The sequence below is a fragment of the Papaver somniferum genome, chromosome 1 (assembly GCF_003573695.1).
Source record: "Papaver somniferum cultivar HN1 chromosome 1, ASM357369v1, whole genome shotgun sequence".
NCBI classification, from domain to species: domain Eukaryota; kingdom Viridiplantae; phylum Streptophyta; class Magnoliopsida; order Ranunculales; family Papaveraceae; genus Papaver; species Papaver somniferum.
In genome coordinates, this window is record NC_039358.1 from 10,446,163 (window position 1) to 10,518,251 (window position 72,089).

General features: G+C 36.7%; 2 protein-coding genes and 1 non-coding gene across 3 annotated transcripts; 2 read left to right on the forward strand and 1 right to left on the reverse strand.

The window, feature by feature from the left end:
- The first annotated feature begins 16,505 nt into the window (after nucleotides 1-16,505).
- On the forward strand, nucleotides 16,506-20,071 carry LOC113347651 (glutamate receptor 2.7-like). Its single transcript, XM_026591351.1, has 6 exons — nucleotides 16,506-16,713; nucleotides 17,157-17,761; nucleotides 17,828-18,379; nucleotides 18,484-18,802; nucleotides 18,917-19,323; nucleotides 19,441-20,071. Exons 1-6 carry the CDS (start codon nucleotides 16,506-16,508, stop codon nucleotides 20,041-20,043), a joined length of 2,694 nt encoding a protein of 897 aa, XP_026447136.1. The 3' UTR covers nucleotides 20,044-20,071.
- A 28,288-nt stretch (nucleotides 20,072-48,359) lies between these two features.
- LOC113347734 (F-box protein At5g49610-like) lies at nucleotides 48,360-49,655 on the forward strand. The gene has a single exon (XM_026591426.1). The coding sequence runs from the start codon at nucleotides 48,360-48,362 to the stop codon at nucleotides 49,653-49,655; it is 1,296 nt and encodes a 431-aa protein (XP_026447211.1).
- Nucleotides 49,656-50,108: 453 nt separating this feature from the next.
- LOC113345267 lies at nucleotides 50,109-50,269 on the reverse strand. The gene has a single exon (XR_003358050.1). It is a non-coding gene; the product is annotated as a U1 spliceosomal RNA (small nuclear RNA).
- Nucleotides 50,270-72,089: the final 21,820 nt, after the last annotated feature.

Genomic DNA, 72,089 nt, shown 5'->3' on the forward strand with positions numbered 1-72,089 from the left:
CGCCAAAAATTGATGTGATTTTTAATTGAGTTGTTGTAGTAATAAGTTCGTTGAGATTTTTGAAAGCAAAAGATTTTAGACTTATAAAACTTAAAAATAGAAAACTTGTTGCAAAATCAATTTCAAGATTTAAAAATAACCAAGACACTGATTCCACTATTACAATGAATGAATGATGGTAAATAACCACAAACTCTAATTATCTTTTAAGTCTCTTATTTCTTAACTCCACAAATAATCAGGCAAATTCTCAAATATTAATTGTATTCCCTAAGCATAGATTATCTAAACAAAGTATAACCTATCAAATTGAATCACAAGTAATTAAGAAAATCATGCAAACAATTTAAAACTCTGCAAAGCAGTGATTGAGTGAATTATAAATTATAAATTAGAGAGAATAAAATAGTTACCAATTATTCATGCGTGAATAGCTTCCTCATTTCCTTGGTTACGGAGAATTAGCTCATCATCATGTTGGAAACACACTCAAAATTCATTTTTATTGCTCAAAGGGTGTTTACAAAGATGAAATGGAGAAAATCTATTAAAAACCGGGTTTGTAACAGTTATGAGTTTTACAAACTGAACTGTTACAGAGAACGATATATGTAAACTGTCACTGATGCTGTAACATACGATCCTCACCCCTTTGTTGTTGTCACTGTTGATAAACGACGGTCTCTATGGGTCTTTTGTTCTTCGTGTTCTTCACAACAGCAGAAATGGTGATTTCTGCAACTTGATTATTTCGACTCTGTGATGCTCTATAATCTCCCAAACTCTCCGTAACCCCTCTATGAATCCTCAACAGTGTATAAATACTCGACAGGGCCTCAATAACTCCGTATAATCTCCATTAATTACTCTTATTCTTCGCTACCAAAAACAGAAATAATTCCCATTTTTATCTTCACTACGCGTTAAACTTCTTCCCGTGCGCTCCAAATCGTCATGTACACGCCTCAGATGTAATTATACAAACTCCATCTCATGGCATGCACAGAAAAACACGCACAATCCCGTGAATATCTTCTCCTGGTGTACGTGTTGATCTGTTTACTTCTACACGATAATCCAGCCAATTTTAATCGATCAACTCACTCATGATAGTTTTGTTTGGACATATCACAACTACCCAACAAATTTCAGCCCTTTAATCTACCCAAAACTCCTTCAAACATCGATCGAAAATCACACAGTTCTGTTTTTTCATTTTCCCGCCAAAATTCAGTTTCAAATGAGGAAGATGATGGTTGCCCCCTATCTAGAGTATGGGTGCCTTTAACAGCTGAGGGTGCCTGGGGGTGCCATTATCCAAAATGAGGGTGCATTTAGTACTTTTTCGGGGGGTGCCCCGAGCAACTTTTCGAGCCGAATTTTCCAAAAATGTTTATTTCCCAAAAATACCTACAAACACATAAAACCCCATAATAAGTACGAAATCGAGTACCAACAATACAGAACATTGAGGACAAATTAGACACGAATATGTGTCTATCAACAGACACCAGAATTTTGTTAACGAGGAAACCGCAAATGCAGAAAAACCTCAGGACCTAGTCCAGATTGAACACCACACTGTATTAAGCCACTACAGACACTAGCCTACTACAAACTAACTTCGTTCTGGACTGTATTTGAACCCTATTCAATCTCACACTGATCCAAGGTACAGTTGAGCTCCTTACGTCTCTGATCCCAGCAGGATACTACGCACTTGATTCCCTTAGCTGATCTCACCCACAACTAAGAGTTGCTACGACCCAAAGTCGAAGACTTAATAAACAAATCCGTATCATACAGAAAAGTCTATGAATTGAATAAATTTGTCTCCCACAGGAATATCCAACCGTATTTTGATAAGTCAAGGTGAACAGGAACCAATTGATAACCCGGACTTATATTCCCGAAGAACAACCTAGTATTATCAATCACCTCACAATAATCTTAATCGACGCGGCGAAAGAAGATATTGTGGAACCACAAATGATGAGACGAAGATATTTGTGACTACTTTTATATCTTGCCTATCGGAGATATTAATCTCAAGACAATCTTTGTGATTGTACTCGTACGATAGAAACAACAAGATCAGATCACACAACTACGAGAAAGTAGTATAGGTCTGGCTTCACAATCCCAATGAAGTCTTTAAGTCGTTACCTGGTTTGAGAAATGAAAACCAAAGGTTAAAGGAAAATCGACTCTAGATTACAACTAGTATCACACGTAAGTTATGGGGATTAGGTTTCCCAGTTGCTAGAGTTCTCCCTTATATAGTATTTCAAATCAGGGTTTGCAATCAATGTTAGCTTAGTAACAAAGCATTCAATATTCACCGTTAGATGAAACCCCATTAGATTCAAGATAATATCTTTCAACCGTTATATCGAAAACCTAGCTTGTGACATACAAATGAAATGCACGTTTCTAGATTTCTGTAACCGTACCCAAACATGTACATTTGTTGATTCAACAATAGTTAACCAAATGGTTAGCCATATGAGCACTTCCATATCAACCATCTTCTTCTTCACCATAACTAGTTTAAATGACTCAAATGAACTAGTTAGAGATTTTTTCAATTGCAAGGAAATCTTATGTACTACACAAGACACAATTGAAGCAAAAACGATTTGATTCACTCGAATCGGTTCATGAAATTTATACCCACAGTTTGCAAATAACATTCCTTAGTTTATATAAACATGAGTTCACATCGTTTTTAGATATAACCAACTCAAGTTCGCGAACTGGGTTCGCGGACTTAAGTTCCCAGAAGGAGTTCTCAAACTCCAGCAGATTTTCTCGGGTCAAGAACTTTCGCCAGTTCGCGGACTCAGTTCATGGATCTTTTTCCAGTTCTCTTGATCAACAAAGTTCGCAAACTTCGGTTCAAGGAATAAGGACTTATACATATATGTGTTTCCACAAAATGCTTATATCCATCAATAGTTATATAATCTGAACTCTCATTTTAATCATTGAAACATTCTTAGAGGACATTATATAGTTGTTATTCACAAACTATTTTTCGTCAAAGCAATTTTCAAAGTGATTGAAACATAACATGACTTTCATCACTATGTAAAGATGAATTTGGCCCAAGCGAAAGCTTACCAACACATATTTCGAGAAATAGATAGACGAGATAAACTCGGCTCGAAATACCAAATGTGTATAATCAAAGTCTATATAGCAAAATGACTTTTGTCTCAAGATAAGAGATAGAGTAGATAGACTTTTGAGTGATAGATAAGTTCAAGTCTCCACATACCTTTTTTTGTTGATGAAGTTCCACCGGTTCCTTGAGTAGTTTTTCATCTTATATGATGATCCTCCATGGAGTTCTTGAGCTCAACTACACTTTCTATACTAGTCCGAGACTTAGCTATAGTAGACTAGAAATCAAGAATTATAGTTTTGATCACTAACATTGACAAACATGCTTGAGATATCAACGCATGTGAGTTCGACCGAGAAATGCTCTAACATTAATATCTCAATCTCTTGATTTAATACTCAAGCAAATAAAAATCTGCGAGTCTAAATTAAATCAAGAAAAATAAACTTGGATGGTACCAAAGACCAATATCCAAAGATCAATCAATTTCCAATCAACAACCAAAGGTTGGATTTCACAATTGATCGATACAACTCACAACCTGTGATATTTCAATTATATAACAAAATATAATGCGGAATAGAAATAACACAGACACCAGAAATTTTGTTAACGAGGAAACCGCAAATGCAGAAAACCCCGGGACCTAGTACAGATTGAATACCACACTTTATTAAGCCTCTACAGACTCTAGCCTAATAAAAATTAACTTCGTTCTTGACTGTAGTTGAACCCTAATCAATCTCACACTGATTCAAGGTACAGTTGCGCTCCTTACGTCTCTGATCCCAGCAGGATGCTACGCACCTGATTCCCTAAGCTGATCTCATCCACAACCAAGGGTTGCTACGACCCAAATTCGAAGACTTTAATAAACAAATCTGTATCACACAGAAAAGTCTACGGTAATAGATAAATCTGTCTCCCAAAGATTAACCTACAAGTTTGTTCCGTCTTTTGATAGAAATCAAGGTGAACATGAACCAATCGATAACCCGGAATTATATTCCCGAAGAACAGCCTTGAATTATCAATCACCTCACAATAATCTTAATCGTATGGTAGAGAAACAAGATATTGCGGAATCACAAACGATGAGACGAAGATGTTTGTAAATTTTTTTTAATCTTGCCCTATAAGAGATATAATCTCAAGCCAATCTTACAATTGAACTCGTACGATAGAAAATGGAAAGATCAGATCGCTCAACTACAAGAGAAGTAGTTTCGTCTGGCTTCACAATCCCAATGAAGACTTTAAGTCGTTAACTTACAGGGTCTCGAGAAGAAACCTAAGGTTAAAGGAGAATGGACTCTAGCTAAACCAACTAGTATCATACAGGAGGTGTGGGGATTAGTTTTTCCAGTTGCTAGAGTTCTCCTTTATATAGTTTTCAAATTAGGGTTTGCAATCTTAGTTACCTTGGTAACAAAGCATTCAATATTCACCGTTAGATCAAAACCTAATTAGATACAAGCTAATATCTTTCAACCGTTAGATCGAAACTTAGCTTGTCATACACAAATGAAATGTATTTCATTTAGGTCTGAGTAACCGTACCTAAACGTATACACTTAGTTGGTTCAAAAATAGTTAACTAATGGTCAGCCATATGAGTGCTTTCATATAAACCGTATTCACCTTTTTCATATCTAGTTCCAATGACTCAAAAGAAATAGTTGAAGAGTTGTTCAATTTCTTAGGTATTTACTCATAGAAACAACTGAAACAAAATAGGTTTGATTCATTTGAATCAATTCATGAACAATATATCCACGGTTTGCAAGATTGCATTCCTTATAATTTATTATTTTAAGTTCATGAACTACCGATTTGAGAAATAACCATCTTGGGTACGTGTACGGGTATGCGTACCTTAGCTACCGGATTTCAGTTTTTTTTTTGGTTTCCAAACTCAGCATAACTTTTCGGGTAGAAAAGTTTCGCCAGTACGCGTACCTAAGGTGACTGGTTCATGAGTTCGTAAACTTCAAACTCAGCAGAATTTTCCAGGAGGAAAAGTTCCGCCAGTACGCGTACCGAACCTGTCTCCTTTACTAATTCCGTATGCACATACATGCACATACTTGGTTTTCGGTACATGGATTTATACACTAATGTGCAAACAGACTATATATGCTTATATCCATAGATGGTTACATAATCTCAACTCTACATTTCAATCATTGAAACATTCTTCTATAATGTTATAATAGTCATTATCCACAACTATCGTCATCAAAGCTATTTTCAAGATCGAAACGTCATCATGACTTTCATCACGGGTAAAGATGAAAATGGTTAAAGCAAAAGCTTACCAGCACATATTTCGAGAAATAGATAGGCGAGTAAACTCGGATCGAAATAGCAAATGTGTATGTATAAAATCTATCATACTTATACGAATTTTGTCTCAAGAGTAGGAGATAGAGTAGATAGACTTTGATTGATATATAAGTTCAAGTCTCCACATACCTTTTAGTCGGATGAATTTCCACTGGTTCTTCGAGTAGTTCTTCGTCTTCGTAAGATGATCGTCATGGAGTCTGGAGCTCAACTACACTTAACTACCCTAGTCCGAGACTTAGCTATAAGTAGACTAGAAATCAAGACATATAGTTTTGACAACTAATTTGACAAACAATCTTGAGATAGCAACGCTTGCGAGTTCTATTGAGCAATGCTCTAACAATCTCTCCCTTTGTCAATTTTAGTGACAAAACTATTAATACATATGGATTATAAAATAAATAAAACTTTGTAGCTTCTCGTCCACATGCTTGATCTTCTTAGTGCTTCAACGTTACTTGAAAAATTCGTCTTTTCCAAGTAATCCCATGATTCCATAGATGTTCAGTTCAACATCATAGTTGTTGAAGTTCCATAGCCATAACAATGAGAATACAAAAGCTCTCGATCATTGTTATACAATGTCATAGTATTATTACATCGTATCAAAGTTCAATTGTATCACACTTCGACAAAAATACTATGGTGATATGTATCACTCCCCCTTAGTCAATACTTTCATCTCAACATGAAAACCACTCCCCCTTACATAATGATCCGAAAACCATATGTATTTATAGTGTGAACTACACATAATTCTCCCCCTTTTTGTCAATAAAATTAGCAAAGGTACGAAAACGGGATCCTAATGAAATTTCCACGGAGATGCTTCAAGACCAAAGAAAAGTTCATATCAACTTTATTTTGATGCAATCGTAAAGCCGAAGCTAAATGCATTCATCAAGGAGTTTATAAAGATACAAGATAACTCCTAAAATGTTCCACAACCGCACTCCCCACAAAGATATGGAAATTAAGCGCAAGTTCAAAAGAACTCTCCCCCATTTTATGTCATTCCCAAGAGAACAACAAGAGCGACCTTACTTTCACAAGAAAAGAAGGAATTCTTTGGACACTGAAAATCACAAAGGAAATGATTTTGTATCCAAAAATTCTCAATTAAACTAATCGCAAGAGAACGCATAATTAATTTAATTGGGACACACAACCAAATTAACCTCAAATGAATTCATGATTAGTCTGGTTGGAAATGCTCGCACAAGAATACTTACGGAGCTGCACTGTATATACATAAAAATGGATCAGGGAAGATCAAAAGACAAAGATTCATTCTATTTTCATCACTATTTACATAACAACATATAATAGACATAATATTTGTAAACAAAAGATTTTAACCTATCTTCCATCAAAAATGACATAATAGGCTTAACTTTTGTTTGTCAAAAGTTCATCGATCTTTTATCAATACTTGCATATCGACATATGAAGGAGATAAATTTTGACAAGGTATGGGACAATAATAGTTCACAGATGCAAACACACATATCCCATAACAAATTGCAATATAGAGATTAATACTACAAACATCAACTTCCAAAATGACTTTAGAATTAAATAAATTAATCTAAAAACATGAAGATGAAAAACGTTTGGACATAGCAATGTGTACTCACAATAATGGCTATTCCAAACCCTAGTTATCCTTCTTAAACAAAAATAAAAATAAAAATTCTCATAAGAAGTTTTACTAGACATTGAGACCCCTGAAGAATTCTTTATCGTCTCCGAACTCCTTGTCTTCAACATCCAATATAGTATATGGTTCGTGAATATAGGAGTCAATTCCAATAAACCTTCTAGGTTGATGATGTCGAACCAGGGCCTTCTGAATTTCAAGAGTTCTCATAGAAATAGCCTTTTATTTACTCAATCTCCTTCCTTGTATGCTTCAGCTCTTCAAGAAAATCAGAAAACTTCTGAGAGTTTGAAGGAACAGCTCTTGGCTTCCTCACGTTCCTTCTTTTTATTTTCAAAGTTAGATACAACGGAGATTTCTGTTTTTCCTTAGTGATTGATGGCTTAACAATTGATGTGATTTGTAGATAGTGGTAAAAAGTGATTCGATTCTCGAACTTGTTAAGGATAACTTTAGATTTAAATTCAAAACTAAATAGAAAACTCACTAATAATTATAACAAACACTGACAAAGTTGGTATCAATATTAAAAGAACAATGAGGCTAAGATTCCACTATTTTCCAAGTTTAAGGTGATTTAATCCAATCTTTGTATTCATGCAATTTTCTCTTTCAATTTGATTCTTACTATTGCAACAAGTATATTTTCAAAAGCAATAATTGTAAATACCAAGTATGAAGCATCAAAAGACTAAGCATACTCCATCAAAATAGATCACAATTACTCAAATAAAAATCATATTAGATATTAGTTCAAGGCAAATAATCATACTAAAATTGCAAATAAAAAGATAAAATAGAATATACCACTTTTTGTTGGAAAAATAGCTTCCTCTATCGCCTCAGCAATGGGGTTTAGCTCCTCATATTAATCACTTTCTTAAAATATTGGTTTATGGTTCAAAAGTTGATTAAAAGGAAGGAAGACAATAAAACAGACAGTTTGCAACGCTGTATTGGCGCTACAAAGAAGCTGTTACAAACGACGAACTGTTACAGAGACCTGTTGGTTACCGTAGCAGTGTAACAAATTGAGACGCCTAAGTGTTGAGATATTAAGACTGAGAGAACGACTGTTTTGAATGGTGTTTGTTCTTCAGCTTCTTCTTCTTCTCCTGCTGGTGTAACTCGCTCTGCAACTCGACTGATTCTTCTCTGTTGGGTTCTAAACTTCTCTTAAGGTTGCGTAGGTCTTCTATGAGCCATCCCAACTCCTTTTATAGCCCACAGGTCGATTGAACTTCAATAAATCTTCGGCTATTCTTATCTTTCCTCCACCTGAAGTCTCGGATTTCTTTCCCTACCAAGCTTCTATACGAGGTTCTGTGAGTTGTAAACTTCTCAAATAAGGTAAAATAGAGTCCCAAATATAGTTAACCTCTCCAGAATCTCGCCAACTCCCATATATATAACCAGAAAGTCCGAATAATAACTTCACTTCCCTGTTTCGCTCAAACCGAAGATTTATCACTGTTTTATCAAATCTAAAGCTCATATCAATCCTGTTTTGACTCATCAACTAAATTCCAATCCATCTCCACGTCAAACTCCGACTAAATCTCCTCCTAGTCATCAACAGAACTTCGATAAATATCCAGCTCCTCTGTTTCTTCTTCCGTCTTATCTAGCCCAACTCATTCGATCCAATCACACCTACCTTCCATGTTTAGTCATAACAGGATATATCCAATCCAAAGGGCCCATTGAATCCGGCTAAAACTCCAGCAAAATCTCGCCTGAAAATTCCGCTGCAAAACTGAATTTGAATTCAGTTTTTTCCCGCCAAAATTCTGGTGAAGATAAAGGGCGCCCCTATCCAGAATAAGGGTGCATTTAGCAGATGCCTTAAGGGGTGTCCTTGGGGTGCCCCTTATCCAAACCGGGGGTCTGAATAGCAAGTGTCCTCCGGGTGCTTTCCAACAACTTTTCGAGCCAATTTTTTCCAAAAATGTTTATTGGTCAAAAATACCTACAAATAAATAAAACACCATAATAAGTACAAAAATAATCCCTAACAATATATAGAATTGAGACAAATCGGACACAAAAATGTGTCTATCAACAATCATATTGACATCTTTTCCATCAGAAGACATGATGCTTGGAGTATCCATATACGCACGGTTTTGTGAGAATAATTCACAATCAAAACTTAACAAGCAGTCTTAAGATATTAAGAGTCTCATAGAAGGAAAAAAGGAATGTAGGGTTTGTAAACCTTTAAAAAAGTTTGTGTACGCACATCTCACAACCTTATAAAGAGTGGAATTGTCAATAATAACCCTTTCTTTTGGCAAACATGTTCTTTCCACTATCAACAATGACATGGAGGAATTACAAAAACCAACCAACCCAAAGATAAAAAATAAAAAGAAAAACTGAAAAATGAAATTTTCTTTAAAGCCCGAGGTGTGCAAGATCTTGTCTCTTTTTAAACAGGCACATGAGACAAGATGCACAAGACAACACAATCAAGTTGTGTTGCGGTGAACAACAATATGTCCACCATGATCCTTTTAGATGGAATTCATGGAACCCTGTCTTTCTGAGTGTTTAGACCATGCTTTCTTCTCTAATGGTCTAGACCTATCTTTGGAAACTAATTTCTTTCAGGAAGATAAGATCTTACATACCTCAGTTGTTTTCTCCGCGAGTTTAATCTTGGTAGCTAGACGATCTGCTCTTCGTTGAAGCTTGTTGACATATCTCATCATGTGTTTGTATTTGAAACACTTTGAAAGTTCATGACCCTTGAGAGAACAATAAGAGCATGTCAACGCATAAGATGATTCATATGCCTGTGAACTGCAAGCTGCTAGACACATGGTAGATCCTGAAACATTAAACATAGAGTTTCCAAAAGGAGGGTCAATAGATTCTTCCATATTGATTGGGTTATCTTCTAAAAGATTATCAAGATTGATGTATGTATTGCTACAATTATCAAAATTAATATTTTCACATAGAAGAGCAACACTTGATTTCTTGTTTTCATCGGAATCATAGCTGTCAGACATCTCATCAAGAGTTGCAGCAAGACCTTTGTTCCCAATGTATTTTCTGCGATTTGGACACTCTTTTGCAAAATGACCAAAACCCTTACACTTAAAGCACTGAGGCATATCCTCGTCATCAGTTTCATTTGTGTCCCTGTTTTTAGGAGGAATACGATTATGAGGTTTGACTGATGCTTTTACCTTATCTCTGGAGAATTGTTTATTTCTCTTCAACAGAAGATCTCTAAACTGTCTTGTGATCATCGAGACTGATTTTTCAAGATCTTCATCTGATGAATCGGTCTCAGAGTGATCATCTTCATAGATATACACATTTTTACTTTTATCAATTAATTTTGTGTCTTTTAGTTCTTTGAACGCAACATCCCTGTTAGACTTGGATGTATGCTCATGATCAAAGATTTTTAGTTTCCCAATCAAAGTATTTCTGGAGAGGGTATCAAGGTTATTTCCCCCAACGATGGCATGCTTCTTAGACGTATTTAGATGAAAGCGATCTGAGAATTTTCATCACAATGTCCTTTTCAGGAATAGTCTTACCCAATGCAAAAGATGCATTAACAATTTCATACACTTTGTGATTAAACTCATCAAATGAATCTTCATCTGCCATATGAAGGTTTTCCCAATCTGAATTTAGGTTTTGAAGCCTGGATTACTTTTCACTGGTATTTCCTTCAAATACGGTTTCTAAGATATCTCACGTATCTTTAGACCTAGTGCAATTTGACACATGGTGATGAAGATTTGGGGTAATGGCATGTATGATGGCATTCAAACCGTCAGACTTTTTCTTTGCATCAAGTATCTCAGCAGCATCGTATTAGCCAATATTCTTTGGAACAGTAGCATTACCTATTGCCACAACGGGAGCATCATGGCCATTAACAACATATACCCATGATTGAAAATCACGCGATTAAAGAAAATCTCGCATAGCAATTTCCACCATAAGTAGTTTGAGCCATCGAAGACTGGTGGTACGTTAATAGAGATAGCACCTCTGTCCATAAAGTCAGATTGCTACAAACACAGACTTTTAAGGTCTTGAACGTGTTTGCCTGCTCTGATACCAATTGAAAATGCGGGGGTCTAAGAACCTCACCCAATATTTCGATTAGCAATATGTATGGACTAAATCTAATATACTTTTTAAGAGAATCAACTAGACAGTCAGACTCAATCTTAATAATAAGTATATTGAGGAGTTAATATCTCAATCTATTGATTTAATACTCAAGCAAATAGAAATCTGCAAGTCTAAATAAAATCAAGAGAGATAAACTTGGATGGTACCAAAGACCAATATCCAAGGATCAATCAATTTCCAATCAACAACCAAAAGTTGGATTTCACAATTGATCAATACAATGCATAACCTGCGATATTTCAATTATATAACAAAATATAATGCGGTATAGAAATAACACAGACACCAGAAATTTTGTTAACGTGGAAGCCACAAATGCAGAAAAATCCAGGGACCTAGTCCAGATCGAACACCACTGTATTAAGCCGCTACAGACTCTAGCCTACTACAAATCAACTTCAGTCTGGACTGTAGTTGAACCCTAATCAATCTCACACTGATTCAAGGTACAGTTGCGCTCCTTACGTCTCTGATCCCAGCAGGATTCTACGCACTTGATTCCCTTAGATGATCTCACCCACAACCAAGGGTTGATGCGACCCAAAGTCGAAGACTTTAATAAACAAATTTGTATCACACAGAAAAGTCTACGGTAATAGATTAATCTGTCTCCCAAAGATTAACCTACAATTTTGTTCCGTCTTTTGATAGAAATCAAGGTGAACATGAACCAATCGATAACTCGGACTTATATTCCCGAAGAACAGCCTTGAATTATCAATCACCTCACAATAATCTTAATCGTATGGTAGAGAAATAAGATATTGCGGAATCACAAACGATGAGACGAAGATGTTTGTAAAATTTTTTTATCTTTCCCTATCGGAGATATAATCTCAAGCCAATCTTACAATTGAACTCGTACGATAGAAAATGGCAAGATCAGATCGCTCAACTACAAGAAAAGTAGTTTCCTCTGGCTTCACAATCCCAATTAAGTCTTTAAGTCGTTAACCTACAGGGTCTCGAGAAGAAACCTAAGGTTAAAGTAGAATGGACTCTAGCTAAACCAACTAGTATCACACATGAGGTGTGGGGATTAGTTTTTCCAATTTCTAGAGTTATCCTTTATATAGTTTTCAAATCAGGGTTTGCAATCTTAGTTACCTTGGTAACAAAGCATTCAATATCCACCGTAATATGAAAACCTGATTAGGTACAAGCTAATATCTTTCAACCGCTAGATCGAAACTTAGTTTGTCATACACAAATGAAATGTATTTCATTTAGGAATGAGTAATCGTACCTAAACGTGTACACTTAGTTGGTTCACAAATAGTTAGCCATATGAGTGCTTTCATATTAACCGTATTCATCTTTCTCATAACTAGTTCCAATGACTCAAAAGAACTAGTTGAAGAATTGTTCAATTGCTTAGGTCTTTATTCATAGACACAATTGAAACAAAATCGGTTTGATTCATTTGAATCAATTCATGAACAATATAGCCACAGTATGCAAGATTGCATTCCTTATAATTTATTGTTTTAAGTTCATGAACTACCGATTTGAGAAATAACCAGCTTGGGTACGCGTATGGGTATGCTTAGCTTAGATACCAGATTTGAGTTTGTTTTTGGTTTCCAAACTCAGCAGAACTTTTCGGGTAGGAAAGTTTCGCCAGTACGCGTACCTAAGGTAACTGGTTCATGAGTTAGTAAACTCCAAACTCAGCAGAATTTTCCGGGAAGAAAGGTTCCGCCAGTACTGCGTACCCTACCTGTCTCCTTTACCAATTCTTTATGCACACACTTGGTTTCCGGTATATGGATTTATACACTAATGTGCGAATACACCATATATGCTTATATCCATAGATGGTTACATAATCTCAACTCTACATTTCAATCATTGAAACATTCTTCTATAATGTTATAATAGTCATTATTCACAACTATCGTCATCAAAGCTATTTTCAAGATAGAAGTGTCATCATGACTTTCGTCACGGGTAAAAATGAAAATGGTTAAAGCAAAAGCTTACCAGCACATATTTCGATAAATAGATAGGCGAGTAAACTCGGCTCAAAATAGCAAATGTGTATGTGTAAAAACTATCATACTTATACGACTTTTGTCTCAAGAGTAGGAGATAGAGTAGATAGACTTTTGAGTGATAGATAAGTTCAAGTTTCCACTTACCTTTTAGTCGGATGAAGTTCCACCGGTTTCTTGAGTAGATCTTCGTCTTCATAAGATGATCGTCATGGAGTCTGGAGCTCAATTACACTAAACTATCCTAGTCCGAGACTTAGCTATAAGTAGACTAGAAATCAAGACATATAGCTTTGACAACTAAATTTGACAAACAAGTTTGAGATAGCATTGCTTGCGAGTTCGACCGAGCAATTCTTTAACATATGCAATATTATTCCGCCTTGATAAAAATTTGGAAAATGCTTACGCGATGATAATGCTTAATTGCTTATACGATGCTTATGCCATGAAATGTTTATGCGATACTTATGCCATGAAATGGTTATGCGATGAAAAGCCTGTGTGAACATAATGCTTATATGATGATAATGCTTATATACGGTGGATTAAATGAAATGTATTGATAATGTGTGTGTTACTTTGCTCATTAAGTCGCACTAATCTTGATGTTACTTCAAATTACTTCCATTTTTCATTGGCTTTATTTTTGGCATATGCATTGCTCTTCTCACTTTCATTGTTTCTCGGACGTTCATTTGCTTGTGCTCCATCTTTCTCACTTTAGCTATTTATCAATCTTTAGTTTATTGCATCTCATTGTATTATTTCCTCCAAGTTTATTCCTGCACTATTAGCATGTATCTCATAGTAATAATATAATCACAACATATAGGTCTTATGTGTTTTCTTTTAAGGTCTTACGCGCCCCCTAAGTAGAGGTCTTATGCATCCTCCCCATGTTTCGATAAGTCTTATCCTTTCCCAGGGTATTATTTTTGGTTGGGCGACGAAATCTCAGGCGACCATTACTCTTTCAAGTAATAGTCCATTGATCTCGCTTCATCATCTTTCGGATTATCGTCTCGGCAGGATATTATTCACGCGACAATGCGATAGGCCTAGATACTCCCGTGAGAATAAGCCCCATAACATTGCCATCTTTGACACAATTCAGCTTCCTAGTGGAGGGTGTCGTTCTTTATATTCCCCCATATTGATCCTTCAAGTAAGCTTACCCCTAACAGGTTAGGTTGGACTCTTCCCCTCCGGTGATACCAACAATCAGTTGTTTTCATGACCTCTTATCCCTCCGCCGATATGGATTATGGTTACAGTATCACACCCTAGTTGGGGTATCTTTATGACCGTGTGTATCATAGCCAGGACTTGCCAAATATGGATGGAAACGCTCCAATGCCCCAGGCACGCTTGGCTCAACCGTGTACCGCGGTGCCCTGATCGAGTTTCTACACTCCTTAGGAGAGAATTTATTATCCCCGGCTTTTGACCTAGGAGTCTCTGCTGGATAGGCTTTCGTTTCTCCCCGAACTCTCCATGGATCAGGTTCCGAGATGGTATTGCTTTCCCCCGAGACATGTATTACTAGGTTTTCCCCAATCATGATGCGCGTTAGGTCTTATTTATGTTTTCTCTTGCATTTACGCGAATTAGGGTGCACGCCATATTTGGATGCCTAGCCTCCCTACTTAGAGATTTTGAACTTATTGCCTCCTATTGAGGTCTTATTGGTAAGGTCTTACGTTTGCCTTTTTCTTCTACTGGTATTAGGTCATTATTTCCCCTCTTATTGTTTCCTTCTTCTTCTTCTTTTCTTTTCTTTGTGTTTGTTATCTTTTTCTTCTTTGTTGAGCGTGTCAAAACAAATCAAAAAACAAAGCTGGGTGTAAGTGTTGTTTATAAGAAATTAGATGGTATAACATAATGGACTGGCACCCGGACTGAAACCTGGTCATTTTCAAACCTTAGTCATATGCATGTTGAAGTCGTGGAAATATCAACACGCTTGATGACTTTCAAGTTGCAGCAGGGAGTGGACGAGAGGCTACTCCAAAACATTAGGTGGAAAACACTTTCTGGAAGAACGAATTAAATGCCTTAGACTCCTTCAAAGAAAATAGGAAAAAACTCTTCAATTTTCTGAGGTGTTGATAACAGAAAACTACAGTATTTCAAACCTGTATGGAGCTGGTCCCCATCTTTCATCGGATTCAAATGACTTCAATACCAGTGGGTTACGTATGATTTGAAAACTTAAAAAATATCCTTTTTTCCCATTCGGGCCGTATCGTTTTGTATATCAAGATAGTTTCTACCAATCAATCGATAATGTGATTATGTGAACGACAATCATTTATTAACAAAGTCTAGAGTCAGTGTAATTTGTTCATAAGAATTAGACTATAACCCATCTGCACTGTACTCAATATAATGAACGTAATGGACTGTTTACCGAATTGAAACCTAGTCAAGTATTGTCTGTTAGTCATATGTTGAACTCATGGAAATATCTACACGCTTGATGACTGCCACAACTCAACTCTCTACTTTGAAGTGAACTGTTCAACAAGTCTCCCTTGATTTTACGACTGGTCGGGTACTATTCAAGATACTTCAACGGATATAAACTTTTTCGTCAAAAATAAAATTAAATAAAAAGATAGTTCAACGGTTCCAGTTAAATTATCTCGTAATATACCTCATGCATTGAGACTAGGCGTATATATTTCATGAGTGAGTGATGATCAGCTGAACTTTTGTCCAACCGCTACACCATTTTGACAGTGTAAATTAGTACTGGGGTGTAATCTGAAATAGGCCTGCTATATGAGCTTTTGAGCCTACGAAGAAGTCAATAGATATATTGCTATCAATTCATCCCCAACCTCGGACCACCTCTAAATATACTAAATTGGTCAACAAATGTGAGATTGAGGTTGATGTGTGGATCCCAATGGCCTTAAACGGTAAGGAGAAAAGTATATGCTCTGACTCTCCCATTCTACACCCGCATCAATTTGACCACCAAGAAATCCCAGTACTGTATATAAGTCGTTAACCTTAACGTTAGCTTTTCTTAAAAAAAGAAAAGTTAAAGTTAGTAATACCAATATAGGGTATCATGGAAGACAGGAGGAAACTATCTCATAATTATTATCAACCAAGTCGTGCTATTCTCTTGTTGTTTGTTATCCTTTCGTTAGGAGGTCATGAACTAATGGTGTGTGGTGAGAATAACCATGAACTAATGGTAACGGGTCAGAATACAACAGGAGAAGTTGAGGAATTCAAAGTAGGAGTGGTAATTGATGCGAATACATCCGTGGCAAAGGTGTGGCTGACTTGCATTGACATGGCTCTCTCTGACATCTATGCATATCGTAAAAATTATAAGAGAAGGCTGGTTCTTCATGTTATGGATTCTAAAAGTGATGTTCTTGATGCATCATCTGCAGGTATGGTTTCCACTTCTATCTCTCCCTCTCCTTCTTATCAATAGATTCTTCTACTTCCTACATTATATAAAGCTCAATTTAACCACATTTTCAAAATATACATATATATATTTTAACAGAAGTGCATGTGAGTTGTCTACACGACCCAGACTCTTTAAACAAACTGGTGCAAAGTCATATTCAACAAAACTAGTGTATATTGAACCAAGTTTTCTTTGATTTACCTAACTTTTACTACGTGACCATGTCACATTTTTCACAATTATTTATACTCTTCTTCATCATATTAGATATATTTATAGCTTCTCACTGGTGCTTTAATTTAACAAATCCTTTCTAAATAAGCAAGCATGCCTAGCCTTTCAGATATTCTTCGTTTGAGATTGAGATATTAAATATCATGAATCTAACGATTTTTTTCTTTCGTTTGATGCAATTGACAGCCCTCAATCTAATACAGAATGTTAAAGTTCAAGCTATTATAGGACCGACAACATCAGCACAAGCCATTAACGTTGCGCATCTTGGAAAACGATATCAAGTTCCAATTATTTCATTCAGTGCAACAAGTCCTTCCATTTCCCTTGCTCAGAATCCTTACTTCATTCGTACGTCTCTAAACGAATCGTCTCAAGTAAATGCTATTGCTGCCATTGTTAAGAAATTCGGATGGAGAGAAGTTGTACCTCTTTATGAAGACACTGAATACGGGCATGGTGTCATTCCATATTTGATGGATGCTTTTCAAAATACCAACACCAGAGTTCCTTATAGGAGTGTCTTTCCTAGTGCGGCTACTGATGATCAAATTACCCAAGAGCTTAACAAATTAGACAACATGGGAACTAGGGTACACATCCTGCATATGCTTTCACCTCTAGGCTTACGTGTTTTTACGCAAGCAAAAGTGCTTGGTATGATGAACAAAGGGTACGCATGGATTATTACCTCAGGATTAGGCACTGATTTGAATTCGTTCGAGCCTTCAGATATTGATACGATGCAAGGAGTGTTAGGCATAAGGCCATATATCTCACAACACAAAGAGGTTGCTGCATTTTAAGGTAGATGGAAAATCAAGTTTCGAAAAGAATACCCAGATATTGAAAGGAAGTTGGATATATTTGGTATATGGTCATATGATACAATTCGGGCATTAGCTAGCGTAGTCGAGAATTTTCAAACAGGTCCTGAACTCTTGCAAGAATTATCAAACATGAAATTTGAAGGTCTAAGCGGGGTATTCCATCTAGTCAACAGGCAATTGCAATCAGATGCCTTTCAAATACTTAATATTTGTGGAAGTGGGATTCGGGATATTGGCATTTGGAGACCTTCAGATGGTACAAATAAGCTTAATTTGAGGCCTGTCATATGGCCAGGGGATGCCACCGAGAAACCTAAAGGTTGGGAAATTCCGCTCAAGGATAGAAAGTTAAGGATTGGAGTGCCTTTAAAAAATGGTTTTAATGAATTCGTGAAGACAACGAAGAACTCTTGCAATGGTACAAGATATGATGTCGCTGGTTATTGCATTGATGTCTTTACTACTGCACTCAAGAAGTTACCATATTGTGTACCCCATGAGTTTATTCCTTATGAGAAAAACGAAAGCGGAAAAGCTGGAAGCTATTATGATGATCTTGTCCACCAGGTGCAGCTTCAGGTTTGTTCATTTTATTTTCCAAGATACTCATTTCATGTGTTTATCAATCAAGTTACCTAACATACTTGTTAATTGCTATATATGTATACCTGTCTCTTGAACAGAATTTTGACGTTGTAGTTGGGGATGTTACTATTACTGCAACGAGATCACAACAGGTAGATTTTACGTTACCGTATACAGAAGGTGGGGTATCGATGATTGTGTTAGTGAAAAAGGATTTGAGTCAGGATACCTGGATATTTCTCAAGCCATTGGAGTGGAAGCTCTGGGTAACAACTGGAGCTTTCTTTCTTTTAGTAGGTGTTGTAATTTGGATTCTTGAACACAGAGTAAACAGGGAGTTTAGAGGAGGGCCTCATTCTATGTATCAGTGGGGCACACTGCTTTCGTTCTCCTTCTCAATGCTTGTTTTTGCACACAGTAATTCCCTGTCAACTTATATTCTCGTCTGCATGCAGTTTATATAGAACTTCCTTTTATGTTTTCAGTCCCAGAGAACAACTTTATTCTTATGTGGTATGTAATTGCCTGCAGAGGAGAGGGTGTTAAGCAATTTGGGTAGATTCGTGATGGGCATCTGGCTTTTTGTTGTGTTAATTCTCACGCAGAGTTACACAGCAAATTTGGCATCCATGTTAACGATTCAACGATCTGATCCCACCTACAACGATGTCAACCAACTCATCCGATATGGGTACAACGTAGGTTACCAGGAGGGTACATTCGTTTTCGGAATGTTGAAACGTATGGGTTTTGATGAGTCTAATCTGAAAAGCTACAAATCCCCAGGAGAGTTTGATGAAGCTTTCTCCAAAGGGAGAAGTGAAGGTGGCATTGTTGCTGCTTTCGAGGAGCTACCTTACATTGAACTCATCCTTGCAGAATATTGCGGTAAATACATGATGGTGGGAGATATATATCCATACGATGGATTTGGTTTTGTAAGTTTTCTTGTCATTTCTTGCAACAAAATGAGCATAATATGCGGTAAAATAAAATAAAATTGAAGCATGCGGTAATTTTTTTAATTGTGCGCTCACTTGACATGTAATTTACAGGTTTTCCCAAAAGGTTCTCCCCTGTGTCCTGATATTTCAAGAACAATCTTAAGCACGAGAGAGGAAGGAAGAACAGAGCGGTTTAAAAAAGGTTGGTTCAAGAACCAAAAATCTTGTGCCGACAACAATGACCCCTATGGTTCATCAAACAGTCTTACTCTTGGTAGCTTTTGGATCCTGTTTCTAATTACAGGAATCTGTTCAGCCTTGGCAGTCATTGCATTTTTGACGATATTCTTTTACGAAAACAAACAGATTTTGAGAGACCCGAGTATTACTACTCGTAACAAAATCCTCAACTTGCTTAGAAAGTTCTGTGAACATGATGAAAATCGCTTGATCACATACTTTGAGCCTCCTGCATGCAGTGACCAAAATAAAATTGTTGACAATAGAGTTCATGCAACAGAAATCAACATAGATGCTGTAGATTCGCTTCCACGGATTCATGCATCTCCGATGGCTGGAAATGTTAGCGCACGGAGTGACAACTCTAATGCAGAAATGGGAGGCTATACAACACTTATTGCTGATCACAATATAGCTTCCGGAAATTGTATCCCAGCAGATAGCAATACAAGAACATATGTAGGAAAATTATAAAATCTAATGGCTCAAATTGCAGGTTCGAGTCAACGAGGTTTAGATTTTATTGCTATAGATATGTGTAAATTTGTTTTAGTTTTCATTTTTTCCAGAACATAAGTACATATTTTAACTAGGGCTTGCTTTTAATAGTTCAAATTACAAATTTGCCACTTATCACATGATCTGGACTCTGGAGCATACCAACCCATGCCAATTGACCAAGTGGTCAGGTCAGATTTCTTATCAAAATTGAGTCATTCTTCTAACTGGAACCAACCGAACTCCCGCTTGCTCTTTTTTTTGTAACCTCAAAGAATATTTATGGCTTTGGTTTCCAGTGATAACATTCCCGAAAATGTCTTCTGCAGAAGTATTACTGGTATGTCACAAAAAGATTTCTAAACCAAAGTCGAATGAAAAAAAATGCAGTAGCATCTCTAGTAGTTCAGCTGTGACATTCTGTTGGGGTACATATTTAAAAAACATAGTTTTGTAATAATATACCAAAGTTAGAGAGATAGTATGGTGGCATTGTTTTGAGCACCCACATTATAGGCATGGGTTCAATTCCCACCCCACACAATTTCACTAGGGTATATACTATTTATACTATATATTATATTACATTAGTCCGGGAGCGGGGCCTTGGGGGTCTTGGGAGGTCTGCTGATCCAGAAACAATTTTTTTTTGCTGTTTTTAACTTAAATTTTCAAAACGTATTAAGATAATTATATCATGATTAATTACAGTTAATGTTGAAATTTTAATACGGCCGTTTTTTTTGCTGTTACAAAGAAATTTAATTGGCATTTAATCGAAAATTAATTTTCCATTAATTCCATTGATTCTTTTTGATTATAAAAAAAAAAAACTGGTTTCTGGAAGAGAAAATATAGAACGTTATTTTTATTTCGTCAAGTTTTCTGAGCAAGTGTTGTTGAAAGAGTTATTATTGATTCGATTTCTCAGTGCAGAGAAATCGAAAGAGATAAGCTGTTTTATCCCATAGGGTTTCGACAAAAAACTGACTGCTAGCACAATCAAGAGGCAGAGTCGCGAAACACCTTAAAGATAGCGACCTCGTACGCGACTCAGCGGTTTCTTTGTGTGATTTGATTATAGTGCTTTGTTTCCAACAATTTTAAGGTTTTTCTTTTCTGCTATGGAGAATGAAAAGAAGCGCGTTGATGATACCAACAAGCCTTTCAAATTTGAAGGGTTGCATTTCAGAAGATGGAAGCTGAAGATGTTCTTTTATCTCAAACTGATGAAGCTGCATATGATTGTGTCGAGTGTTCATCCTGGAACCCTGGAACCTGCTGCTGATAAGACTGCTGCTGTTGTTGCTGCTGTTGCTGCTGGCGGTGGTGCTGCTACAGATCCACCTCCTACCGGTGGTGTTGAAGAAGTTGTTTCTCAAACTCCCGAGGAAAAACAAAAGGCCATCGACAAATGGATCGATAATGACTTTGATTGCAAAAACTACATTCTTAATGCATCATCTGACGATTTATATGAGTATTATTCAACTTTTGAAACTGCTAAAGATGTATGGGATGCATTACAGAAAAAATATGACACCGAGGAAGCGGGTTCAAAGAAATATGCTGTGAGCCGGTATGTGAGATACCAAATGGTGGATGATAGATCAGTTGTTGCACAGGCTCATGAACTTCAAAAAAATTACCACGAAATTGTGGCCGAAGGTATGAAAACTGATGAACAATTTCAAGTTTCTGTAATGATTGACAAGTTACCACCTAGCTGGAAAGATTTTCGTAATACTTTGCGTCACAAGACTAAAGAATTTTCTCTTGAAAGTTTGATTGTTAAGCTCAGGGTTGAGGAAGAAGCTCGGAAACAAGATAAGAAGGAAGAGATTCTCATTGTTTCTAACAATAAGACTCATCCGAATTTAAAACCTAAGAAAAGGGATATGAAACCTAACCCGAACCAGAAGAAAGGAGGAAGGCCTAATCAAAACAAGAACCAACACCCATCGAAAAATGGACAGAATTCCAATTCTGAATTTCTTTGTTATATCTGTAATAAACCAAACCACATGGCTAGGAATTGCAGATTTAACAAGGAAAAGAATAACGCACAAGCTAATGTTGTGGGTGACGTTAAAGGGATATGAAACCTAACCCGAACCAGAAGAATGGGAAAGCTGAAAGAAAGAATCGTACTCTTACTGAATTGACTGTTGCTTGTTTGCTTAGCTCTGGTGCTGCTTCTCATTGGTGGGGTGAATGTTTGCTGACTGTTTGCCATGTTTTGAACCGCATTCCTAATAATAAAACCATGATATCTCCTTATGAACTTTGGAGAAATAGAAAACCTAATGTCTCTTATTTTAGAGTTTGGGGTTGCTTAGCTTTTGTTAGAAAACCTGATCCTAAAAGACATAAGTTAGAAAGTAGAGCTTATGAATGTGTTTTTATTGGTTATGCTCAAAACAGTAAAGCTTATAGGTTCTTTGATATTAATAATAAGGTTATTATTGAATCTATTGATGTTGATTTCTTTGAAGAGAGATTTCCTTTTAAATCTAGAAATAGTGGGGGTTCTTTATCTAGTGTTTTACCTTGAGCTGATTCTGAACATAGATTAGAAGAACCTAGAAGTGCAGAAACTAGGATCACTGAAGTTGAACCTAGAAGAAGTAAAAGAGCTAGGACTGACACAAGAGATCCTGATTTTGAATTTTATGCCGTAGAGGAAGAACCTTCTAATTTACAAGAGGCGTTCAGTTCTGCAGAGTCTAGTTTCTGGCAAGAAGCTGTAGATAATGAATGGGATTCTCATATGTCTAATGGAACTTGGCGTATAGTAGATTTACCTCCTGGTTGTAAGCCTATAGGTTGTAAATGGGTTTTGAAAAGGAAACTAAAGCCTGATGGAACAATAGAGAAGCACAAAGCTAGACTGGTTGCTAAAGGATTTAGGCAACGAGAGAACGTAGACTTCTTTGATACTTATTCTCCTGTTACTAGATTAACATCTATACGTGTTTTGATTGCTGTTGCCGCTGCTCATAATCTTGTTATTCACCAAATGGATGTTAAAACTGCCTTTTTGAATGGTGAACTAGAAGAGGAAATTTATATGGAACAACCTGAAGGTTTTGTAATTCCTGGACAAGAACAGAAAGTATGTAAGCTAGAAAAATCCCTTTATGGTTTAAAACAAGCTCCTAAACAGTGGCATGAGAAATTTGATAATTTAATGATTTCACATAACTTCAGAATAAACGAGGGTGACAAATGCATCTATTATAAATTTGAGAATGATGTGTGTGTGATTGTTTGCTTGCATGTGGATGATTTGCTGATATTTGGTTCCAATTTATCTGTTGTCAATGAAACTAAAGGTATGCTTAGTTCGAATTTTGACATGAAAGATTTGGGTGAAGCTAGTGTAATCTTGGGAATCAAAATAACTAGAACTAGTAGTGGTATTTGTTTGGATCAATCTCACTACATTGAAAAAATTCTGAGAAAGTATGAATATTTTGATTGTAAGCCTGCTTGTACTCCGTTTGATCCTAATGTGAAATTGTTTAAGAACACTGGAGAAAGTGTTAGACAATCTGAATATGCTAGTATAATTGGAAGTCTGCGTTATGCAACTGATTGTACAAGACCAGACATTGCATATGCAGTGGGAGTTCTGTGCAGGTTTACCAGTAATCCTAGTTTGGAACACTGGGATGCTATTGAGAGGGTTATGCGGTATCTGAAAAGAACCACAAACCTAGGATTACACTATAAGAGGCATCCTGCAGTCCTTGAAGGATTTAGCGATGCTAATTGGAATACTCTTTCAGATGATTCCAAGGCCACCAGTGGATATGTTTTTACTATTGCTGGGGGCGCTGTATCTTGGAGATCAAAGAAACAGACAATTATAGCCCAATCTACGATGGAGGCTGAATTGATGGCACTAGCAGCAGCTAGTGAAGAAGCAGGATGGCTGAAGAGTCTGTTATCAGACATTCCAGTATGGGAAAAACCCAGCTAGTTTTGTAATAATATGCCAAAGTTAGAGAGATAGTATGGTGGCATTGTTTTGAGCTCCCACACTATAGGCATGGGTTCAATTCCCACCCCACACAATTTCACTAGGGTATATACTATTTATACTATATATTATATTACATTAGTCCGGGAGCGGGGCCTTGGGGGTCTTGGGAGGTCTGCTGATCCAGAAACAATTTTTTTGCTGTTTTTAACTTAAATTTTCAAAACGTATTAAGATAATTATATCATGATTAATTACAGTTAATGTTGAAATTTTAATACGGCCGTTTTTTTGCTGTTACAAAGAAATTTAATTGGCATTTAATCGAAAATTAATTTTCCATTAATTCCATTGATTCTTTTTGATTATAAAAAAAAAAAAAACTGGTTTCTGGAAAAAAAGATATAGAACGTTATTTTTATTTCGTCAAGAGGTATATCATGACGTTCATTGATGATTGTTCTAATTATACTTATGTTTATTTGTTGAGCCATAAGAACGAAGCTATTGAAAAGTTTAAGATTTTTATTGCTGAAATTGAAAATCAATTTGGTAGGAAAATTAAGAGATTTCGTAGTGATAGAGGCACTGAATATGATTCTTCTCCTTTTACTGAAATTTATCAAACTAATGGCATTATACATGAAAGAACTGCACCATATAATCCTCAAATGAATGGGAAAGCTGAAAGAAAGAATCGTACTCTTACTGAATTGACTGTTGCTTGTTTGCTTAGCTCTGGTGCTGCTTCTCATTGGTGGGGTGAATGTTTGCTGACTGTTTTCCATGTTTTGAACCGCATTCCTAATAATAAAACCATGATATCTCCTTATGAACTTTGGAGAAATAGAAAACCTAATGTCTCTTATTTTAGAGTTTGGGGTTGCTTAGCTTTTGTTAGAAAACCTGATCATAAAAGACATAAGTTAGAAAGTAGAGCTTATGAATGTGTTTTTATTGGTTATGCTCAAAACAGTAAATCTTATAGGTTCTTTGATATTAATAATAAGGTTATTATTGAATCTATTGATGTTGATTTCTTTGAAGAGAGATTTCCTTTTAAATCTAGAAATAGTGGGGGTAATAGTGGGGGTTCTTTATCTAGTGTTTTACCTAGAGCTGATTCTGAACATAGATTAGAAGAACCTAGAAGTGCAGAAACTAGGATCACTGAAGTTGAACCTAGAAGAAGTAAAAGAGCTAGGACTGACACAAGAGATCCTGATTTTGAATTTTATGCCGTAGAGGAAGAACCTTCTAATTTACAAGAGGCGTTCAGTTCTGCAGAGTCTAGTTTCTGGAAAGAAGCTGTAGATAATGAATGGGATTCTCATATGTCTAATGGAACTTGGCGTATAGTAGATTTACCTCCTGGTTGTAAGCCTATAGGTTGTAAATGGGTTTTGAAAAGGAAACTAAAGCCTGATGGAACAATAGAGAAGCACAAAGCTAGACTGGTTGCTAAAGGATTTAGGCAACGAGAGAACGTAGACTTCTTTGATACTTATTCTCCTGTTACTAGATTAACATCTATACGTGTTTTTATTGCTGTTGCCGCTGCTCATAATCTTGTTATTCACCAAATGGATGTTAAAACTGCCTTTTTGAATGGTGAACTAGAAGAGGAAATTTATATGGAACAACCTGAAGGTTTTGTAATTCCTGGACAAGAACAAAAAGTATGTAAGCTAGAAAAATCCCTTTATGGTTTAAAACAAGCTCCTAAACAGTGGCATGAGAAATTTGATAATTTAATGATTTCACATAACTTCAGAATAAACGAGGGTGACAAATGCATCTATTATAAATTTGAGAATGATGTGTGTGTGATTGTTTGCTTGTATGTGGATGATTTGATGATATTTGGTTCCAATTTATCTGTTGTCAATGAAACTAAAGGTATGCTTAGTTCGAATTTTGACATGAAAGATTTGGGTGAAGCTAGTGTAATCTTGGGAATCAAAATAACTAGAACTAGTAGTGGTATTTGTTTGGAACAATCTCACTACATTGAAAAAATTCTGAGAAAGTATGAATATTTTGATTGTAAGCCTGCTTGTACTCCGTTTGATCCTAATGTGAAATTGTTTAAGAACACTGGAGAAAGTGTTAGACAATCTGAATATGCTAGTATAATTGGAAGTCTGCGTTATGCAACTGATTGTACAAGACCAGACATTGCATATGCAGTGGGAGTTCTGTGCAGGTTTACCAGTAATCCTAGTTTGGAACACTGGGATGCTATTGAGAGGGTTATGCGGTATCTGAAAAGAACCACAAACCTAGGATTACACTATAAGAGGCATCCCGCAGTCCTTGAAGGATTTAGCGATGCTAATTGGAATACTCTTTCAGATGATTCCAAGGCCACCAGTGGATATGTTTTTACTATTGCTGGGGGCGCTGTATCTTGGAGATCAAAGAAACAGACAATTATAGCCCAATCTACGATGGAGGCTGAATTGATGGCACTAGCAGCAGCTAGTGAAGAAGCAGGATGGCTGAAGAGTCTGTTATCAGACATTCCAGTATGGGAAAAACCGATACCAGCCACTTTGATCCACAGCGATAGTACCTCGGCTATCGGAGTAGTAGAGAACTGTTATAATAACAGTAAGAATCGACAGATACGTCGAAAGCACGACACAGTTAGAGAATTTCTCACAACTGGTGTTGTTAGAGTAGATCATGTAAGGTCTGAAGGAAATATAGCTGATACTTTGACGAAAGGATTAGCAAGAGAAAAGGTATGGAATATCTCTAAAAGTATGGGACTTTTGCCCGTGAGAAGTTGAGTCATTTGTAATGGATACCCAACCTAGAAATAGGTTCAAAGGGACTAGACGAAGTTACAAATAATATGATAGAGTCATGCATTCCCATAGCATGATATCCTGAAGTGGGAAACAGGTTGAGTGTTTAAACTCTTAATGATGTCTATAGCTCTTAAGTTAAGAGTGGGATATACAGGAGTATCCTTGATAGACTCACCTATACGAATGTGAAGGTGTGGCCGCCTTCTATGAGAACTTGGGCATTTCTCTAGATCGTTCGTTAAGAAAGGGATAAGCACATGGCCCTAATGTGCAAAATTAAGAACTTTACTCTAAGATATAGTTGTGTGTGTTGTATAATCTATTATTAGTTAGAGTTCAAGACGAGAGTCACTCTAGTTACCTGATACTTAGAAAGTTCAACACTCTGTGGAGGTTCAAGTCGAAAGGCACCTTTGCTTATGCACAACTGTATAGCACTTGCTCAATGTTTTAAAATATAAGTGGGGGATTGTTGGGGTATATATTTAAAAAACATAGTTTTGTAATAATATGCCAAAGTTAGAGAGATAGTATGGTGGCATTGTTTTGAGCTCCCACACTATAGGCATGGGTTCAATTCCCACCCCACACAATTTCACTAGGGTATATACTATTTATACTATATATTATATTACATTAGTCCGGGAGCGGGGCCTTGGGGGTCTTGGGAGGTCTGCTGATTCAGAAACAATTTTTTTTTGCTGTTTTTAACTTAAATTTTCAAAACGTATTAAGATAATTATATCATGATTAATTACAGTTAATGTTGAAATTTTAATACGGCCGTTTTTTGCTGTTACAAAGAAATTTAATTGGCATTTAATCGAAAATTAATTTTCCATTAATTCCATTGATTCTTTTTGATTATAAAAAAAAAAAACTGGTTTCTGGAAGAGAAAATATAGAACGTTATTTTTATTTCGTCAAGTTTTCTGAGCAAGTGTTGTTGAAAGAGTTATTATTGATTCGATTTCTCAGTGCAGAGAAATCGAAAGAGATAAGCTGTTTTATCCCATAGGGTTTCGACAAAAAACTGACTGGTAGCACAATCAAGAGGCAGAGTCGCGAAACACCTTAAAGATAGCGACCTAGTACGCGAATCAGCGGTTTCTTTGTGTAATTTGATTACAGTGCTTTGTTTCCAACAATTTTAAGGTGTTTCTTTTCTGCTATGGAGAATGAAAAGAAGCGCGTTGATGATACCAACAAGCCTTTCAAATTTGAAGGGTTGCATTTCAGAAGATGGAAGCTGAAGATGTTCTTTTATCTCAAACTGATGAAGCTGCATATGATTGTGTCGAGTGTTCATCCTGGAACCCTGGAACCTGCTGCTGATAAGACTACTGCTGTTGCTGCTGCTGTTGCTGCTGGCGGTGGTGCTGCTACAGATCTACCTCCTACCGGTGGTGTTGAAGAAGTTGTTTCTCAAACTCCCGAGGAAAAACAAAAGGCCATCGACAAATGGATCGATAATGACTTTGATTGCAAAAACTACATTCTTAATGCATTATCTGACGATTTATATGAGTATTATTCAACTTTTTAAACTGCTAAAGATGTATGGGATGCATTACAGAAAAAATATGACACCGAGGAAGCGGGTTCAAAGAAATATGCTGTGAGCCGGTATGTGAGATGCCAAATGGTGGATGATAGATCAGTTGTTGCACAGGCTCATGAACTTCAAAAAATTTACCACGAAATTGTGGCCGAAGGTATGAAAACTGATGAACAATTTCAAGTTTCTGTAATGATTGACAAGTTACCACCTAGCTGGAAAGATTTTCGTAATACTTTGCGTCACAAGACTAAAGAATTTTCTCTTGAAAGTTTGATTGTTAAGCTCAGGGTTGAGGAAGAAGCTCGGAACAAGATAAGAAGGAAGAGATTCTCATTGTTTCTAACAATAAGACTCATCCGAATTTAAAACCTAAGAAAAGGGATATGAAACCTAACCCGAACCAGAAGAAAGGAGGAAGGCCTATTCAAAACAAGAACCAACACCCATCGAAAAATGGACAGAATTCCAATTCTGAATTTCTTTGTTATATCTGTAATAAACCAAACCACATGGCTAGGAATTGCAGATTTAACAAGGAAAAGAATAACGCACAAGCTAATGCTGTGGGTGACGTTATAATTGCCATGGTCTCTGATCCAGAGTTCTACATGGTTGGTGGATCTTATGGGTGGTGGATAGACAGTGGTGCTTCGCGTCATTGTTGTTTTGATAGGTCCATGTTTAAGACTTATGCTGAAACCAAGGACAAGAAAGTGTTATTGGGAGACTCCCAAAGCACTATGGTGAAAGGTTCTGGTACGGTAGAGTTGAAGTTTACTTCTGGGAAGACACTCATGCTGAAAGATGTCCTTCACACTCCAGAAATGAGAAAGAACCTTGTTTCCGTCTATCTTCTCAACAAGGCTGGGTTGTATCAAACTATTGGGTCTGATATTTACACTATAACTAAGAATAAGAATTTTGTAGGAAAGGGTTATGCTACTGATGGAATGTTTAAGCTTAATGCTGATGCTATGAATAAAATTGATTCTTCTGCTTATATGGTTTGCAATTTTAATGTTTGGCATGGTAGGCTTTGTCATGTGGGTAAAAAGTTAGTAAATAACATGAGTAAGTTAGGTGTCCTCCCTGAATTTTCTGAAAATGATTTTGAAAAATGTGAATACTGTAGTCAAGCAAAAATAACCAAGACTTCACATAAATCTGTTGTAAGAGAATCGAAACCACTAGACTTAATACATTCTGATTTGTGTGAATATGAAGGTATCCTAACTAGAAATGGCAAGAGGTATATCATGACGTTCATTGATGATTGTTCTAATTATACTTATGTTTATTTGTTGAGCCATAAGAACGAAGCTATTGAAAAATTTAAGATTTTTATTGCTGAAATTGAAAATCAATTTGGTAGGAAAATTAAGAGATTTCGTAGTGATAGAGGCACTGAATATGATTCTTCTCCTTTTACTGAAATTTATCAAACTAATGGCATTATACATGAAAGAAATGCACCATATAATCCTCAAATGAATGAGAAAGCTGAAAGAAAGAATCGTACTCTTACTGAATTGACTGTTGCTTGTTTGCTTAGCTCTGGTGCTGCTTCTCATTGGTGGGGTGAATGTTTGCTGACTGTTTGCCATGTTTTGAACCGCATTCCTAATAATAAAACCATGATATCTCCTTATGAACTTTGGAGAAATAGAAAACCTAATGTCTCTTATTTTAGAGTTTGGGGTTGCTTAGCTTTTGTTAGAAAACCTGATCATAAAAGACATAAGTTAGAAAGTAGAGCTTATGAATGTGTTTTTATTGGTTATGCTCAAAACAATAAAGCTTATAGGTTCTTTGATATTAATAATAAGGTTATTATTGAATCTATTGATGTGGATTTCTTTGAAGAGAGATTTCCTTTTAAATCTAGAAATAGTGGGGGTAATAGTGGGGGTTCTTTATCTAGTGTTTTACCTAGAGCTGATTCTGAACATAGATTAGAAGAACCTAGAAGTGCAGAAACTAGGATCACTGAAGTTGAACCTAGAAGAAGTAAAAGAGCTAGGACTGACACAAGAGATCCTGATTTTGAATTTTATGCCGTAGAGGAAGAACCTTCTAATTTACAAGAGGCGTTCAGTTCTGCAGAGTCTAGTTTCTGGCAAGAAGTTGTAGATAATGAATGGGATTCTCATATGTCTAATGGAACTTGGCGTATAGTAGATTTACCTCCTGGTTGTAAGCCTATAGGTTGTAAATGGGTTTTGAAAAGGAAACTAAAGCCTGATGGAATAATAGAGAAGCACAAAGCTAGACTGGTTGCTAAAGGATTTAGGCAACGAGAGAACGTAGACTTCTTTGATACTTATTCTCCTGTTACTAGATTAACATCTATACGTGTTTTTATTGCTGTTGCCGCTGCTCATAATCTTGTTATTCACCAAATGGATGTTAAAACTGCCTTTTTGAATGGTGAACTAGAAGAGGAAATTTATATGGAACAACCTGAAGGTTTTGTAATTCCTGGACAAGAACAAAAAGTATGTAAGCTAGAAAAATCCCTTTATGGTTTAAAACAAGCTCCTAAACAGTGGCATGAGAAATTTGATAATTTAATGATTTCACATAACTTTAGAATAAACGAGGGTGACAAATGCATCTATTATAAATTTGAGAATGATGTGTGTGTGATTTTTTGCTTGTATGTGGATGATTTGCTGATATTTGGTTCCAATTTATTTGTTGTCAATGAAACTAAAGGTATGCTTAGTTCGAATTTTGACATGAAAGATTTGGGTGAAGCTAGTGTAATCTTGGGAATCAAAATAACTAGAACTAGTAGTGGTATTTGTTTGGAACAATCTCACTACATTGAAAAAATTCTGAGGAAGTATGAATATTTTGATTGTAAGCCTGCTTGTACTCCGTTTGATCCTAATGTGAAATTGTTTAAGAACACTGGAGAAAGTGTTAGACAATCTGAATATGCTAGTATAATTGGAAGTCTGCGTTATGCAACTGATTGTACAAGACCAGACATTGCATATGCAGTGGGAGTTCTGTGCAGGTTTACCAGTAATCCTAGTTTGGAACACTGGGATGCTATTGAGAGGGTTATGCGGTATCTGAAAAGAACCACAAACCTAGGATTACAATATAAGAGGCATCCCGCAGTCCTTGAAGGATTTAGCGATGCTAATTGGAATACTCTTTCAGATGATTCCAAGGCCACCAGTGGATATGTTTTTACTATTGCTGGGGGCGCTGTATCTTGGAGATCAAAGAAACAGACAATTATAGCCCAATCTACGATGGAGGCTGAATTGATGGCACTAGCAGCAGCTAGTGAAGAAGCAGGATGGCTGAAGAGTCTGTTATCAGACATTCCAGTATGGGAAAAACCGATACCAGCCACTTTGATCCACTGCGATAGTACCTCGGATATCGGAGTAGTAGAGAACTGTTATAATAACAGTAAGAATCGACAGATACGTCGAAAGCACGACACAGTTAGAGAATTTCTCACAACTGGTGTTGTTAGAGTAGATCATGTAAGGTCTGAAGGAAATATAGCTGATACTTTGACGAAAGGATTAGTAAGAGAAAAGGTATGGAATATCTCTAAAAGTATGGGACTTTTTCCCGTGAGAAGTTGAGTCATTTGTAATGGATACCCAACCTAGAAATAGGTTCAAAGGGACTAGACGAAGTTACAAATAATATGATAGAGTCATGCATTCCCATAGCATGATATCCTGAAGTGGGAAACAGGTTGAGTGTTTAAACTCTTAATGATGTCTATAGCTTTTAAGTTAAGAGTGGGATATACAGGAGTATCCTTGATAGACTCACCTATACGTATGTGAAGGTGTGGCCGCCTTCTATGAGAACTTGGGCATTTCTCTAGATCGTTCGTTAAGAAAGGGATAAGCACATGGCCCTAATGTTCAAAATTAAGAACTTTACTCTAAGATATAGTTGTGTGTGTTGTATAATCTATTATTAGTTAGAGTTCAAGACGAGAGTCACTCTAGTTACCTGATACTTAGAAAGTTCAACACTATGTAGAGGTTCAAGTCGAAAGGCACCTTTGCTTATGCACAACTGTATAGCACTTGCTCAATGTTTTAAAATATAAGTGGGGGATTGTTGGGGTATATATTTAAAAAACATAGTTTTGTAATAATATGCCAAAGTTAGAGAGATAGTATGGTGGCATTGTTTTGACCTCCCACACTATAGGCATGGGTTCAATTCCCACCCCACACAATTTCACTAGGGTATATACTATTTATACTATATATTATATTACATTAGTCCGGGAGCGGGGCCTTGGGGGTCTTGGGAGGTCTGCTGATCCAGAAACAATTTTTTTTTGCTGTTTTTAACTTAAATTTTCAAAACGTATTAAGATAATTATATCATGATTAATTACAGTTAATGTTGAAATTTTAATACGGCCGTTTTTTTGCTGTTACAAAGAAATTTAATTGGCATTTAATCGAAAATTAATTTTCCATTAATTCCATTGATTCTTTTTGATTATAAAAAAAAAAAACTGGTTTCTGGAAGAGAAAATATAGGACGTTATTTTTATTTCGTCAAGTTTTCTGAGCAAGTGTTGTTGAAAGAGTTATTATTGATTCGATTTCTCAGTGCAGAGAAATCGAAAGAGATAAGCTGTTTTATCCCATAGGGTTTCGACAAAAAACTGACTGCTAGCACAATCAAGAGGCAGAGTCTCGAAACACCTTAAAGATAGCGACCTAGTACGCGACTCAGCGGTTTCTTTGTGTGATTTGATTATAGTGCTTTGTTTCCAACAATTTTAAGGTGTTTCTTTTCTGCTATGGAGAATGAAAAGAAGCGCGTTGATCATACCAACAAGCCTTTCAAATTTGAAGGGTTGCATTTCAGAAGATGGAAGTTGAAGATGTTCTTTTATCTCAAACTGATGAAGCTGCATATGATTGTGTCCAGTGTTCATCCTGGAACCCTGGAACCTGCTGCTGATAAGACTGCTGCTGTTGCTGCTGCTGGCGGTGGTGCTGCTACAGATCCACCTCCTACCGGTGGTGTTGAAGAAGTTGTTTCTCAAACTCTCGAGGAAAAACAAAAGGCCATCGACAAATGGATCGATAATGACTTTGATTGCAAAAACTACATTCTTAATGCATCATCTGACGATTTATATGAGTATTATTCAACTTTTGAAACTGCTAAAGATGTATGGGATGCATTACAGAAAAAATATGACACCGAGGAAGCGGGTTCAAAGAAATATGCTGTGAGCCGGTATGTGAGATACCAAATGGTGGATGATAGATCAGTTGTTGCACAGGCTCATGAACTTCAAAAAAATTACCACGAAATTGTGGCCGAAGGTATGAAAACTGATGAACAATTTCAAGTTTCTGTAATGATTGACAAGTTACCACCTAGCTGGAAAGATTTTCGTAATACTTTGCGTCACAAGACTAAAGAATTTTCTCTTGAAAGTTTGATTGTTAAGCTCAGGGTTGAGGAAGAAGCTCGGAAACAAGATAAGAAGGAAGAGATTCTCATTGTTTATAACAATAAGACTCATCCGAATTTAAAACCTAAGAAAAGGGATATGAAACCTAACCCGAACCAGAAGAAAGGAGGAAGGCCTAATCAAAACAAGAACCAACACCCATCGAAAAATGGAAAGAATTCCAATTCTGAATTTCTTTGTTATATCTGTAATAAACCAAACCACATGGCTAGGAATTGCAGATTTAACAAGGAAAAGAATAACGCACAAGCTAATGCTGTGGGTGACGTTATAATTGCCATGGTCTCTGATCCAGAGTTCTACATGGTTGGTGGATCTGATGGGTGGTGGATAGACAGTGGTGCTTCGCGTCATTGTTGTTTTGATAGGTCCATGTTTAAGACTTATGCTGAAACCAAGGACAAGAAAGTGTTATTGGGAGACTCCCACAGCACTATGGTGAAAGATTCTGGTACGGTAGAGTTGAAGTTTACTTCTGGGAAGACACTCATGCTGAAAGATGTCCTTCACACTCCAGAAATGAGAAAGAACCTTGTTTCCGGCTATCTTCTCAACAAGGCTGGGTGGTATCAAACTATTGGGTCTGATATTTACACTATAACTAAGAATAAGAATTTTGTAGGAAAGGGTTATGCTACTGATGGAATGTTTAAGCTTAATGCTGATGCTATGAATAAAATTGATTCTTCTGCTTATATGGTTTGCAATTTTAATGTTTGGCATGGTAGGCTTTGTCATGTGGGTAAAAAGTTAGTAAATAACATGAGTAAGTTAGGTGTCCTACCTGAATTTTCTGAAAATGATTTTGAAAAATGTGAATACTGTAGTCAAGCAAAAATAACCAAGACTTCACATAAATCTGTTGTAAGAGAATCGAAACCACTAGACTTAATACATTCTGATTTGTGTGAATATGAAGGTATCCTAACTAGAAATGGCAAGAGGTATATCATGACGTTCATTGATGATTGTTCTAATTATACTTATGTTTATTTGTTGAGCCATAAGAACGAAGCTATTGAAAAATTTAAGATTTTTATTGCTGAAATTGAAAATCAATTTGGTAGGAAAATTAAGAGATTTCGTAGTGATAGAGGCACTGAATATGATTCTTCTCCTTTTACTGAAATTTATCAAACTAATGGCATTATACATGAAAGAAATGCACCATATAATCCTCAAATGAATGGGAAAGCTGAAAGAAAGAATCGTACTCTTACTGAATTGACTGTTGCTTGTTTGCTTAGCTCTGGTGCTGCTTCTCATTGGTGGGGTGAATGTTTGCTGACTGTTTGCCATGTTTTGAACCGCATTCCTAATAATAAAACCATGATATCTCCTTATGAACTTTGGAGAAATAGAAAACCTAATGTCTCTTATTTTAGAGTTTGGGGTTGCTTAGCTTTTGTTAGAAAACCTGATCCTAAAAGACATAAGTTAGAAAGTAGAGCTTATGAATGTGTTTTTATTGGTTATGCTCAAAACAGTAAAGCTTATAGGTTCTTTGATATTAATAATAAGGTTATTATTGAATCTATTGATGTTGATTTCTTTGAAGAGAGATTTCCTTTTAAATCTAGAAATAGTGGGGGTAATAGTGGGGGTTCTTTATCTAGTGTTTTACCTAGAGCTGATTCTCAACATAGATTAGAAGAACCTAGAAGTGCAGAAACTAGGATCACTGAAGTTGAACCTAGAAGAAGTAAAAGAGCTAGGACTGACACAAGAGATCCTGATTTTGAATTTTATGCCGTAGAGGAAGAACCTTCTAATTTACAAGAGGCGTTCAGTTCTGCAGAGTCTAGTTTCTGGCAAGAAGTTGTAGATAATGAATGGGATTCTCATATGTCTAATGGAACTTGGCGTATAGTAGATTTACCTCCTGGTTGTAAGCCTATAGGTTGTAAATGGGTTTTGAAAAGGAAACTAAAGCCTGATGGAACAATAGAGAAGCACAAAGCTAGACTGGTTGCTAAAGGATTTAGGCAATGAGAGAACGTAGAATTCTTTGATACTTATTCTCCTGTTACTAGATTAACATCTATACGTGTTTTTATTGCTGTTGCCGCTGCTCATAATCTTGTTATTCACCAAATGGATGTTAAAACTGCCTTTTTGAATGGTGAACTAGAAGAGTAAATTTATATGGAACAACCTGAAGGTTTTGTAATTCCTGGACAAGAACAAAAAGTATGTAAGCTAGAAAAATCCCTTTATGGTTTAAAACAAGCTCTTAAACAGTGGCATGAGAAATTTGATAATTTAATGATTTCACATAACTTCAGAATAAACGAGGGTGACAAATGCATCTATTATAAATTTGAGAATGATGTGTGTGTGATTGTTTGCTTGTATGTGGATGATTTGCTGATATTTGGTTCCAATTTATCTGTTGTCAATGAAACTAAAGGTATGCTTAGTTCGAATTTTGACATGAAAGATTTGGGTGAAGCTAGTGTAATCTTGGGAATCAAAATAACTAGAACTAGTAGTGGTATTTGTTTGGAACAATCTCACTACATTGAAAAAATTCTGAGAAAGTATGAATATTTTGATTGTAAGCCTGCTTGTACTCCGTTTGATCCTAATGTGAAATTGTTTAAGAACACTGGAGAAAGTGTTAGACAATCTGAATATGCTAGTATAATTGGAAGTCTGCGTTATGCAACTGATTGTACAAGACCAGACATTGCATATGCAGTGGGAGTTCTGTGCAGGTTTACCAGTAATCCTAGTTTGGAACACTGGGATGCTATTGAGAGGGTTATGCGGTATCTGAAAAGAACCACAAACCTAGGATTACACTATAAGAGGCATCCCGCAGTCCTTGAAGGATTTAGCGATGCTAATTGGAATACTCTTTCAGATGATTCCAAGGCCACCAGTGGATATGTTTTTACTATTGCTGGGGGCGCTGTATCTTGGAGATCAAAGAAACAGACAATTATAGCCCAATCTACGATGGAGGCTGAATTGATGGCACTAGAAGCAGCTAGTGAAGAAGCAGGATGGCTGAAGAGTCTGTTATCAGACATTCCAGTATGGGAAAAACCGATACCAGCCACTTTGATCCACTGCGATAGTACCTCGGCTATCGGAGTAGTAGAGAACTGTTATAATAACAGTAAGAATCGACAGATACGTCGAAAGCATGACACAGTTAGAGAATTTCTCACAACTGGTGTTGTTAGAGTAGGTCATGTAAGGTCTGAAGGAAATATAGCTGATACTTTGACGAAAGGATTAGCAAGAGAAAAGGTATGGAATATCTCTAAAAGTATGGGACTTTTGCCCGTGAGAAGTTGAGTCATTTGTAATGGATACCCAACCTAGAAATAGGTTCAAAGGGACTAGACGAAGTTACAAATAATATGATAGAGTCATGCATTCCCATAGCATGATATCCTGAAGTGGGAAACAGGTTGAGTGTTTAAACTCTTAATGATGTCTATAGCTCTTAAGTTAAGAGTGGGATATACAGGAGTATCCTTGATAGATTCACCTATACGAATGTGAAGGTGTGGCCGCCTTCTATGAGAACTTGGGCATTTCTCTAGATCTTTCGTTAAGAAAGGGATAAGCACATGGCCCTAATGTGCAAAATTAAGAACTTTACTCTAAGATATAGTTGTGTGTGTTGTATAATCTATTATTAGTTAGAGTTCAAGACGAGAGTCACTCTAGTTACCTGATACTTAGAAAGTTCAACACTATGTAGAGGTTCAAGTCGAAAGGCACCTTTGCTTATGCACAACTGTATAGCACTTGCTCAATGTTTTAAAATATAAGTGGGGGATTGTTGGGGTATATATTTAAAAAACATAGTTTTGTAATAATATGCCAAAGTTAGAGAGATAGTATGGTGGCATTGTTTTGATCTCCCACACTATAGGCATGGGTTCAATTCCCACCCCACACAATTTCACTAGGGTATATACTATTTATACTATATATTATATTACATTAGTCCGGGAGCGGGGCCTTGGGGGTCTTGGGAGGTCTGCTGATCCAGAAACAATTTTTTTTGCTGTTTTTAACTTAAATTTTCAAAATGTATTAAGATAATTATATCATGATTAATTACAGTTAATATTGAAATTTTAATACGGCCGTTTTTTTGCTGTTACAAAGAAATTTAATTGGCATTTAATCGAAAATTAATTTTCCATTAATTCCATTGATTCTTTTTGATTATAAAAAAAAAAAATGGTTTCTGGAAGAGAAAATATAGAACGTTATTTTTATTTCGTCAAGTTTTCTGAGCAAGTGTTGTTGAAAGAGTTATTATTGATTCGATTTCTCAGTGCAGAGAAATCGAAAGAGATTAGCTGTTTTATCCCATAGGGTTTCGACAAAAAACTGACTGCTAGCACAATGAAGAGGCAGAATCGCGAAACACCTTAAAGATAGCGACCTAGTACGCGACTCAGCGGTTTCTTTGTGTGATTTGATTATAGTGCTTTGTTTCCAACAATTTTAAGGTGTTTCTTTTCTGCTATGGAGAATGAAAAGAAGCGCGTTGATGATACCAACAAGCCTTTCAAATTTGAAGGGTTGCATTTCAGAAGATGGAAGCTGAAGATGTTCTTTTATCTCAAACTGATGAAGCTGCATATGATTGTGTCGAGTGTTCATCCTGGAACCCTGGAACCTGCTGCTGATAAGACTGCTGCTGTTGTTGCTGCTGTTGCTGCTGGCGGTGGTGCTGCTACAGATCCACCTCCTACCGGTGGTGTTGAAGAAGTTGTTTCTCAAACTCCCGAGGAAAAACAAAAGGCCATCGACAAATGGATCGATAATGACTTTGATTGCAAAAACTACATTCTTAATGCATTATCTGACGATTTATATGAGTATTATTCAACTTTTGAAACTGCTAAAGATGTATGGGATGCATTACAGAAAAAATATGACACCGAGGAAGTGGGTTCAAAGAAATATGCTGTGAGCCGGTATGTGAGATACCAAATGGTGGATGATAGATCAGTTGTTGCACAGGCTCATGAACTTCAAAAAATTTACCACGAAATTGTGGCCGAAGGTATGAAAACTGATGAACAATTTCAAGTTTCTGTAATGATTAACAAATTACCACCTAGCTGGAAAGATTTTCGTAATACTTTGCGTCACAAGACTAAAGAATTTTCTCTTGAAAGTTTGATTGTTAAGCTCAGGGTTGAGGAAGAAGCTCGGAAACAAGATAAGAAGGAAGAGATTCTCATTGTTTCTAACAATAAGACTCATCCGAATTTAAAACCTAAGAAAAGGGATATGAAACCTAACCCGAACCAGAAGAAAGGAGGAAGGCCTAATAAAAACAAGAACCAACACCCATCGAAAAATGGACAGAATTCCAATTCTGAATTTCTTTGTTATATCTGTAATAAACCAAACCACATGGCTAGGAATTGCAGATTTAACAAGGAAAAGAATAACGCACAAGCTAATTTTGTGGGTGACGTTATAATTGCCATGGTCTCTGATCCAGAGTTCTACATGGTTGGTGGATCTGATGGGTGGTGGATAGACAGTGGTGCTTCGCGTCATTGTTGTTTTGATAGGTCCATGTTTAAGACTTATGCTGAAACCAAGGACAAGAAAGTGTTATTGGGAGACTCCCACAGCACTATGGTGAAAGATTCTGGTACGGTAGAGTTGAAGTTTACTTCTGGGAAGACACTCATGCTGAAAGATGTCCTTCACACTCCAGAAATGAGAAAGAACCTTGTTTCCGGCTATCTTCTCAACAAGGCTGGGTTGTATCAAACTATTGGGTATGATATTTACACTATAACTAAGAATAAGAATTTTGTAGGAAAGGGTTATGCTACTGATGGAATGTTTAAGCTTAATGCTGATGCTATGAATAAAATTGATTCTTCTGCTTATATGGTTTGCAATTTTAATGTTTGGCATGGTAGGCTTTGTCATGTGGGTAAAAAGTTAGTAAATAACATGAGTAAGTTAGGTGTCCTCCCTGAATTTTCTGAAAATGATTTTGAAAAATGTGAATACTGTAGTCAAGCAAAAATAACCAAGACTTCACATAAATCTGTTGTAAGAGAATCGAAACCACTAGACTTAATACATTCTGATTTGTGTGAATATGAAGGTATCCTAACTAGAAATGGCAAGAGGTATATCATGACGTTCATTGATGATTGTTCTAATTATACTTATGTTTATTTGTTGAGCCATAAGAACGAAGCTATTGAAAAATTTAAGATTTTTATTGCTGAAATTGAAAATCAATTTGGTAGGAAAATTAAGAGATTTCGTAGTGATAGAGGCACTGAATATGATTCTTCTCCTTTTACTGAAATTTATCAAACTAATGGCATTATACATGAAAGAACTGCACCATATAATCCTCAAATGAATGGGAAAGCTGAAAGAAAGAATCGTACTCTTACTGAATTGACTGTTGCTTGTTTGCTTAGCTCTGGTGCTGCTTCTCATTGGTGGGGTGAATGTTTGCTGACTGTTTGCCATGTTTTGAACCGCATTCCTAATAATAAAACCATGATATCTCCTTATGAACTTTGGAGAAATAGAAAACCTAATGTCTCTTATTTTAGATTTTGGGGTTGCTTAGCTTTTGTTAGAAAACCTGATCCTAAAAGACATAAGTTAGAAAGTAGAGCTTATGAATGTGTTTTTATTGGTTATGCTCAAAACAGTAAAGCTTATAGGTTCTTTGATATTAATAATAAGGTTATTATTGAATCTATTGATGTTGATTTCTTTGAAGAGAGATTTCCTTTTAAATCTAGAAATAGTGGGGGTAATAGTGGGGGTTCTTTATCTAGTGTTTTACCTAGAGCTGATTCTGAACATAGATTAGAAGAACCTAGAAGTGCAGAAACTAGGATCACTGAAGTTGAACCTAGAAGAAGTAAAAGAGCTAGGACTGACACAAGAGATCCTGATTTTGAATTTTATGCCGTAGAGGTAGAACCTTCTAATTTACAAGAGGCGTTCAGTTCTGCAGAGTCTAGTTTCTGGCAAGAAGCTGTAGATAATGAATGGGATTCTCATATGTCTAATGGAACTTGGCGTATAGTAGATTTACCTCCTGGTTGTAAGCCTATAGGTTGTAAATGGGTTTTGAAAAGGAAACTAAAGCCTGATGGAACAATAGAGAAGCACAAAGCTAGACTGGTTGCTAAAGGATTTAGGCAACGAGAGAACGTAGACTTCTTTGATACTTATTCTCCTGTTACTAGATTAACATCTATACGTGTTTTGATTGCTGTTGCCGCTGCTCATAATCTTGTTATTCACCAAATGGATGTTAAAACTGCCTTTTTGAATGGTGAACTAGAAGAGGAAATTTATATGGAACAACCTGAAGGTTTTGTAATTCCTGGACAAGAACAGAAAGTATGTAAGCTAGAAAAATCCCTTTATGGTTTAAAACAAGCTCCTAAACAGTGGCATGAGAAATTTGATAATTTAATGATTTCACATAACTTCAGAATAAACGAGGGTGACAAATGCATCTATTATAAATTTGAGAATGATGTGTGTGTGATTGTTTGCTTGCATGTGGATGATTTGCTGATATTTGGTTCCAATTTATCTGTTGTCAATGAAACTAAAGGTATGCTTAGTTCGAATTTTGACATGAAAGATTTGGGTGAAGCTAGTGTAATCTTGGGAATCAAAATAACTAGAACTAGTAGTGGTATTTGTTTGGATCAATCTCACTACATTGAAAAAATTCTGAGAAAGTATGAATATTTTGATTGTAAGCCTGCTTGTACTCCGTTTGATCCTAATGTGAAATTGTTTAAGAACACTGGAGAAAGTGTTAGACAATCTGAATATGCTAGTATAATTGGAAGTCTGCGTTATGCAACTGATTGTACAAGACCAGACATTGCATATGCAGTGGGAGTTCTGTGCAGGTTTACCAGTAATCCTAGTTTGGAACACTGGGATGCTATTGAGAGGGTTATGCGGTATCTGAAAAGAACCACAAACCTAGGATTACACTATAAGAGGCATCCTGCAGTCCTTGAAGGATTTAGCGATGCTAATTGGAATACTCTTTCAGATGATTCCAAGGCCACCAGTGGATATGTTTTTACTATTGCTGGGGGCGCTGTATCTTGGAGATCAAAGAAACAGACAATTATAGCCCAATCTACGATGGAGGCTGAATTGATGGCACTAGCAGCAGCTAGTGAAGAAGCAGGATGGCTGAAGAGTCTGTTATCAGACATTCCAGTATGGGAAAAACCCAGCTAGTTTTGTAATAATATGCCAAAGTTAGAGAGATAGTATGGTGGCATTGTTTTGAGCTCCCACACTATAGGCATGGGTTCAATTCCCACCCCACACAATTTCACTAGGGTATATACTATTTATACTATATATTATATTACATTAGTCCGGGAGCGGGGCCTTGGGGGTCTTGGGAGGTCTGCTGATCCAGAAACAATTTTTTTTGCTGTTTCTAACTTAAATTTTCAAAACGTATTAAGATAATTATATCATGATTAATTACAGTTAATGTTGAAATTTTAATACGGCCGTTTTTTTGCTGTTACAAAGAAATTTAATTGGCATTTAATCGAAAATTAATTTTCCATTAATTCCATTGATTCTTTTTGATTATAAAAAAAAAAAAACTGGTTTCTGGAAAAAAAGATATAGAACGTTATTTTTATTTCGTCAAGAGGTATATCATGACGTTCATTGATGATTGTTCTAATTATACTTATGTTTATTTGTTGAGCCATAAGAACGAAGCTATTGAAAAGTTTAAGATTTTTATTGCTGAAATTGAAAATCAATTTGGTAGGAAAATTAAGAGATTTCGTAGTGATAGAGGCACTGAATATGATTCTTCTCCTTTTACTGAAATTTATCAAACTAATGGCATTATACATGAAAGAACTGCACCATATAATCCTCAAATGAATGGGAAAGCTGAAAGAAAGAATCGTACTCTTACTGAATTGACTGTTGCTTGTTTGCTTAGCTCTGGTGCTGCTTCTCATTGGTGGGGTGAATGTTTGCTGACTGTTTGCCATGTTTTGAACCGCATTCCTAATAATAAAACCATGATATCTCCTTATGAACTTTGGAGAAATAGAAAACCTAATGTCTCTTATTTTAGAGTTTGGGGTTGCTTAGCTTTTGTTAGAAAACCTGATCCTAAAAGATATAAGTTAGAAAGTAGAGCTTATGAATGTGTTTTTATTGGTTATGCTCAAAACAGTAAAGCTTATAGGTTCTTTGATATTAATAATAAGGTTATTATTGAATCTATTGATGTTGATTTCTTTGAAGAGAGATTTCCTTTTAAATCTAGAAATAGTGGGGGTAATAGTGGGGGTTCTTTATCTAGTGTTTTACCTAGAGCTGATTCTGAACATAGATTAGAAGAACCTAGAAGTGCAGAAACTAGGATCACTGAAGTTGAACCTAGAAGAAGTAAAAGAGCTAGGACTGACACAAGAGATCCTGATTTTGAATTTTATGCCGTAGAGGAAGAACCTTCTAATTTACAAGAGGCGTTCAGTTCTGCAGAGTCTAGTTTCTGGCAAGAAGCTGTAGATAATGAATGGGATTCTCATATGTCTAATGGAACTTGGCGTATAGTAGATTTACCTCCTGGTTGTAAGCCTATAGGTTGTAAATGGGTTTTGAAAAGGAAACTAAAGCCTGATGGAATAATAGAGAAGCACAAAGCTAGACTGGTTGCTAAAGGATTTAGGCAACGAGAGAACGTAGACTTCTTTGATACTTATTCTCCTGTTACTAGATTAACATCTATACGTGTTTTGATTGCTGTTGCCGCTGCTCATAATCTTGTTATTCACCAAATGGATGTTAAAACTGCCTTTTTGAATGGTGAACTAGAAGAGGAAATTTATATGGAACAACCTGAAGGTTTTATAATTCCTGGACAAGAACAAAAAGTATGTAAGCTAGAAAAATCCCTTTATGGTTTAAAACAAGCTCCTAAACAGTGGCATGAGAAATTTGATAATTTAATGATTTCACATACCTTCAGAATAAACGAGGGTGACAAATGCATCTATTATAAATTTGAGAATGATGTGTGTGTGATTGTTTGCTTGTATGTGGATGATTTGCTGATATTTGGTTCCAATTTATCTGTTGTCAATGAAACTAAAGGTATGCTTAGTTCTAATTTTGACATGAAAGATTTGGGTGAAGCTAGTGTAATCTTGGGAATCAAAATAACTAGAACTAGTAGTGGTATTTGTTTGGAACAATCTCACTACATTGAAAAAATTCTGAGAAAGTATGAATATTTTGATTGTAAGCCTGCTTGTACTCCGTTTGATCCTAATGTGAAATTGTTTAAGAACACTGGAGAAAGTGTTAGAAAATCTGAATATGCTAGTATAATTGGAAGTTTGCGTTATGCAACTGATTGTACAAGACCAGACATTGAATATGCAGTGGGAGTTCTGTGCAGGTTTACCAGTAATCCTAGTTTGGAACACTGGGATGCTATTGAGAGGGTTATGCGGTATCTGAAAAGAACCACAAACCTAGGATTACACTATAAGAGGCATCCCGCAGTCCTTGAAGGATTTAGCAATGCTAATTGGAATACTCTTTCAGATGATTCCAAGGCCACCAGTGGATATGTTTTTACTATTGTTGGGGGCGCTGTATCTTGGAGATCAAAGAAACAGACAATTATAGCCCAATCTACGATGGAGGCTGAATTGATGGCACTAGCAGCATCTAGTGAAGAAGCAGGATGGCTGAAGAGTCTGTTATCAGACATTCCAGTATGGGAAAAACCGATACCAGCCACTTTGATCCACTGCGATAGTACCTCGGCTATCGGAGTAGTAGAGAACTGTTATAATAACAGTAAGAATCGACAGATACGTCGAAAGCACGACACAGTTAGAGAATTTCTCACAACTGGTGTTGTTAGAGTAGATCATGTAAGGTCTGAAGGAAATATAGCTGATACTTTGACGAAAGGATTAGTAAGAGAAAAGGTATGGAATATCTCTAAAAGTATGGGACTTTTTCCCGTGAGAAGTTGAGTCATTTGTAATGGATACCCAACCTAGAAATAGGTTCAAAGGGACTAGACGAAGTTACAAATAATATGATAGAGTCATGCATTCCCATAGCATGATATCCTGAAGTGGGAAACAGGTTTAGTGTTTAAACTCTTAATGATGTCTATAGCTCTTAAGTTAAGAGTGGGATATACAGGAGTATCCTTGATAGACTCACCTATACGAATGTGAAGGTGTGGCCGCCTTCTATGAGAACTTGGGCATTTCTCTAGATCGTTCGTTAAGAAAGGGATAAGCACATGGCCCTAATGTGCAAAATTAAGAACTTTACTCTAAGATATAGTTGTGTGTGTTGTATAATCTATTATTAGTTAGAGTTCAAGACGAGAGTCACTCTAGTTACCTGATACTTAGAAAGTTCAACACTATGTAGAGGTTCAAGTCGAAAGGCACCTTTGCTTATGCACAACTGTATAGCACTTGCTCAATGTTTTAAAATATAAGTGGGGGATTGTTGGGGTATATATTTAAAAAACATAGTTTTGTAATAATATGCCAAAGTTACAGAGATAGTATGGTGGCATTGTTTTGAGCTCCCACACTATAGGCATGGGTTCAATTCCCACCCCACACAATTTCACTAGGGTATATACTATTTATACTATATATTATATTACATTAGTCCGGGAGCGGGGCCTTGGGGGTCTTGGGAGGTCTGCTGATCCAGAAACAATTTTTTTTTGCTGTTTTTAACTTAAATTTTCAAAACGTATTAAGATAATTATATCATGATTAATTACAGTTAATGTTGAAATTTTAATACGGCCGTTTTTTTGCTGTTACAAAGAAATTTAATTGGCATTTAATCGAAAATTAATTTTCCATTAATTCCATTGATTCTTTTTGATTATAAAAAAAAAAACTGGTTTCTGGAAGAGAAAATATAGAACGTTATTTTTATTTCGTCAAGTTTTCTGAGCAAGTGTTGTTGAAAGATTCATTATTGATTCGATTTCTCAGTGCAGAGAAATCGAAAGAGATAAGTTGTTTTATCCCATAGGGTTTCGACAAAAAACTGACTGCTAGCACAATCAAGAGGCAGAGTCGCGAAACACCTTAAAGATAGTGACCTAGTACGCGACTCAGCGGTTTCTTTGTGTGATTTGATTATAGTGCTTTGTTTCCAACACATTCTTCGCCAGTAGATACACACACATGTCAACCAGCCAATCTGCCCGTTTTTAAAATTGCGGGTGCTAATATAAAGCTAAAAAGTTTCCCAAAACTCTTCAAATACTTGACCAGTCAATGGAGTTGGACGGCGTTTCAGTTTTCCATACCGTTACTTACTCGTGAACGACGGCAGGGGAGTGGGGTCCATATTCAGTTAATAATGCATGAGCGCCAAGTGTGATACTCGGTACAACTTCTACTGTGTCTAATTACCGAAATACCCTGATTTACTTTCCTTTATTTACCACCGCCACTTCCGTCTCTCTATATTTTATATTTCATTGGCCTATTTTGTGTTTCCTCCCCTCCCAAGATCGCTAATTAGCGTTTTCTCCCCAAAAAGATTGAAATTAGTGAATCCTCCCCTCATTAGTTTTTCCATCCATTGCTCAGTTAGCTGAGTCAGTTGTTATGCACGCGTGGCAGAATGATACACGTGTTTCATGACCTTCCCAAAATACCCTCGTCTTCTTCGGTGATTCAATTTCATCAAAAGTCTTTAATACGCCTGGTGCTGTGAGGAGACAAAAATATCAACAAGAAACCCCAAAATCCATACGATTGAGATAGATTTAGGAAAAATACCGTACACAACCACCACCAATTTCTGTAGCAGAAACCCTCAACCCCTTATGAATCTCATCAATTTCTCTATCAAATTGCCACCAAGATCGAATTTATCTCAAACACCAACATCTATGTATCTACAGCAGCAACTCGTCATCTCTTACATTAACGACATCTCCATCTTCTTTAATCACTGCTCAATATCTCTGCAAATCGAGGACAACCCTAGATTCAATTTCTACAACAATTCAAATCCCATTCTTTAAAGAACCCTAATTCCAAAATTGAAAAACCCAAAATCTATTAGCACATCTTCAAACACAATAAATCTACCAGCAACATCTTCAAATCAAGCACCACCACCTCCATCGATAAAAACCCATGCTAGGATGTAGAAGAGATGCAGGTACCGATTCCATTTAACAAAAAATTCTCTCAATATCAGAAATCTTCTCGCAAACCCTTAATTTATTTTCATAAATCTTCAATCCCATACACTGCAGTAACATCAAATTCTGGATAAACCCATCTTTTTTCTTTCATCATAGCATTCATTTGTATACGTTTTTTGAATCAAGCCTGCAAACTGGCTCAGCAATTTCAATGAGGAAATCATAAGCTTGCTTTTAGAAACGTGAGCAGTCTCAAAAATTAACCAACCATCATGACATACAAACAATGGTCGATTAATATGATCTTCTCTTAGTTCAAAGTTGATGGTTTTCTCTTCTTCCGCCATATTCTGATTTCTTTAGTTCCGTTTCTGTTTTTTATTTTGATGTTCAATCATGTTCTTCAATGATTCTTAACTACATCACCAGATTCAAACCCATCTTCTTCACCGATTTTGTATCTCTTAGCCTTCTTCACTGATTCCATCCTCCGAATCTTCACCAACAAGATTTTAGATTCTTACAGCAACACAGAGAAATGGGGGTGAACTGAGAAAACGGGAAGAACAGTTCTCTCACATGCGACCTAAGCTGTTGACGATGGTGCCTTTGGTTTAATTCATGGAAATATATGAGGACATTTTGGTGACTTTAACCGACACGTGTATCATTCTGCCACGCATATGTTCTCGCTGACTCAGCTAACTGAGTAATGGATGGAAAAACTAACGAGGGGAGGATTCACTAGTTTCAATCTTTTTGGGGAGGAAACGCTAATTAGCGATCTTGGGAGGGGAGGAAACGCAAAATAGGCCTATTTCATTTCTTTCACAGATCAAATCTACAAACTTTGTCTGTTCAGGTAAAACCCTAATTCTTCATGATTTTCTGGTTCATGATTTTTCTTTGTTTATAATCATTTTTCTTCGGTTTTGATCATATCGTTGTTTATGTTATGTGCTTTTGTGATTACATATATGAGAATTTAAGTTAAGTCCATTTTTCAACAAGGATCCTTGAACTGTTTGTTAAAATTCCTGACAGAGAAATTTCTTGATAAACTAAGTTTCATTTTTTGTGATTACGTATATGAAAATTTAAGTTCATTTTTCAATATGGATCCTTGAACTGTTTGTTGAATTTCCTGAGAGAGAAATCTCTTGATAAACTAAGCTTCATTTTATTTTATTTTTGAGTTATAGGTGGTAAGGAAAACTACAATGGAGAAGATGGATTCTTTTTCTGCTGCTGCTGCTTCTAGTTTGTCTACACCGGCTTTGAGTTTGTGTAAGTTCGATGAAGATACCTTAAGAGAGATATTTATTCGGTTGCCTATAGAATCTATTTTTAGATTTAGTTGTGTATCAAAGCAATGTCTTTCGTTTACTGCGGATTCACGCTCTATGGCTAGAAAACGTAACAGTTTCACCCCTTTGGTACCCTGGGGATTCTTTTATGAGTACTGTTATGGGGGCTTGAAATTTGTGGCACCCAATAATCAGTCGAGATTCTTGCAGAATTATGATGGGTTTTGCTTCAGCTTTCTTCCTTCCAAGATTTGTGATTGTGGATTTGTTGCGACTTTCGATTCAAATTTGGTGGAGTGCCCGTTAAAGAAAAAAGATCATGAATATATTGCTATATTAGCGGCCAGCAGTAGCTTAGTTCTGTGTGCATTAGTAAATGTGTATGATTGGGAGAAAAAGACATATTATATCTGTAATCCGCTGACCCAACAATACGTCACAATTCCTCACAATCAGTACGCAGATAAAATAGTTATACAAGGCTTAGTATGTCAATCTGATCCATGCTCGTCGCAATTAACTCCAGCGTCTTACAAGGTGTTTTTCGTACCAGCTTTTTGCACTAGCAGTAGAACATTTGAGCTAGAAATTTACTGTTCTGATTTGGGTAGGTGGAATTCCTTTGAAGTTACAAGCTCTGAAGAAATTACTTGGGATGGAATGCAGTGCAAAGATATAGTTACCCATAATGGTATCTCTTGCTGGATTGTTGAAGGAAATCGAGTTATAGCATATGATCTCAATATTGAGAATCACGAAATAGAAGACTCTCACCAATGCAGGTTGATCAATTTGCCTGAAATCAGTGGACCTAATAGACACTTTGAATGCTTTGGGGAGTCAGGAGGGCTACTCAGTTATAGCAGATGTCATGAGGGAATGTTACAGAATTGGGTATTGAATGAAGAAGAGTATAAGATAGGATCATGGGTTTGGCAGTTGGTTAACAGCTCCAACGTTACTGACATCTTACTGGATGAAGATTGCCAGGATGAGCGCGTCAGAGAACTATTTTCTACTGGTAATATGGTTTATGATTTGGAACCGCTAGCATTCACCCAAGTGGAGCCTGATACAATGATCTTGGGCTACGACGCTAAATTCATTTTTGCTTACAGCATCAAAACCAGAATACTCAGGGTTGTCACCGGAGAATATATACAATGGGTCTCCCCATTTGTGGTTGCGCCATGGCCAACGCCGGTTTGATTATCATTTACTTGCCTGGGTTTCTTAGTTGAAATTACATTTTTCAAAATCTTGCATATTTCTTTTTACTAGATGAGTTTGAACTGGGCATCTATTTAAAGTAGTTAACTTATGACTGTTGTCTTTTATATCTTGTTTCCTTTTGAAATAGCAACTTTACTTATCAAGCCTAAGCATCATAACGAAAAACAACATATATACAAACCAAATTATTTAGCATCATAACGAAAAAAAAAAGAATTCGGTATACCTGAGTTCTTCTTCAGCCTAAGCATCTCTCCTTTTGCGAATTTGGTTGTCATCTAAACGCAAGCACCACAAGATTGTGAACAGAAAATATCAACAAGAGCAAGACAGTCGACAACAATGGTTGAAAAAGAACTAATAACTCAAGAAAGGGCTAACAAATTTCGTAGCCAGCATCAGTTGTAAAATTTGGGCTTGAAATATTGGCAGGGGCAGCGCGGACGCGTTCCCCCTCAAGAACAAATTATGACATAAACTCTCCCTCAATGGGGAGATCTTACGCGAGCGCCCTTCCGAAGTGCAGTGGAAGTCACCAACCTAGGCCATGATCCTTCATGATCAACCATAGACCCCGTCCAAGTAAGTATGTCTTCATGTCACATTTCAAGCTTCTCTTATAGGATCCTTTTCGTTATCTGTTTTCCTGTGTAATATATGTGGGACTAGGACTATTATCATCTTTCTAACACGTACAACGCCCAAAGGCATTATGTCTAGGGTTTTAGAAACTAGAGGAGTTTTTTGCTTCAATAAGTCAGATACCAAAGAGTTGATATTGATGCATATATGCTGACGGTAATGACCACTAATTGACTACGGGAAAAGAAAATAAAAACCTAACTCGGCTGCCACACACACTGCAAAAGACTAGAAATAAAGAAGCAACAATGTCCAGCATTCCGGAAGATCTCTATCTTCAAATCCTTATAAGGCTACCAGTGAAATCCACGTTTGTATGCAAGTGCGTCTGCAAAAATTGGTTAGATCTAATTTCTAATCATCTGTTTGTCAAGATGCATCTTGATCTGAATATCCAAAAGAAGAACTATAATTACTCTTTTGATGCGAATGGTTCATCTGACTTTATGCACTCCATAAGTTATGCTTCGTTACCGGAAGTAGCGTCTACGGATGGATTTCATGATGGTGTTGTTAAAATGGAGTACCCATTCAATTCTGCATCTGAAAGTTTGGTTGAATTGAGAAGTTCATGTAACGGTTTGGTTTGCTTAGTTTATGGTGATCGTTTCACCAACTTCATCTAATGTCTTTGGAATCCAGCCACCAATGAGTTCAAGGAACTTCCCGAACCACCGTGTGAAAATTCGGAAGGAAGTGAGAACTGGAATTTGAAGAGTAATATCTGTGGTTTAGGTTATGATTACAATATGGATGATTACAAGTTGGTGAAAGTTGAAGGCAAGAGTGGATGAAGGATAGTTTAGTCTGTGTTTACATGCTGGGATCAAATTCCTGGAATTGCATTCAGTGACTGAGGCACAAAGGGACAAATGGGGTCCCTAGACCCCACTTGTTTTTCCAACTCAGTGCTAAATAGCTCGGTTTTTTGGAAATTTTGGTAACTTTTGGTTTCCCAACTCAGTGCTAATATCCGTATTTCACTGCTTTTGGTTTGACCCCTCCACATAGACGTCTTGGCTCCGTCACTGATTGCATTCAGACTATCCCCTATAGGTTTACTTATAGTAGAGGATCTGGGGTAATTATTAGTGGAGCTCTTCATTGGTTAGTCTATACCTCGACCAAATCCACGGGTATCGTCTCCTTGGACATGAGCGACGAGAAATTTAAAGAATTGCAACTACCAGAACAACCCTTCGAAAAGAAGCAATTACACACTATGGGAGAATGTGAGGAGTGTCTATGTCTACTTTTTAATGATGATAAAAACGTTCTGTTTAATGTATGGGTGATGCAGGAGTATGGAGTTCAAGATTCTTGGTCTAAACATTTTTCCATTACTCTCAAATCGGTTGCGAGTTATTCCTTTGTAAGTTTGATGTGGGTTTTCAAGACTGGTAAAATTCTACTTAAGATTTATAGTTATTTAGTTCTATATGACCCGAGGAATGCAAGTAGTCTGACATGGATGAGCAAGAACCGAAAAATTTGGGTGACCGAAGCTGAGAACTATGTTGAAAGCTTGGTTTTACTGAATTCTGGTACTTATGTGGGCAGATAGAAAACTAAAGGTGCAATGATGAAGAAACATGAAGTGCACGCGGAGGAGTACACGCTGGGATCAAATTCCTGGAATTGCATTAAGACTATCCCCTATAGGTTTACTTATATTAGAGGATCTGGGGTAATTATTAGTGAAGCTCTTCATTGGTTAGTCTATACCTCGATCAAATCCACGACTATCGTCTCCTTGGACATGAGCGACGAGAAATTTAAAGAATTGCAACTACCAGAACAACCTTTCGAAAAGAAGAAGTTACACACTGTGGGAGAATGGGAGGAGTGTCTATGTCTACTTTTTAATGATGATAAAAACGTTCAATTTGATGTATGGGTGATGCAGGAGTATGGAGTTCAAGATTCTTTGTCTAAACATTTTTCCATTACCCTCAAATCGGTTGCGAGTTATTCCTTTGTGAGTCTGATGTGAGTTTTCAAGACTGGTAAAATTCTACTTAAGATTTCTAGTTACTTAGTTCTATATGACCCGAGGAATGCAAGTAGTCTGACATGGATGAGCAAGAACCGAAAAATGTGGGCGACCGAAGCTGAGAACTATGTGGAAAGCATGGATTCACTGAATTCTGGTACTTATGTGAGCAGATAGAAAACTAGATGCGCTATGATGAAGAAACATGAAGTAAACGCGGAAGAGTACATGCTGGAATCAAATTCCTGGAATTGCATTCAGACTATCTCATATAGGTTTATTTATAGTAGAGGATCGGGTAATTATTAGTGGAGCTCTTCATTGGTTAGTCTATACCTCGACCAAATCCACGTCTATCGTTTCCTTGGACATGAGCGACGAGAAATTTAAAGAATTGCAACTACCAGAACAACCTTTCGAAAAGAAGCGGTTACACATTATGGGAGAATGGGAGGAGTGTCTATGTCTACATTTTAATGATGATAAAAGCGTTCAGTTTGATGTATGGGTGATGCAGGAGCATGGAGTTCAAGATTCTTGGTCTAAACATTTTTCCATTACCCTCAAATCGGTTTCAAGTTATTCCTTTGTGAGTCTGATGTGGGTTTTCAAGACTGGTAAAATTCTACTTAAGATTTCTAGTTACTTAGTTCTATATGACCCGAGGAATGCAAATAGACTGACATGGATGAGCAAGAACCGAAAAATGTGGGTGACCGAAGCTGAGAACTATGTGGAAAGCATGGATTCACTGAATTCTGGTACTTATGTGAGCAGATAGAAAACTAGAGGCGCTATGATGAAGAAACATGAAGTAAACGCGGAAGATTACATGCTGGAATCAAATTCCTGGAATTGCATTCAGACTATCTCATATAGGTTTACTTATAGTAGAGGATCTGGGGTAATTATTAGTGGAGGTCTTCATTGGTTAGTCTATACCTCGACCAAATCCACGGCTATCGTTTCCTTGGACATGAGCGACGAGAAATTTAAAGAATTGCAACTACCAGAACAACCTTTCGAAAAGAAGCAGTTACACACTATGGGAGAATGGGAGGAGTGTCTATGTCTACTTTTTAATGATGATAAAAACATTCAATTTGATGTATGGGTGATGCAGGAGTATGGAGTTCAAGATTCTTGGTCTAAACATTTTTCCATTACCCTCAAATCGGTTGCGAGTTATTCCTTTGTAAGTCTGATGTGGGTTTTCAAGACTGGTAAAATTCTACTTAAGATTTCTAGTTACTTAGTTCTATATGATCCGAGGAATGCAAGTAGTCTGACATGGATGCACTAGTACAAACCTTCACATAGGCCACGTTTTTTGGCTTACAACCCAGCCACGTTTCGGGTTATTTGTGTGGCTACTGGTCATCAGTATAACTATAGCCACGTTTTGTGTTACCATGTAGCCATAGTTCACCATTTGTTCATGGGTTTAATCCTAAACCCATCAACTGTTGCCATAGGGTATCATTTGGTCATAGTTTTCAGTCTAATCCTATCAGATGTAGCCATAGATGCCTATATGACCACATTAAATAATTATGTATGTGTCGAAAGTGTAGGATGGCAATGGACACACCTATTAATCCGTGGCGGAAAGAGGATTTATTTAGCCACATTGGTGTGTTTATGTGTCCATAATATATCGTTTATTAGACACGCATATACTAACGAATTGACACATTTTATCAAACATGATAAAAGATTGACATATGGTTACACCTTTTTTTTTGGAGGATTATGATATGGCTATACGAAAAACAAATTGTGACCATAGCATTGGATCCATTAGACATATGAGATTGAGTTTTAACTTTTAAAGTACTAGCTATCCATGGTTGTTACTGAGTCTTTTCTTGGGATAATGTTTATGCTTGTTCACTGCAATACATAAATCTCAAGCTCTGGTATATAGAAGGAAATATTACAAGTGATTGTGGCATCCAAGGGAATTACAATACAGCGGGTGCAGCCGGGTGTTTTGGGAATTACAAGTGACTGAGCTTCATATTTATTTATTTCGATGATGTATCATGCTAGGTTTAAAGTCAGAACCCTCCCAGAGCTTCTTGGTTCATAGTTTGTATGCTGGTATACCATATTTGAAGTTCGAATCGACACTGAGCTTCATATTTATCGATTTCGATAATGTATCATGCCAAGTTTGAAGTCAGAACCCTCTCAGAGCTTCTTGGTTCATAGTGTGTATGTCGTTATACCATATATGAAGTTCGAATCAACATTGAGCTTCATATTTATTTATTTCGATGATGTATCATGTTAAGTTTGAAGTCAGAACCCTCCCGGAGCTTCTTGGTTCATAGTTTTTATATCGTTATACCATATTTGAAGTTCAAATCGATATTGAGCTTCATATTTACCGATTTCGATGATGTATCCTGCTAAGTTTGAAGTCAGAACCCTCCTGGAGCTTCTTGGTTCATAGTTTGTGTGTCTTTATATCGAATTTGAAGTTCGAATCGACAATGAGCTTCATATTTATTGATTTCGATGATGTATCATGCTAAGTTTGAAGTCAGAACCCTCCCAAAGCTTCTTGGTTCATAGTTTGTATGCCGGTATACCATATTTGAAGTTTGAATCGACACTGAGCTTCATATTTGTCAATTTCGATGATGTATCATGTTAAGTTTGAAGTCAGAACCCTCCCGGAGCTTCTTGGTTCATAGTTTGTATGTCGTTATACCATATTTGAAGTTCAAATCGGCACTGAGCTTCATATTTACCGATTTCGATGATGTATCCTGCTAAGTTTGAAGTCAAAACCCTCCCGGAGCATCTTAGTTCATAGTTTGTGATGCCGTTATACCATATTTGGAGTTCGAATCGACACTGAGTTTCATATTTATCGATTTCGATGGTGTATCATGCTATGTTTGAAGTCAGAACCCTCTCGGAGGTTCTTGGTTCATAGTTTGTATGCCGTTAAACCATATTTAAAGTTCGAATCGACACTGAGCTTCATACATATCGACTTGGATGATGTATCCTTCTAAGTTTGAAGTCAGAACCCACCCAAAGCTTCTTGGTTTATATTTTATACATCATTATACCACATTTGAAGTTCATGACCTGTATGACTAGTCAAAATTTCCTCAAGACCTATGTGACTAGTCGAAATTCAAATCGGAAGCATAAAGAAAAAGCACAAAAGCACAAAGAAAACACACTTTCTTATTTTTTCCTGCTTCCTTCCCATATATGTTTGGAATTTTTTTTTTATAATTGAAGGTCGATAATAATATCTTAAATTTATTGATATATTTTTGAATTTTTTTCATATGGAAAATTGATAATAAAATCGAATGCACAAGTTTGAACTAGCACAAAGAGAAACACACAAGCTTCTCAATCCGTATGAGCATCCTAAAATGAATCTATCCCGTCCCTTGATTTCTGCAATCCGTATGAACATCCTAAAGAGAATCTACACCATCCAAATTCTTTCAAATAATTTTTTTTGTTTTTTGTTTCTCATTTCCCTTTGCTCATTTTCAATCTCTTATCTTCCTCTCTAACACAGAAAACCCTATGATCAAACCTTGACCCAAACTTATCACCGTCCAAAACCTTTTAGACAAAATTAAAGCTTCATGTCTCTCTCTTCCCCCCCTCTTAACACACAAAAGAAACCCTAACTCTCAAATGTTCCTCCGGCTTCATTCGTTCACTGATTCATTCTCTGACTACCACCTCTGAATCCCCTTCTTTCTCACTCTCTCTGTAAAAAAATTTGCTGAAGTAGTAAATGGATCTTTCACAAGACCTAAAAAATTGGATTCCACATAAGACCTAAAATTCAGAGAGATTTATTTCTCTCATCATTATTTATGTTTAATTTTCTTCATCTGAAACTAATGGCGGCTTCATTACCGATTTGGGAAACCGGTGAGGAGATGCAGAAATTCAGAGATGAAATTGGTGGCTATGAAACAGGCTGTTGCTGCTGATGGGAGAATCAAGAAACGGGGTTTGTTTGAATTCTTATTACATGAGATTTTGTGTCACTGATTTGAATTTGGTCGCTGTTGAAGACATTGATGTTTGGGGATTCCTTTTGATTCCTAGGGTTTTTTTGTTCCTCTCTCTGTTGTAAGCATTCAATATCTTTTGCTGCATATATCCCTAATTGACATCAGCCTTGTCTGGTAACATTGAGTCAGTCCCTGATGTCACATTCATTATATCTACATGTTGTATTTCTGGTCACTCTTGTTTTTTCCTTTTTTATATTATTGTAAATTCACATAAGATATTTCTTAAGAATAATCATTAGTAAAGCTCGGAGGGTTGATTACTTGAATTTAACAGTCGTTTCTTGGATTCAAAATTCGGATAGAGTTTTGAGGCCAGATTTTGTTAGTTGTCTTAATAGATTATTGTATGTTATATTATGGTTGTGCCAACCTAGAGGATTCCCTGTCAACTGCTGAAATCTATGCCTGAATAGCTTAGAACCTAAACTACTGCCTTTCTGCCCATTGTTCCATGAAGTTTATTTTGAACAATGAAAATAGTTAAATATATGCAGAAACATGGAAATTAGATGCCTCTATGCAGATCACTAGCCGAACCCCTTTTTACCATGTTGCTGCATTATTTTCTCTAGTTACATTTGGTATAAGCCGCTTCTAAATTAAGACTAGACTGGGCATTTCGTGAGTCAATTTTACAACTTACTTTTTGCTGGACTTCTTCACACCTCCCATACAGTGGAAGGTTGATTCGGCTGTACTTTGAATAGTGTCTACCCTATTTTAGTATGTGTAAGCATTTTCTTAAGAAGCTTATAATTTGTCCTTTTTTTTTATCACTCACCAATTTTTCTCTTTTGGCATCTACGGCAGTGAGTTATCCTTCCATTCTCTGGTCAAGTAATTCAAGCCAAAGCCTTCAATGGAGACAAAGAGGGTCTCGAGAAAGGTGGGGATGAGCACAATGATATTATCTGCGTAACCTGCGGTCAGAACTTTCCCATGGGATGAGTTTTTCTATTGCCAAGAAATCTGTTGATTAGACGGAGAAGTGGGAATATAGGGATGAACTTGTAATTCTACAGCTTGTACCAACAAGAGAGTGTACCCTTGGGACAGCCTGCAGGTTTGTTTTTCTCTTAATAGGGCTCAACTTATATCTCCTTCAGTATTTTATAATTCTTAGTAAGGATGAAATCTTGCTTGTGTCTCCCTCGCTACATAATGTCCGGATTCTTTTTATGTGTATGTCCTGTTTCAATGTTTGACAGCTTGACTAGTACATACCAGATAATTTGGAGCCTCGCACTGCCTTATTTCCAGGGTTACCATGACTAATAGATTTGTGATGTCCATCTATATATTTCTAGTACATGCTAAAGGATTTGGAGCCTAGCACTGCCTTATCTCCAGGGTTGACCTGACTAGCAGATTTATAGTGTCCAATTATTCGATATGATGTCACAAAATTAGACCAGTCTTATGGTGAACATTAAGTCAATGTTCGGAATTTATTGTATTTTCTGATCATGCTTTTTTTTTGTGAGGTCGACAGTATTCTGTAAACGCTAGAGAGATGATGTTGACATGGCTTATAGGGTTGTGGATCACCATGTAAGGTTTTTCATCGAAGCTTCACTTCCTTAAAAAAAAATCAAAGCTTCACAAATGATTTCAAGTAAAACTCATCAAGGTCTGTCGTTTCTGCTCACACTAACACTGCTAGAAATCTCGTAGGAAGAAAGATGACTATTCTAGGTCTGTAAGGAGGTGGTGTACTATCAGAACATTGTTTCTGACTTGTTACTCCTAGTGGAGTTGATTTTGTTCAATCGCTTGCAACATATATTTTCTTGGAAATATGTTCTGAATAGAGTGTCACCATATTAAACTCACATATATGATGTTGCTGGTGCTCAAGAATGTGATCATGGAAGTTCATTTCTCTAAGTAAAAAAGGTATAACTTAATCCAACTTGCTTGTCTGTATCTGAAAAATGAGATGAATTGCTGTTAGAGCTCTTGCCTGTTTGTGATCCCAATGAGAATGTCTTTCTGTTGATGCTGCTTTTTTTTTATTTTATATTTAGTATCGCATTTTCTGGGCTTATGAAACTGGGTGTTAGGGTAACGTCTTCAACTATTATTCAGTGTTCACCATGTATAAATGTCCTACATATTATGTATGTTACTGTATTTTGTGTTCAGTTGAACACATACTTCGGCCATTACATCTTTGTCTAAATCTCTGAGCCACTTGTCATATTTTGACTTGTACGCGCGATTCACAAAAGTTATCATTATGCTTATGACCTCGGGTGCTGATTTTTATTTTCTTTTTCATTTCATATTAGGAATCTGACAATGTTCCTGAACCTGTTGAATTGTTACCAAGAGAATTTATTGAGGTTGCCACACCTGGGAAAGGTCTGCGTGCTGTTCATGTTTTTGAATAGTCTTGCTTCTTGGGTTAGATGTGTTGTTATCTGGAACTGGTGTCTGAAAATTTATTCTTTAATGGCAGTGCAAGAGGCCGAGATGGATAGAGCAAAGGAGGCAACCTGATCTGAGTCCTGACGAATCTGGAATCAAGAGTAAGAATTCTTTTCCTCGTTCTTAATTGGTATAAGAAGTGCAAACTCACAATACTTATGTAATAGTTTGACCTTGAGGATTAACTAAAACAATAGTTTGACCTTGAGAATTAACTAAAACACGTCCTCCTCTATATAAAAAAATAAGCCTGCTATTCTATATTCACATACATCATCTTGTAAATTGTAATTTCTCTCCAGACGATTGCATCAGAGGATTCAGGGTGTTGAACATCCAGGGAAGGTGAGAGGTACTTGATACTTTTAGGGAATTATTACTTTTTGTAAATTTTTTACTTAGGTGGTTTACCAGAATCTAAAATCTACTTTTATGTAATGGCAACAGGAAAAACATAACACATGCCCAGTTTGTAGACATGAACTTCCTACAGATAATTAAGCGTATGAGATCTGGAAAGAGAGTGAGAAAGAGGCTGAAAAAGCGTAAAGGTATGCCGCAAATTATGTATGTTGAGACTCAATTAACTTTAGATAATAAATAAACTTGGGTCTTTGTATAGCAGTTTACCGAATTTTTAAAAGCAATTGTAATAGATGTAGCAGAACCAATAATGGTGTTACTATCAGAGTTTACTCTTGTTTATATAAAATCTTAAGATTCGATAACTGGTTCAATTCTAATTGTAGTCTTGATTAATTTTTTATGGATGGTTATTTAGGTGAATTTTGCTACAAATGATAAAAGAGGTGGCCAATAGGTCCCTGAAGATAAATTAAGCGATAAAAATTGCAATTTTTTCGAGTGACTAAAAGCTAATATTTGCCACGTTAAATATGTTTTGTGTCATTTTATAAAGGTTATCGCCATGGTTTGTGGTATCCTATGTGTCCAAAAGGTGAAAAATAGCTACATTGAAAACACTTGATGTGTCCAAAAGGTGAACAATAGCTACATTGAAAACACTTGATGTGTCCAAAAGGTGAACAATAGCTACATTCAAAACACTTGATGTGTCTTTCGAAAAAATTTAGCCACGGTGGTACAAATGTTTAGTAGCCATAACTTATTAATTGGCCGTGTAAAATGTTTATCATGTGTCCAAAAATATAGATGGCCATGGTACCGTAGATTAAGCGTGACTACAAATCATGTATTAGCCATGTTAAATTATTTTCCGTGTGTCCAAATGATAGAGATGGCCATGGATGAGAAAAATTAATGTGACTGCAACTCATGAATTGGCCATGATAAAATGAATTTTGCGTGTCCAATTGATGACAAAGGCCACGGCTATAATAAAATTCACGTGACTTTAAGGTAAACTTTAGCCACATATAATTAAACTGTGTGTCTATAAGGATCCTATGGCCATGGTGATAGTGAAAATGCTTAACTACAAAAAAAATATTGAGTACAAAAAATACTTTAGACACGGTTTTAGAGTTATGGCCATGGTAAATCATATTTTATAGCCACTCAAAGTTTATATAGCCATAGGGATACCTTTTTGTCTCGGCACCTGATGCCACATTTTTGGAGTGAAAAAAATCCATGACCAAAAGCCTATGGACACGGTGATTAAGTGTGGCCAATGTGAAGATTTGTACTAGTGGATGAGCAAGAACCGAAAAATGTGGGTGACTGAAGCTGAGAATTATGTTGAAAGCATGGTTTCACTGAATTCTGGTACTTATGTGGGAAGATAGAAAACTAGAGGCGCTATGATGAAGAAACATGAAGTAAACGCGGAAGAGTACACGCTGGAATCAAATTCCTAGAATTGCATTCAGACTATCCCCTATAGGTTTACTTACAGTAGAGGATCTGGGGTAATTATTAGTGGAGCTCTTCATTGGTTAGTCTATACCTCGACCAAATCCACGGCTATCTTTTCCTTGGACATGAGCGACGAGAAATTTAAAGAATTGCAACTACCAGAACAACCTTTCGAAAAGAAGCGGTTACACATTATGGGAGAATGGGAGGAGTGTCTATGTCTACTTTTTAATGATGATAAAAGCGTTCAGTTTGATGTATGGGTGATGCAGGAGTATGGAGTTCAAGATTCTTGGTCTAAACATTTTTCCATTACCCTCAAATCGGTTTCGAGTTATTCCTTTGTGAGTCTGATGTGGGTTTTCAATACTGGTAAAATTCTACTTAAGATTTCTAGTTACTTAGTTCTATATCACCCGAGGAATGCAAATAGTCTGACATGGATGAGCAAGAACCGAAAAATGTGGGTGACCGAAGCTGAGAACTATGTTGAAAGCTTGGTTTCACTGAATTCTGGTACTTATGTGGGCAGATATAAAACTAGAGGCGCCATGATGAATAAACATGAAGTAAACATGGAGGAGTACACGCTGGAATCAAATTCCTGGAATTGCATTCAGACTATCCCCTATAGGTTTACTTATAGTAGAGGATCTGGGGTAATTATTAGTGGAGCTCTTCATTGGTTAGTCTATACCTCGACCAAATCCACGGCTATCGTTTCCTTGGACATGAGCGACGAGAAATTTAAAGAATTGCAACTACCAGAACAACCTTTCGAAAAGAAGCAGTTACACACTATGGGAGAATGGGAAGAGTGTCTATGTCTACTTTTTAATGATGATAAAAACATTCAATTTGATGTATGGGTGATACAGGAGTATGAAGTTCAAGATTCTTGGTCTAAACATTTTTCCATTACCCTCAAATCGGTTGCGAGTTATTCCTTTGTCAGTCTGATGTGGGTTTTCAAGACTGGTAAAATTCTACTTAAGATTTCTAGTTACTTAGTTCTATATGACCCGAGGAATGCAAGTAGTCTGACATGGATGAGCAAGAACCGAAAAATGTGGGTGACTGAAGCTGAGAACTATGTTGAAAGCATGGTTTCACTGAATTCTGGTACTTATGTGGGCAAATAGAAAACTAGAGGCGCTATGATGAAGAAACATGAAGTAAACGCGGAAGAGTACACGCTGGAATCAAATTCCTTGAATTGCATTCATACTATCCCCTCTAGGTTTACTTATAGTAGAGGATCTGGGGTAATTATTAGTGGAGCTCTTCATTGGTTAGTCTATACCTCGACCAAATCCACGGCTATCGTTTCCTTGGACATGAGCGACGATAAATTTAAAGAATTGCAACTACCTGAACAACCTTTCGAAAAGAAGCGGTTACACATTATGGGAGAATGAGAGGAGTGTCTATGTCTACTTTTTAATGATGATAAAAGCGTTCAGTTTGATGTATGGGTGATGCAGGAGTATGGAGTTCAAGATTCTTGGTCTAAACATTTTTCCATTACCCTCAAATCGGTTTCGAGTTATTCCTTTGTGAGTCTGATGTGGGTTTTCAAGATTGGTAAAATTCTACTTAAGATTTCTAGTTACTTAGTTCTATATGACCCGAGGAATGCAAATAGTCTGACATGGATGAGCAAGAACCGAAAAATGTGGGTGACCGAAACTGAGAACTATGTTGAAAGCTTGGTTTCACTGGATTCTGGTACTTATGTGGGCAGATAGAAAACTAGAGGCGCCATGATGAATAAACATGAAGTAAACGCGGAGGAGTACACGCTGGAATCAAATTCCTGGAATTACATTAAGACTATCCCCTATAGGTTTACTTATAGTAGAGGATCTGGGGTAATTATTAGTGGAGCTCTTCATTGGTTAGTCTATACCTCGACCAAATCCACGGATATCGTTTCCTTGGACATGAGCGACGAGAAATTTAAAGAATTGCAACTACCAGAACAACCTTTCGAAAAGAAGCAGTTACACACTATGGGAGAATGGGAGGACTGTCTATGTCTACTTTTTAATGATGATAAAAACGTTCAGTTTGATGTATGGGTGATTCAGGAGTATGGAGTTCAAGATTCTTGGTATAAACATTTTTCCATTACCCTCAAATCGGTTCCGAGTTATTCCTTTGTAAGTCTGATGTGGGTTTTCAAGACTGGTAAAATTCTACTTAAGATTTCTAGCTACTTAGTTCTATATGACCCGAGGAATGCAAGTAGTCTGACATGGATGAGCAAGAACCGAAAAATGTGGGTGACCGAAGCTGAGAACTATGTTGAAAGCTGAGAACTATTCTGGTACTTATGTGGGCAGATAGAAAACTAAAGGCGCAATGATGAAGAAACATGAAGTACACGCGGAGGAGTACACGCTGGGATCAAATTCCTGGAATTGCTTTCAGACTATCCCCTATAGGTTTACTTATAGTACAGGATCTGGGGTAATTATTAGTGGAGCTCTGGTGGCTCTCTAAAAGAGTCACGGAAATAACCGCAAGTGCACGGTGTCGGAAAGTAGTGTGGTGCAAATACGGGTCGATCCGCAGGGACAAGGTGGGAAAATTTGCTATTTTTTTCTTAATCTTGCTAGCTAACTGGGCTTTGTTGGGTTTGTAAGTAGCAGTGGTCTTAATGGACATAAAAATAATGAGCTGTGGGATCTTGGACAATGGATGAGATGATTTGTGGGTTATGGACTGAGGTTGTGAAAGTGAACAGTGGGCTGTGAGAGTTGTTTGTGGTGTTTTGAGCACTACTAAACAGTGAGTGAAGGAGCAACATAAGTTAAGGAAACAACAAAATGGAGTGAATTGATCATGAAAACAGTAAAGAAGTAAAGAAGCAAAGATAGTAAACAAAAAAAATACAACAAAAGAAACAATGGACAGTTGTGGATGAGTGACAGAAACTAAGGCTTCAATTCCACCACCTAGATGCATCTAATTCCCTAGTTTGATAAACTTATCCTCTTTTTCATCAAATGGCTATAGAGGTTCTAGCCTCAAACCACTTTGAATGTGTGAAACAATCACTAACCACTGTGATGACTCAATTTCAGCTAACATGTCAATTCCCTAGCATTACTTGTCTGTCTAAAGCACAAGTAATCACAGATTGAGCTATAACAGTTTACACAGAGCTTTGAATTTTGACAAAGAGTTAACCAAACTACCTAGGATGCTTGACATACAAGGTGAAAGCAAATTGGCAAAATTCAGAAATTAAGGCATGCTTATCATTAAACTTTCATTGAGGAGAAGTAAACACACAAGGGAATTTCATTCATCAGGGGTTTCATCCCTGCCTCAGAAACTAAATTAGAACATGATACTAACCTATCACTAAACAGGACAAGTACTAACAGTAGACATTAACATTAAAATTAAACAGTGAAATTAACCCACTTAGGGGGAACTAGGATAACCCAAGAACAGTTTTCTCTCTACACATCAGTTCCTATTTATAGTTTACAACAAAAAATACAAACCCTAATTCGAAACCCTAAAATTTTGGGGAAAATCAAATTCTCTCACCAATTTTCTGAATTAAGCTCGACCCATGCCCTGTTGATGTTCCCTCTGCTCCTCCTCTGCTCCCCAGCTCCCAATTCAGTCTACTGATGCCCTAGCTTTTCTCTTTCTTATCTGTAGCACCTAGGGTTGATGCTAAGAACAAGAAAGGGAAATACTAGGGAGCTGGATGATGGTGAAGCTCGAGGTGGTGATGGAAGAGATGGTGGTGGCGTACATGGTGTTGCAGTTGCAGCTCTGCAACTGTCGGGTGGAGGAAGATGAGATCGAGTTTTGGGAAGAAGGGGGTGTTTGGGTGGTAGTATAGGCTTTGGTGCTAGGGTGTGAGGCGGGATTATCTGAGTCGATGTTTGGCGAGATGATCCGTAGGATGTGACGATGGTAGGTGGATCCAACGATGAGGTGGGAGGCTATGGGTAGCGACCGTCGGATGGAGGAATACAACGAAATGGACGGCCCAAGATGGAGATCGGCGCTGCGATGTAAAGCAGGAGCTTCGGAGATTGATGTGCGACGATGGAGCGACCGTAGGATGCTGAGAGGCTTCAATCTGACGGCTGAAATCCGAGACGGGCTTGGGTAATGGAAATGGGTTTGAGAAAGGATTTTGGGCCTTGGGTGTGCCAGGCCCATAACTTCTTTAAGAACAATTCTTCCTTCTTGAGCCCATTCCTAGCTTTTTGGACTTGTGCGCACCATTCTTTGCGGCTTCCTTGCGTAATTTCTTCCGGCTTTTCACCACTCTTCAGCTCTTTTCCGCTCCGCAAGTCATCCAGACTTTATTTATTACCTAAAAATGCGAAATTAAGTAAGAAAAAATATTTATTCTTGAAAACAATGAAAATACAGAATATGGGATAAAATGTAGAATTAATGCGCAAAAGATGAGTTAAATGCCAACAAAAAGGGATAAATATATACAATATTTGGCACTCATCAAATACCCCCAAACCTGAATTTTACTTGTCCTCAAGTAAAACAAAACTAAGGAAATCCTAACTATACCACTGTCGCTGGTCTCTCGAATGCATTTAGCGTATGCACTAAGCCTTTTAAACCACTAAGTGTCCCTAGTGGACGAGTTGAAGTCTCGTGAAGGTTTGCTTAGAACGTACCTACAAAGTTCTAGGTCAAAATATAAGCTCAGATTCCATCAAATGTGACATGTGCAAGTCAGTTAAGCTCACAACAAAATGGAGATGTCAATCTAGCTATCAAAAGCACAATCCTAGCACTGATAACAAATAAAGACATGTGATAAGAGTGTAAAGTGTATCTACACATGTGTAAAGAAAGATCGGATGTTATGACTACTAATCACCAAGAGATAGTTTCTCAGGCTAAGAACCGAGGTCGAAATCTAGCTAGCTTTCCGGACTTTACGAGAATTGTGAATGAGTTGGAGGTATTTCACAATTACTCGCGTTGTACATCAATGGCATACACCCTCCTTGCTTATTACAATGAAACAACAAAATGACTATTTACATGACTCTTATTTACATTGACTACTCTCTTTTATTTTTGGAACAAGAGAGAATGGAATTGATAAACACTTGATTTTTTTGTATTTTTCTGATATTTTCTTTTTTTCTGAATATACATCGTTTTTTTTTTTTTTTTAACAAGGAAACACTTTTGATACATATACAAAAGGAAACAAAAGATTACATGACACTTTGCAAGAGGTAGCCCTTTTTGATGCACCCAGTTAAATTCGATGGTTGTTTTTCTTAATGTAACCTCCACCTTCTATCCCAACCAACCAAAGAACAAGCTAGTCAAGTTTCGTTCAGTATTCTAAAGTGATTGGCAATCGTAACTTCCTATCAAACACCTTGAAGATCGAGGCCACACATGTATTGGTAGATCGTGCGCGTGCAAATTTCTTATCACTATGTGAATTGTGCTAGAATCAGGGTGCCTAAATATCTAGACTAAGACTCCTAATAATTACATATTTGCACAAGAGTCAACATTTCAAGGTAAATGAGCTCCATTTTTATGATTTTTCATTTTTTAATTTTTTTTTCAATTTTGATTTTTCAAATTTTTTTTCGAATTTTTCAATTTTTTCAAAAAAAGAAGGAGTTCGTTTTCAATTATGGCAAATTATCATGGTATCTACTCTATACCCCCAAACCTAAACTAAACATTGTCCTCAATGTTTCAAAATATGGAAAGAATTATAAAACAATATATGAAGAGGAACATGCTGAGTAGAGTAAAAGGAGAGAGAATACCCGATTTCGGCGAAAGCAGAATTAAAACTCCGTTATTCAAGGCAAAAATCCAACATATTTCAGCCGAGATCATATTGGATTAGCAAAATATATACAAAAGGAACAAAAGGGTTTTTAAGAAATTTTAGCTACTGGATTATATACAAAAAATTCACCATACACTAACAATCTAAAGAGTTGAGGATCAACCCAAAAGACAAAGTGTAGAGACAAAGAAAGCTTCAAAACACTAAAATTGGACTTAAATGGGAGTGAGAGTGAAAAACCGAATGAATCACCCCTAAACCAAAATTTTTCAACAGGTTTACTTTTAAGCACAAAATCTTTTAATTTTAGGGATTCAGGATTCAAAAGGTCTAACTCATAATGGACTGTTTTCGGGATGGGCAAAGAAATGCATTCCAACTGTGGCTCTTTAAAAGTGTTATATTTTGAAGCAAAATAGTCCAAGAGGACTTGGGAAGCACACAGTTCCAATCCTAGGTTAGGAATTTTCAGAAAAATTGGTTTTACAATATTGGCACAAACCAAATCTAGGTTGGGTGGAAGGCCATCAGATTGTGACTTAGGTAGGACGATAGGCACATCATTATCAATCAAATCAAAATCTCCTAACTCATCTACACATGTCACATCATGCTCACAATCATCAATCAAATTGGCAAGATCACAATTAGAATTATCAACATCAACAGATTTATTTTCATGCATCGGCAAATCAGGGGAAACATCACAATGTGACCTAGGTAGAGAATCAGACACATCAAATATATTTTCATGCATATTAGTGTCTACAGAAGATTCAACTATTCCTATGTCATGCTCATCTTCACAGAATAATTGTACGAATCCCATGTCAATATCAAAATCATATGAATTACAATGAGTATTAGAAAAAACAACATTCATGAAGGTCGAGGGCGAGAAGCCATATGTTATTGAACCAACAGGTTCCACAATATTTTCATGTTCTCCTAACACATCATCATAATCATCATAATCATCATCATGGTAGCATGCATATTGGTCCTCATTAAAAGTGGTGGTGTCGTTAGTCGATTCATGTTCCTCTAAATTAGGTTCATATTCAACATCATTCACATGAATGGGACTAGACACTTCATTAGGGACAACATACATTTCCTCATGAATTTCCTCCTTTTGTAGGTGAAGCAAAATCTGATCTAAATATGCCTGAATTCGTGATGTAGATCTATCGAAGTTTTGCTCACTAAGTCTTAAAGCTTCTGTGGTGGAGTCTAAATTCATGGGAGTACAAAATTCTTCATGTTCAAATTGTGGTGAATGGTACATGTATGCATGGTCATTAGGGTCTACAAAATATTGATCGCAACCCTCAAAGGATTGATTATGGTCCCAATGACTACCATTCTCACAATTTATGGGCATTTCATACCTTGGATTTTCTCTAGATTGCCTAAAATTATGCAAAATATGACAATTCTCAACAGGGTGGTCTAAACTACCACATGTGGGACATGCATAGATTTCAGGTTGCCTAAGAAAATTAGATGTGACAGATTCCTCATGTGATTGCATTTCTAAAGCTGCGATTCGAGCTTCTAATTGATCGATCAGTGATGATTGTGTGAGTGAGGCACTAGCAAAATGTTCATTTTCACGTTGTGGCGAATGATGCATGTGTGAATAGTCATTAGGGTTCATGTATTGAGGCTCGGGACTTTGAAAATGTCCATAATAATTCCTATGACTATTGACATCATGGTCTATGGGAGGTTCATAACGTGAAGTTTGTCCACACGCAAGTTCTCTAAGGGATTTGTTGTATTCCCCAACTGTAGAAAAAGATCTATACATGATTGGCTCAAAAGCTAAGTAAAGAATGTACAAAGCTCAGAATTTGGTTTTTAATGGGTTTGGATTTTTGGGAAGAATTTGGTTTTTAATGTTGGGAGCAAGCCCACATTGGTGGGAGACATTTGGTTTTAATGGGAAAAAGAAAAATTTTGGTTTTTGTGTTGGGAGCAAGAATTTTGGTTTTAGTGTTGGGAGCAAGCCCACATTGGTGGGAGAAATTGTGTTGCCAAGGGAAGGTGAACTAAGCCTACAATGTGTATGCAAACTGAAGCCCAATGTAGCTTTTGAAATAGCCTAACTGTTGCTTGTTTGGTCGGAGGCCCAGTTGGGCTTTCAAAAGTTCAGTTTTTCTAATTTAAAACTACAGGCCCAAATCAGTCTAACATCACAAGCCCACAAGCAATTAAACAAACAAGCCCACAAGTAATTAAGATTACAAGCCCAACAGAAAAATGGAAAAAATTATTACAAGCCCACAAATTAAAAATGGAAGCCCACAGGTTGGGTTCTCTTAATGGGTTGGGATTAGGCTTACCTTTTTAGCACAGCCCAGCTGCTCTGATATTGTTGCAAAAACCCAGTTGGGCTTTGGTTCTTTTCCTTGGTGGCGTCCCAGCAGAGGAAAAACAGGTTCAGAACAGCAGGTCCAACAGCAAATGAAGTGAAGCAGATGCAGATGCAAATGCTATGCAGTGAAATGCAAAAATAGCTAATAAAACAACAAGAAAAACACAGCACCAATCCCCGGCAACGGCGCCAAAAACTTGGTGGTCCCCAAAAACAGCAACAGAAAACAACACAAGATGAACCAAGGCCTAAGCCAAGGGCAGGGGTGATAAAGAAACTGACAAGAAGCAATACTAAGGCAAGAATACAGACATTAATAGTGAGTAACAGTGAGTAACATTGAGTAACATGGCAAACTAACATAACATGGCAAACTAACATGACAACAAATGCAATTAAGAGTGAAAGTGCAACTAACAGGAGCAATGAAAGTTAACAGGAGCATCACATTACAAACTAACAGTGCAATTTAACAGTGCAAGAATTGAAATTGAACTAACCCAAATTGGGTGGAAACTTGGCTAGTCCAAGAACAGTTTTTACATCTCCTACACATCCCCTTTTATAGTTTTACAAATCCCTAAAATTTCTACAAACCCTAATGTTGATAACCCTAAATTGATTTTTGGGGAAAATCAAATTTGACATACCAATTGGATAATTTCGACCCAACCCATGCTTTGTACTGGCTTTACGCTGCTCGAAATCCCCTATTCTTCGTCTTCTTTGCACTGCAACCCTATCTTGGAGCGAAACCCTAAGCCTGCCTCTCTTAATCTTAGCACCTATGTGAGAAGACGCTACGAGGGAGAGAGATAGACTAGGGGGTTCGATAGGTCTCTTGGTCGGCTGGTTGTGGTGGTGGTGGAGCTCGAGGTCTGGTGGTGGCAGTGGAGGTGATGGTGGCGGTATGGGTGTTTCTGCAGAGGGTATGGAGGAGGAGAGGTCGATGGAAGAAGGGGAAGGGGATGTTTGGCGATGGGTATAGGGTTCGATGGCTAAGGTGTTGAGCGGGTGTATCAAGATGGGTGAACCGCGATCTGAAGCCGCTGGATATGGAGATGGTAGGTGGATCGGACGGCTAAGAAAGAAGCAGCTTGTATCGACCGTAGGATGTAAAATACAACGAAGTCTACGGTGCGAGATTAGGTTAGGTGTTGTAGTGTAAGGCGGAGATATCAAACTTTGATGAACAGCAAGGGAGCAACCGTTGGATTCAACTACCATCTAATCTGAAGGCTTGGAATTTCAGCGCTGTGGTGCTTGGCAGAGACTTCAGATTTTGATGCTCTATGAAGGAGCGACCGTCGGATGCTTCTGAGAACTGATCTGATGGCTGAGAACGGAGGCGCATTTGTGTGTAGAAAATGAGGTTGTGCGCACCATTCTTCGCGGTTTCCTTGCGTAATTTCTCCCGGCTTTTCACTACTTTTCTGCTCTTTTCGCTCCGCGACTCATCCGAACTTTATTTATTACCTAAAAATGCAAAATTAAGTAAGAAAAATATTTATTCTTGAAAACAATGAAAATACAGAATATGGGATAAAATGTAGAATTAATGCACAAAAGATGAGTTAAATGCCAACAAAAAGGGATAAATATATACAATATTAGGCACTCATCAAATACACCCAAACCTGAATTTTACTTGTCCTCAAGTAAAACAAAACTAAGGAAATCCTAACTATACCACTGTCGCTGGTCTCTCGAATGCATTTAGCGTATGCACTAAGCCTTTTAAACCACTAAGTGTCCCTAGTGGACGAGTTGAAGTCTCGTGAAGGTTTGCTTAGAACGTACCTACAAAGTTCTAGGTCAAAATATAAGCTCAGATTCCATCAAATGTGACATGTGCAAAACAGTTTAAGCTCACAACAAAATGGAGATGTCAATCTAGCTATCGAAGGCACAATCCTAGCACTGATAACAAAAAAAGACATGTGATAAGAGTGTAAAGTGTATCTACACATGTGTAAAGAAAGATCTGAAGTCATGACTACTAATCACCAAGAGATAGTTTCTCAGGCTAAGAACTGAGGTCGAAATCTAGCTAGCTGTCCGGACTTTACGAGAATTGTGAATGAGTTGGAGGTATTTCACAATTTCTCGCGTTGTACATCAATGGCATACACCCTCCTTGCTTATTACAAAGAAATAACAAAAGATGACAAATTACATGACTCTTATTTACATTTACTATTCTCTTTTATTTTTGGAACAAGAGATGATGGAATTGATAAATACTTGATTTTTTTTTTTTTTTTTTTTTTTTTTTTTTTTTTTTTTTTTTTTTTTTTTTTTTTTTTTTTTTTTTTTTTTTTTTTTTTTTTTTTTTTTTTTTTTTTTTTTTTTTTTTTTTTTTTTTTTTTTTTTTTGAATAAGGAAACACTTTTGATACATATACAAAAGGAAACAAAAGATTACATGACACTTTGCAAGAGGTAGCCCTTTTTGATGCACCCAGTTAAATTCGATGGTTGTCTTTCTTAATGTAACCTCCACCTTCTTTCCCAACCAACCAAAGAACAAGCTAGTCAAGTTTCGTTCAGTATTCTAAAGTGATTGGCAATCGTAACTTCCTATCCAACACCTTGAAGATCGAGGCCATACATGTATTGGTAGATCGTGCGCGTGCAAATTTCTTATCACTATGTGAATTGTGCTAGAATCAGGGTGCCTAAATATCTAGACTAAGACTCCTAATAAAAATACATATTTGCACAAGAGTCAACATTTCAAGGTAAATGAGCTCCATTTTTTATGATTTTTCATTTTTTTAATTTTTTTGAATTTTGATTTTTTAATTTTTTTGGAATTTTTCAATTTTTTCAAAAAGAAGGAGTTTTGTTTTCAATTATAGCATATTATCGTGGTATCTACTCTATACCCCCAAACCTAAACTAAACATTGTCCTCAATGTTTCAAAATATGGAAAGGATTAAAATGCAACATATGGAAAGGGACATGCTGAGTAGAGTAAAAGGAGAGAGAATACCCGATTTCGGCGAAAGCAGAATTAAAACTCCGTTATTCAAGGCAAAAATCCAACATATTTCAGCCGAGATCATATTGGATTAGCAAAATATATACAAAAGGAACAAAAGGGTTTTTTAAGAAATTTTAACTACTGGATTATATACAAAAAAATTCACCATACACTAACAATCTAAAGAGTTGAGGATCAACCCAAAAGACAAAGTGTAGAGACAAAGAAAGTTTTAAAACA

Excerpts from the sequence above, each read along its gene's own strand:
- LOC113347651 (XM_026591351.1), top strand. The coding sequence starts at position 16,506 with ATGGTAACGGGTCAGAATACAACAGGAGAAGTTGAGGAATTCAAAGTA. Across the intron at positions 18,380-18,483 it reads TCCACCAGGTGCAGCTTCAG|AATTTTGACGTTGTAGTTGG; the intron begins GTTTGTTCATTT and ends TCTCTTGAACAG. Across the intron at positions 19,324-19,440 it reads CATACGATGGATTTGGTTTT|GTTTTCCCAAAAGGTTCTCC; the intron begins GTAAGTTTTCTT and ends TGTAATTTACAG.
- LOC113347734 (XM_026591426.1), top strand. The coding sequence starts at position 48,360 with ATGGAGAAGATGGATTCTTTTTCTGCTGCTGCTGCTTCTAGTTTGTCT.